The 63,837-nt window shown below is 42.9% G+C and overlaps 2 protein-coding genes and 2 long non-coding RNA genes across 6 annotated transcripts; 1 reads left to right on the top strand and 3 right to left on the bottom strand.

Annotated features, from left to right (window-relative positions):
- Nucleotides 1-14,187: 14,187 nt before the first annotated feature.
- LOC149985572 (uncharacterized) lies at nt 14,188-14,930 on the bottom strand. The gene is made up of 2 exons (XR_016496040.1): nt 14,841-14,930; nt 14,188-14,373 (listed from the first exon to the last, which is right to left on the bottom strand). It is a non-coding gene; the product is annotated as an uncharacterized LOC149985572 (long non-coding RNA).
- Nucleotides 14,931-20,282: 5,352 nt separating this feature from the next.
- Nucleotides 20,283-24,375, bottom strand: LOC118936380 (uncharacterized). The gene is made up of 5 exons (XM_090234687.1): nt 24,214-24,375; nt 21,432-21,483; nt 21,038-21,212; nt 20,897-20,933; nt 20,283-20,619 (listed from the first exon to the last, which is right to left on the bottom strand). The coding sequence occupies exons 1-5, from the start codon at nt 24,247-24,249 to the stop codon at nt 20,347-20,349; spliced, it is 573 nt and encodes a 190-aa protein (XP_090090813.1). The 5' UTR covers nt 24,250-24,375; the 3' UTR covers nt 20,283-20,346.
- A 1,651-nt stretch (nt 24,376-26,026) lies between these two features.
- Nucleotides 26,027-29,035, top strand: LOC149985571 (uncharacterized). Its single transcript, XR_016496039.1, has 2 exons — nt 26,027-27,955; nt 28,527-29,035. It is a non-coding gene; the product is annotated as an uncharacterized LOC149985571 (long non-coding RNA).
- A 19,443-nt stretch (nt 29,036-48,478) lies between these two features.
- On the bottom strand, nt 48,479-61,093 carry LOC118953955 (uncharacterized). Of its 3 annotated transcripts, XM_090234636.1 has the most exons (10): nt 60,705-61,093; nt 59,056-59,214; nt 58,654-58,821; nt 55,884-55,935; nt 55,490-55,664; nt 55,338-55,374; nt 54,803-55,047; nt 50,176-54,619; nt 49,971-50,049; nt 48,479-48,664 (listed from the first exon to the last, which is right to left on the bottom strand). In XM_090234636.1, the coding sequence occupies exons 2-10, from the start codon at nt 59,155-59,157 to the stop codon at nt 48,510-48,512; spliced, it is 5,457 nt and encodes a 1,818-aa protein (XP_090090762.1). In that variant the 5' UTR covers nt 59,158-59,214; nt 60,705-61,093; the 3' UTR covers nt 48,479-48,509. The 3 variants fall into 3 exon arrangements, with proteins under 3 accessions (XP_090090762.1, XP_090090764.1, XP_090090768.1); XM_090234638.1 differs by lacking the exon at nt 59,056-59,214 and having other exon boundaries at nt 60,705-60,881; XM_090234642.1 differs by lacking the exons at nt 55,338-55,374; nt 59,056-59,214; nt 60,705-61,093.
- Between the last annotated feature and the right edge of the window lie 2,744 nt (nt 61,094-63,837).

The following is a 63,837-nucleotide window of genomic DNA, read 5'->3' as shown; positions in this document are numbered from 1 at the left end:
ACCAAAAATTTGACTCAAAGGAAAAAGCGCAACTCTTGCTCACTATAAAAAAATGCGGCTGTCAAACGGCTATGCGGAAAAGGAGGTCAAAAGGGGGGTGAGTGTAACGGCTGGCTATTTAGCGGTGGTGCGCGCTGTCCCGTGGTGGTGTCCCCCTCCTAAGGAGGAGCCACTGAGACGTGATGAGGCCAAGGATAATTACTCTGCAAGGACGGGATAGGACACATCACGACACTGCTGCTCATTCATATTCAAACACACCTCAGAGTACGGACGCAAACATGGACGCCCCCCCCCCCCCCCACACACACACAAACTTACCTGTACATATCAGAATCATACATTCGACAGCCACCTATTCCTCCACATGTATTGATCCCCCACTGCAAACATGTTGAGTCAATTCCAGATGCTGGAATACAGGTGCAGTGGGCCTAATATGTAATGATGTGATACCATGTGTACCCCATATCCTGTGTTTGTGTTTTTCTTTTTTAAACTTTTATTTAAACAGAGTCACACTGAGATTAAACATCTATTTTACAAGAGTGCCCTGTAAAAGTTGAAGTCATATTGAACAACTACCAGAGAGAACCTTCTCTACATAGGAATTGCATACCATGTTTTTTCCATACATCAAAATAATACTTTGTCAATTACTTACCTAGATAAGGCTCAACAAGGCCCCAGTTAATGGTTGCAAATATCTTATTTCAGTGCCAATGAGTTACACTGAGTGTATAAAACATTCAAACCTGCTCTTTCCATGACATATGCCGACCAAGTGAATCCAGGTAACGCTATAATTCCTTATGGATGTCACTAGTTAAATCCACTTAAATCAGTAAAGATAAAGAGGAGACAGGTTAAAAAATATATTGTAAGGCAATTGAGACATGGATTGTGTATGTGTGTCATTCAGATGGTGAATGGGCAAGACCAAATATTTAAGTCCCTTTGAACAGAGTATGGTAGAAGTTTGTGTCAAGAACTGCCATGCTGTTGGGTTTTTCACGCTCAACACTTTTCCCTGAGTATCAACAATGATCCACCACCAAGGGGGGGAAACTCAATAGGTGTTCTTAATGTTTTGTTCACTCAGTGTATATCAATTCCTAGCATATACTTTCATTTGTATGTGTACTGATACTGTAAATACACAAATTATATTAATGTTATCTACAATATATTATAATACCGTAAGCCTCCCTGCTGCAGGGACATTTCCTCCTACAATTTTGAGCTGATTTTCTTTACTTAGGCAATATTTTTTATCTTTGTTCATTTTTACATTTATTGTGTTTGGAATGGCACTGTTACTACAGGAGATGATGCTATCATTAAGTATTTGATGTAAGTATGTAGGATAATTACCCATAATGCTCACTGACTGAACATTCAAAATTACCATAGCAATTATTGACGCATTCACATCCCATCGGAAACTTGGAACCTCAGAGTTAAAATGAATGTACGTTATTAGCGTAGAGCTTCCTACTGGTTGATTCTGATACTTCACAAGTGGGAAACTTAAAATCATCATTCCATAACGAGTTAGTGAGTCAGAAATGTCAGAATTTCCTAGTTCGACTTGAATGATGTAGGGCAGGTCAGTAACCAAATTATTTGACTGTGCCCAGTCGCACACAGACTTTTATGGTCACACAAGTTGCCACCGGTGGATTCAAAATGAGTAGCCTAACAATTATTTACATGGCCCCAGGTACATTTGCAACCAAATTATTTTTCTGTGAGAAATCAACAATAGTTGCACGCACACATAGGGTAACAGTGAGCAATTGACAGTGAGCAATGAGCAAGATAAGCATAGACGGGAAGTTGACAATAGCTTATTATTAGTGTAAAGAAATTGTATTTCTATGGTTGCAGTCCTCAAAGATTGAATTGCATTGAATTGAATAAATCAGATCCAATGTGGGTGGGGTACCGCTAGTCACCATTATTATAACCACCATCTCAATCATTATCACCATAACATCATAGACTTATTCTGTATCTGAGACTCATCTGACACTACCTTAGACATGGCAGTCTGCAACTCAATACACTGCCCCTGCATGGTGTTCAGCGTCCCCTGCATGTGGTTAATCGAATGCTTAACATCGTTCAGCAGGATCTGAATCTCAAGCCTGCAAGAAATCAGGTGGTTCAACATACTGAGATGACGAGAAGCTTCAGATCAGGCCCATTGGAATATCTTTAGGATTCGTTCTCACTTAAATGTAACTTTGTGCAGAAGATGTTACTGTAACAGTATAACTTTAGACCGTCCCCTCGCCCATACCCGGGCGCGAACCATACCTCTGCACACATCAACAACAGTCACCCACGAAGCATCGTTACCCATCGCTCCACAAAAGCCGTGGCCCTTGCAGAGCAAGGGGAACCACTACTTCAAGGTCTCAGAGCAAGTGACGTCACCAATTGAAACACTATTTAGCGCGCACCACCGCTAACTAAGCTAGGGTTTCACATCCCATTACACTCACCCCCCTTTTGACCTCCTCTTTTTCCGCGGCAACCAGTGATCCAGGTCAACAGCATCAATATAACTTTAGATCGTCCCCTTGCCCATACCCGGGCGCGAACCAGGGACCTCTGCACACAACAACAGTCACCCACGAAGCATCGTTACCCATCGCTCCACAAAAGCCACGGCCCTACTACTTCAAGATCTCAGAGCAAGTGACGTCACCGATTGAAACGCTATTTATAGCGCGCACCACCGCTAACTAAGCTAGCCGTTTCACATCCGTTACATTACTTTAGTGTTATTTAGAAGAAAATAAGTGTACTTTGTCAGGCGCCAAAAGGATGACGGGATGTCTCCCTGCTCCAGTGAGCTCTGCTGGCAGATCTTGCTCACTGTTGGAGGAACGGGAGCCAAATGAGAGGAAAAATATCCATGGTTGTTCAGCAATGAAACGTTCATGGCATAATGGAGATTGTCCTTCCCTGTGAAAAGAATAACAGCTGGGGTTTACTTTCACACTATTAGATAATGTAATACATTCTTTAAACCCATCAGAAGTGTAGTGCTTACCTCCATGAAAATATTGTTCCATGTTATTTATGGCTGCATTGTCCCAATGTTGACCACTTGTTCCAACTTGTGATGAGAAGGTCTTGATGAAACGATCAAGTCAACATTTTGTTAGAAATTTCAAAGATAGCATTAACAATTGTACATGAGACAGTGCTTCCAGATATTGAGGTATCTTCCTTCTGAGGTATGTACAAAAAATCTGGTGTGTGAATACTCACATGAAAGGTATCCATGATTCTAGATTAAGCCAATCATGTATGTGATTACCATCCTATGGGTCAGCAATGGAATGATTGCTACACAGCTTTCAGGAGACTTTATGTCTTGGGCCTGGATGAATCTGTTACGGTGCGTGAATGAGGACCCAAAAGCGAATCAACTTAAACAGAGCTTCTTTAATTACCAAACATAGGTAGGCTCAGATGGACCGGCAGATTCCGACAGGACAGGACAAGGTTACAGCAAACATGACGACAGTCTGGTTCAGGCATGAATGACACAAACAAACAAGAATCCGACAAGGACAGGAGCAGAAACAGAGAGAGATATTGGGACCTAATCAGAGGGAAAAAAGGGAACAGGTGGGGAACGGGGTGAATGGGTAGTTAGAGGAGACAAGGGACAGCTGGGGGAAAGCGGGGGAGAAAAGGTAACCTAACACGACCAGCAGAGGGAGACAGGGTGAAGGGAAGGACAGAGACAAGACAACATGACAGTACATGACAGTACCCCCCCACTCACCGAGCGCCTCCTGGCGCACTCGAGGAGGAAACCTGGCGGCAACGGAGGAAATCATCAATCAGCGCACGGTCCAGCACGTCCCGAGAGGGAACCCAACTCCTCTCCTCAGGACCGTACCCCTCCCAGTCAACTAGGTACTGATGACCACGGCCCCGAGGACGCATGTCCAAGATTTTACGGACCCTGTAGATAGGTGCGCCCTCGACAAGGATGGGGGGGGGGGGGGGAGACGAGCGGGGGCGCGAAGAACGGGCTTAACACAGGAGACATGGAAGACCGGGTGGACGCGACGAAGATATCGCGGAAGAAGAAGTCGCACTGCGACAGGATTAATGACCTGAGAGATACGGAATGGACCAATGAACCGCGGGGTCAACTTGCGAGAAGCCGTCTTAAGGGGAAGGTTCTGAGTGGAGAGCCAAACTCTCTGACCGCGACAATATCTAGGGCTCTTAGTTCTACGCTTATTAGCAGCTCTCACAGTCTGCGCCCTATAACGGCAAAGTGCAGACCTGACCCTCTTCCAGGTGCGCTCGCAACGTTGGACAAAAGCCTGAGCGGAGGGGACGCTGGACTCGGCGAACTGAGATGAGAACAACGGAGGCTGGTACCCGAGGCTACTCTGAAAAGGAGATAGCCCGGTCGCAGACGAAGGAAGCGAGTTGTGGGCGTATTCTGCCCAGGGGAGCTGTTCTGACCAAGACGCAGGGTTGCGAAAAGAAAGACTGCGTAAGATGCGACCAATAGTCTGATTGGCCCGTTCTGCTTGACCGTTAGACTGGGGGTGAAAGCCGGAAGAGAGACTGACGGAAGCCCCAATCAAACGGCAAAACTCCCTCCAAAATTGAGACGTGAATTGCGGACCTCTGTCCGAAACGACGTCTGACGGAAGGCCATGAATTCTGAAAACATTCTCGATGATGATTTGTGCCGTCTCTTTAGCAGAAGGAAGCTTAGCAAGGGGAATGAAATGAGCCGCCTTAGAGAACCTATCGACAACCGTAAGAATAACAGTCTTCCCCGCTGACGAAGGCAGTCCGGTGACAAAATCTAAGGCGATGTGAGACCACGGTCGAGAGGGAATAGGAAGCGGCCTGAGACGGCCGGCAGGAGGAGAGTTACCGGACTTAGTCTGCGCGCAGACCGAACAAGCAGCCACGAAACGACGCGTGTCATGCTCCCGGGTGGGCCACCAGAAACGCTGGCGAATGGAAGCAAGCGTACCCCGAACGCCAGGGTGGCCGGCTAACTTGGCAGAGTGAGCCCACTGAAGAACGGCCAGACGAGTAGGAACGGGAACGAAAAGAAGGTTCCTAGGACAAGCGCGCGGCGACGGAGTTTGAGTGAGTGCTTGCTTTACCTGCCTCTCAATTCCCCAGACAGTCAACCCGACAACACGCCCCTCAGGGAGAATCCCCTCGGGGTCAGTGGAGGCTACTGAAGAACTGAAGAGACGAGACAAAGCATCAGGCTTGGTGTTCTTAGAGCCCGGACGATAAGAAATCACGAACTCGAAACGAGCGAAAAACAGCGCCCAACGCGCCTGACGCGCATTAAGTCGTTTGGCAGAACGGATGTACTCAAGGTTCCTATGGTCAGTCCAAACGACAAAAGGAACGGTCGCCCCCTCCAACCACTGTCGCCATTCGCCTAGGGCTAACCGGATGGCGAGCAGTTCGCGGTTACCCACATCATAGTTACGTTCCGACGGCGACAGGCGATGAGAAAAATACGCGCATGGGTGGACCTTGTCGTCAGAGAGGGAGCGCTGAGAAAGGATGGCTCCCACTCCCACCTCTGACGCGTCAACCTCGACAACGAACTGTCTAGAGACGTCAGGTGTAACAAGGATAGGAGCGGATGTAAAACGATTCTTGAGGAGATCAAAAGCTCCCTGGGCGGAAACGGACCACTTAAAGCACGTCTTGACAGAAGTAAGGGCTGTGAGAGGAGCTGCCACCTGACCGAAATTACGGATGAAACGACGATAGAAGTTCGCGAAGCCGAGAAAGCGCTGCAGCTCGACGCGTGACTTAGGGACGGGCCAATCAATGACAGCTTGGACCTTAGCGGGATCCATCTTAATGCCTTCAGCGGAAATAACAGAACCGAGAAATGTGACGGAGGAGGCATGAAAAGTGCACTTCTCAGCCTTCACAAAAAGACAATTCTCTAAAAGGCGCTGGAGGACACGTCGAACGTGCTGAACATGAATCTGGAGTGACGGTGAAAAAATCAGGATATCGTCAAGGTAAACGAAAACAAAGATGTTCAGCATGTCTCTCAGGACATCATTGACTAATGCCTGAAAGACAGCTGGAGCGTTAGCGAGGCCGAAAGGAAGAACCCGGTATTCAAAGTGCCCTAACGGAGTGTTAAACGCCGTCTTCCACTCGTCCCCCTCCCTGATGCGCACGAGATGGTAAGCGTTACGAAGGTCCAACTTAGTGAAAAACCTGGCTCCCTGCAGGATCTCGAAGGCTGAAGACATAAGAGGAAGCGGATAACGATTCTTCACTGTTATGTCATTCAGCCCTCGATAATCTATGCAGGGGCGCAGAGACCCGTCCTTCTTCTTGACAAAAAAAAACCCCGCTCCGGCGGGAGAGGAGGAGGGGACTATGGTACCGGCGTCAAGAGCTACAGACAAATAATCTTCGAGAGCCTTACGTTCGGGAGCCGACAGAGAGTATAGTCTACCCCGGGGGGGGGTGGTTCCCGGAAGGAGATCAATACTACAATCATACGACCGGTGTGGAGGAAGAGAGGTGGCCCTGGACCGACTGAACACCGTGCGCAGATCGTTATATTCCTCCGGCACCCCTGTCAAATCACCAGGCTCCTCCTGTGAAGAAGAGACAGAGGAAACAGGAGGGATAGCAGACATTAAACATTTCACATGACAAGAGACGTTCCAGGAGAGGATAGAATTACTAGACCAATTAATGGAAGGATTATGACAAACTAGCCAGGGATGGCCCAAAACAACAGGTGTAAAAGGTGAACGAAAAATTAAAAAAGAAATGGTTTCACTATGATTACCAGAAACAGTGAGGGTTAAAGGTAGCGTCTCACGCTGAATCCTGGGGAGAGGACTACCATCCAGGGCGAACAAGGCCGTGGGCTCCTTTAACTGTCTGAGAGGAATGTCATGTTCCCGAGCCCAGGTCTCGTCCATAAAACAGCCCTCCGCCCCAGAGTCTATTAAGGCACTGCAGGAAGCTGACGAACCGGTCCAGCGTAGATGGACCGACAAGGTAGTGCAGGATCTTGAAGGAGAGACAGGAGTAGTAGCGCTCACCAGTAGCCCTCCGCTTACTGACGAGCTCTGGCCTTTTACTGGACATGAAGTGACAAAATGACCAGCGGAACCGCAATAGAGACAGAGGCGGTTGGTGATTCTCCGTTCCCTCTCCTCAGTCGAGATGCGGATACCTCCCAGCTGCATGGGCTCAGCACCCGAGCCGGCAGAGGAAGATGGTAGTGATGCGGAGAGGGAGGCGACGGAGAGCGCGAGCTCCTTTCCACGAGCTCGGTGACGAAGATCAACCCGTCGCTCAATGCGAATGGCGAGTTCAATCAAGGAATCCACGCTGGAAGGAACCTCCCGGGAGAGAATCTCATCCTTTACCTCTGCGCGGAAACCCTCCAGAAGACGAGCGAGCAAGGCCGGCTCGTTCCAGCCACTGGAGACAGCAAGAGTGCGAAACTCAATAGAGTAGTCTGTTATGGATCGATTGCCTTGACATAGGGAAGACAGGGCCCTGGAAGCCTCCTCCCCAAAAACAGATCGATCAAAAACCCGTATCATCTCCTCCTTAAAGTCTTGATACTGGTTAGTACACTCAGCCCTTGCCTCCCAGATTGCCGTGCCCCACTCACGAGCCCGTCCAATAAGGAGAGATATGACGTAGGCGACACGAGCAGTGCTCCTGGAGTAAGTGTTGGGCTGGAGAGAAAACACAATATCACACTGGGTGAGGAACGAGCGGCATTCAGTGGGCTCCCCAGAGTAACACGGCGGGTTATTGATTCTGGGCTCCGGAGATTCGAAAGCCCTGGAAGTGGCCGGTGGATCGAGGCGGAGATGGTGAACCTGTTCTGTGAGGTTGGAGACTTGGGTGGCCAGGGTCTCAACGGCATGTCGAGCAGCAGACAATTCCTGCTTGTGTCTGCCTAGCATCGCTCCCTGGATCTCGACGGCTGAGTGGAGAGGATCCGAAGTCGCTGGGTCCATTCTTGGTCGGATTCTTCTGTTACGGTGCGTGAATGAGGACCCAAAAGCGAATCAACTTAAACAGAGCTTCTTTAATTACCAAACATAGGTAGGCTCAGATGGACCGGCAGATTCCGACAGGACAGGACAAGGTTACAGCAAACATGACGACAGTCTGGTTCAGGCATGAATGACACAAACAAACAAGAATCCGACAAGGACAGGAGCAGAAACAGAGAGAGATATTGGGACCTAATCAGAGGGAAAAAAGGGAACAGGTGGGGAACGGGGTGAATGGGTAGTTAGAGGAGACAAGGGACAGCTGGGGGAAAGCGAGGGAGAAAAGGTAACCTAACACGACCAGCAGAGGGAGACAGGGTGAAGGGAAAGGACAGAGACAAGACAACATGACAGTACATGACAGAATCATTGAAATACAAGTAATATTGTGAATTTGTGATGAATAATTGCAATTGTAATTTGGAATATTCCATCAAAGTTATTTGTTTTGACAGTCAAAACAACTAACTCTTACGATTAATCACTTGACTTGAGTAACTTGAGTTGACGGAAGTAGCAACTTTATATTCTGACCTAGACACTGATTTGTGCAATGCCTAATGGATAATCTATGCATGTTATTGGCTCATCATAGTATATAGCCGAGGGTCTCATAGTCCAAAAACAGCATTGGCCATTGGACTGCTCAGTCAAAACCACCAACTCTTACGATTAATCACTTGACTGGAGTAACTTGAGTTCGGAAGTAAAACATTAAAAGTAGGCTATAGCTTGATGCATGTCCTTACCTTGGACAAACTTATCCAAAAGGCCTATCCAGTCGTGCTTGAAGATACCTTTAGGCAGATAAAAGCGCGGTACGGGTTGAGACATGCTCGGTATTGTGAATCTGTAACACTGATATAAAAACGTTTTAATTTATAATTTACACTGCAAGCCAATCCGAATCTAGTTTTAAACAACAGTTTTAAACAACGTTCCATGGAACGTCACAAACATATTAGGCTACTTGGGTCACAGATTACAGTTACTGAACATGGGTTTAATAGCTATAATGGCTATATGTACAGTATATGCACCATCGTATTGAATTGACATTACATTTACTGCACCACTGTAATTATGTAGCCTAATCCTATGAGGATAATATGTGAAATGTCAGAATCATGAAAACATAATTAAATTGACTGCAGATTTAAAAATTCACTGTGACACAATATCCATGTAATTTCAATTAAATTACGTTGAACCAATGTGGAATAAACATTGAATTGATGTATGTGCCCAGTGGGAAGTGACCAATTCGAAATGATTGAATACATACAGTATTACAAAGAAAGAGATACAAAAATTGCTTAGAAAAGCTTGAAAAAAAGTATAATTTCCCTGGGCCACCCAAAAGTAAAATGTATGTATGCATTACTGTACATCGCTTTGGATGAAAGCGTCTGCTTTCAAATCTCTGACTCTCACACATATTTACAATCTCACAATGTTTATTTCTGGCGCTTTCAAATTTGCGGGATTTTGTGAAGTAAATGATGCGCAGGAGAGCTCCATGAAATCAGTGACATGGTCAAGATGGCGACATGAGAAGGTGGAACATTTCTAGCTGAGGAACAATTTTGGGGTTTTCTGATAAAGTTTAGAGTTTTAGACTGCAGTTGCAATTTGTTTTTCGTTTTCACAAAAAAATTATATCTAACCATACAATTAATAATTTTGTAATTTATCAAACCATTGACAAATATTTTTGACGAGTTCCAACAAACAAGCTAGCTATCGAAAAGTTTCAGCGTGTGTAGTTAAGTTAGCCTGCTAACGTCTTCATAGCTCGAAGCATGTAATCAGGACATGACCAAACTGTTGCTGAGATAATGGATGTTGAAACTTCCAACGAGAAAAGAGGCATTGTTGAAACTCACTCATATGCTTGCAGTGTAAAAAAGGGGGGTGAATGCGATTCATACCTGAATACCCCAACCAAGGAGCAACTTCCAAAGAAGCTGAGAAGTGAACCATCAATGAGCCAGCTACAGGACATCGTCCGCATCCTCACGGCTAAAATCAAAGAGAGCGCAGATAACTTCATGAATTTGGTGTAAAAGAACACTGTCAGTATATTTAAGCTGATGAAATCGATTGATTTCAATGCTGAGGAAGTAAAAACTCTGAAGCAGCAGAACGCAACATTGAACATTCAGGTTGCAAAGCAGGAGCGGTATAGTCGGAGATGGAGTCTTCGAATTTATGGAATAGCAGAAAAATCTGACGAGAACATCGAAGCAAGAGTGGCATTTGGAGGAGGAGGGCAATAGGAGGAGCGAAATGTTGTTGCAGGTTCTCTGGATGTAGTGCAAAGGCCTGGGTAGGCTGAGAGATGGGGAAAACGACCAGTGGTCATGAGATTCATCTCCAGGACAGCGAGGGATATGACATGGAAAAGTGCAAAGAAAAATTCATTTTTAAAGAAGAACAACCTGAGGTTCAAGGAGGATCTGACAGCATTTGACAAAGAAGCTCGGAATGTGGCCGATGATTGAGAGAGGAAGGAAGTAAGGGAAAAGTGCATACTTTGCGGGAGCTAAGGCTTTTGTTAATGGAAGGGAAATTCACGCTGATGCCTAGTTTGTTGACTGCTGGATTTATCAAGTGAGTTGTGCAGGACTGAGTTTTATTTGCATCTGATAAAACTTAATATTTCTTGAGGAAAGAGCATTGTTTGTGTGAGCCAAACGTTTTATATACAGTGGGGCAAAAAAGTATTTAGTCAGCCACCAATTGTGCAAGTTCTCTCACTTAAAAAGATGAGGCCTGTAATTTTTATCATAGGTACACTTCAACTATGACAGACAAAATGAGGGGAAAGAAATCCAGAAAATCACATTGTAGGATTTTTTATGAATTTATTTGCAAATTATGGTGGAAAATAAGTATTTGGTCAATAACAAAAGTTTCTCAATACTTTTAAATACCCTTTGTTGGCCATGAAAGAGGTCAAACGTTTTCTGTAAGTCTTCACAAGGTTTTCACACACTGTTGCTGGTATTTTGGCCCATTCCTCCATGCAGATCTCCTTTAGAGCAGTGATGTTTTGGGGCTGTTGCTGGGCAACACAGACTTTAAACTCCCTCCAAAGATTTTTTTATGGGGTTAAGATCTGGAGACTGGCTAGGCCACTCCAGGACCTTTAAATGCTTCTTACGAAGCCACTCCTTTGTTGCCCGGGCAGTGTGTTTGGGATCATTGTCATGCTGAAAGACCCAGCCACGTTTCATCTTCAATGCCCTTGCTAATGGAAGGAGGTTTTCACTCACAATCTCACAATACATGGCCCCATTCATTCTTTCCTTTACACAGATCAGTCGTCCTGGCCCCTTTGCAGAAAAATAGCCCCAAAGCATGATGTTTCCACCCCCTTGCTTCAAAGTAGGTATGGTGTTCTTTGGATGCAACTCAGCATTCTTTGTCCTCCAAACACGACGAGTTGAGTTTTTACCAAAAAGTTATATTTTGGTTTCATCTGACCATATGACATTCTCCCAATCTTCTTCTGGATCATCCAAATGCTCTCTAGCAAACTTCAGACGGGCCTGGACATGTACTGGCTTAAGCAGGGGGACACGTCTGGCACTGCAGGATTTGAGTCCCTGGCGGCGTAGTGTGTTACTGATGGTAGGCTTTGTTACTTTGGTCCCAGCTCTCTGCAGGTCATTCACTAGGTCCCCCCGTGTGGTTCTGGGATTTTTGCTCACTGTTCTTATGATCATTTTGACCCCACGGGTGAGATCTTGCGTGGAGCCCCAGATCGAGGGAGATTATCAGTGGTCTTGTATGTCTTCCATTTCCTAATAATTGCTCCCACAGTTGATTTCTTCAAACCAAGCTGCTTACCTATTGCAGATTCAGTCTTCCCAGCCTGGTGCAGGTCTACAATTTTGTTTCTGGTGTCCTTTGACAGCTCTTTGGTCTTGGCCATAGTGGAGTTTGGAGTGTGACTGTTTGAGGTTGTGGACAGGTGTCTTTTATACCGATAACAAGTTCAAACAGGTGCCATTAATACAGGTAACGAGTGGAGGACAGAGGAGCCTCTTAAAGAAGAGAGGTCTGTGAGAGCCAGAAATCTTGCTTGTTTGTAGGTGACCAAATACTTATTTTCCACCATAATTTGCAAATGAATTCATTACAAATCCTACAATGTGATTTTCTGGATTTTTTTTTCTCATTTTGACTGTCATAGTTGAAGTGTACCTATGATGACAATTACAGGCCTCTCTCATCTTTTTAAGTGGGATAACTTGCACAATTGGTGGCTGACTAAATCCTTTTTTGCCCCACTGTATATATATTTATTTTATGGCAGGGAAATTCGCACTGACACTTAATGTTAGCTTGATGGCTATTTGTTTTTACCAATCTATGGTACAATGTTATTTGCAATTGTATAAAAAAATATATATATAATTTATGTCAACCACTTGCAAAGGACTGTTTTTATTTGCAATTAGTAAGAACTTTTTTTTTGTGAGACCCTGATTCACGTGAACGTTTACAAGTCCATTTCTGTTTTTTCTATTAATGCCAGGAGAATCCGTAATATTTTTAAGAGACAGGAATGAGGTTTCTAAAGCAATTTCCTGTATTGAAGACTTTTCCTTAGTTTCGGATTTGAAAATTAATATCAATAAGTCAGTCTTATTTCCACTCACGGATTGTGTTTTACAGGAAGTATATGGTATCCCAATTAAAGATACGGTTACTGTCACGCCCTGACCTTAGTTATCTTTGTTTTCTTTATTATTTTGGTTAGGTCAGGGTGTGACAAGGGGTGGTTTGCTGTGTTTTGCCCTGTCTAGGGTTTTTGTATGTTTATGGTGTTGTTTACAGGTCTAGGTGTTTCGTATGTCTATGATTGCCTAGATTGGTTCTCAATTAGAGGCAGCTGTTTATCGTTGTCACTGATTTGGAACCATATTTAGACTGCCATATTCCTTGGGTCATTTGTGGGTGATTGTCTATGTGATGTTGCATGTTTGCACGCAGTGTTGATAGCGGTCACGGTCGTGCTGTTATTTTGTTTGTTTAGTGTACTTTGTGTTCATTCGTCTTACATTAAAAGTATGTATTCACTACGACGATAGTGACAGTTACTTATCTTGAAATTGTTATATGCAAGGACGAAAACACGAGTGAATTGAACTTTAACCCCATTGAGAAAACAAAGAAGAAATTGAACCTCTGGTTGATGAGAGATATTTAGTTATACGGACGGGTTTTATTATCCAAAGATGAAGGGTTATCCAGGTCGGTTTATGTCTCGTTATCACTTGACTTACCCCCTAAAATTGTAAAGGACTTAGATAAGATTATTTATAGTTTTATTTGATATCCACAAAAATGATGTGGATATATTGAAGCAACATCTCAAGACATCAGTCAGAAAGTTAAAGCTTGGTCGCAAGTGGGTATTCCAAATGGACAAGCATACTTCCAACGTTGTGGCAAAATGACTTAAGGACAACAAAGTCAAGGTATTGGAGTGGCCATCACAAAGCCCTGACCTCAATCCTATAGAAAATTTGTGGGCAGAACTGAAAAAGCTTGTGCGAGCAAGGAGACCTACAAACCTGACTCACTTACACCAGCTCTGTCAGGAGGAATGGGCCAAAATTCAGTCAACTAATTGTGGGAAGCTTGTGGAAGGCCACCCGAAACGTTTGGCCCAAGTTAAACAATTTAAAGGCAATGCTACCAAATACTAATTGAGTGTATGTAAACTTCTGACCCACTGGGAACGTGATGAAAGAAATAAAAGCTGAAATAAATCATTCTCTCTACTATTATTCTGACATTTCACATTCTTAAAATAAAGTGATGATTCTAACTGACCTAAGACAGGGATTTTTTTACGAGGATTAAATGTCAGGAATTGTGAAAAACTGAGTTTAAATGTATTTGGCTAAGGTGTATGTAAATATCAGACTTCAACTGTACCTAGAAGTGCACACTATTCTTATTTTTTTTAAATGTATCTTAAAAGTAAAAGTAATATAGTCAACTATACAACTTCTACTACTACACTTTATATCATCCAATAATATATAATGAAAAACACTCAACATGAAGAATTAATGCAATTATGTTAATTTCAAATATTTATTTTGAAATATAGATTAGGTGCTCTTCTTTTTATAGCAGGAAGTAAAGGGACTGGAAAAGGCTTTGCCTATAGCTGAAAACATCCTGGAAATGAGCGAACGCTTCCTTGGTTTCTTCTTGGTGGAGCATACACTCTCTGTTTGGCAGGATTCTTGATCTTTGACAATTGCTGAGAAAAAAAATGTAAACATAACCCCCCCAGGGCTTAGACTGTTTAGTGCCAAAAAGAAGGGGATAAAAACATGCAATATATATATATATATATATATATACTCGTCAACTTATATCTCTCAAATTTAAGACAGACACTTCAGTTCCATGTAGTGAATCTGTTATTCAATGCGTTTGTATGGGCAAATAGCAGTAAGGCCGATACAAACCCCTCGGCCTAGACAGGGCTTAGACTCATGTGGGTTAATTACAAAGGTGCAACTCGTGCTGGAGACAATAAAAGGCCACGCTAAAATGTGCAGTTTTGTCACACCACATAATGCCACAGATGTCTCAGAGACTGAGAAAAATAGGAGCAAGGAAAAACGCTGGTTGACTTGTTTTGAGGGAGCGTGCAATTGGCATGCTGACTGCAGGAATGTCCAACAGAGCTGTGGCCAGAGAATTGAATGTTTATTTCTTTACCATAAGCCGCCTTCAATGCCGTTTTAGAGAATTTGGCAGTATGTCCAACCGGCCTCACAACCACAGACCAAGTATATGGCGTCGTGTTGGCTGTAGGGTTATGGGGTGGGCAGGCATAATCTACGGACAACGAACACAATTGCATTTTATCAATGGCAATTTGAATGCACAGAGATACCGTCACGAGATCCTTAGGCCCATTGTCGTGCCATTCATCCGCCACCATCACCTCATGTGCATGGTAATGTATCGAAAGGCCTGCATACTCACCAGACATGTCACCCATTTAGCATGTTTGTGATGCTCTGGATTGACGTGTACAACAGCGTGTTCCAGTTCCCACCAATATTCAACAACTTCGCACAGCTATTGAAGAGGAGTGGGACAACATTCCATAGGCCACAATCAACAGCCTGATCAACTCTATGCGAAGGAGAAGTGTCACGCTGCATGAGGCAAATGGTGATCACACCAGACACTGACTGGTTTTCTGATCCATGCCCCTACCTTTTTTTAAGGTATATGTGACAAACAGATGCATATCTGTATTCTCAGTCATGTGAAATCTATAGATAAGGGCCTAATGAACATATTTAAATTGACTGATTTCCTTATATGAACTGTAACTCAATAAAATCTTTGAAATTGTTGCATGTTGCGTTTATATTTTTGTTTAGTACACATTTGAGTGTATTGACTTACCTGTTTCACTGACGGCAGGGGTCTGGTTCTGGGAAGGTGTTGGAATGCAGTGGTTCTTCTTGTTGACCTTCTTTGTACACTGGGTAACAAACAGTAATTTGTACAGTAGGAGAAATTGCACACAAAAGGTATCAGTGTTTACCATCATACTGTACGTAATGAATAAAAATAATCTTTATAATTTGTATTTTGATGACATATGTACCTTTGGGTTGAGTCCACAGAGAGAGCTGAATCTTCCTCTCTTCTTTTCCTTTCTACCAGTTGTTGGAAGCCCAGAATTACCTACCTCGTCACTGCCAAGTGCATTGTGTGATGACAACTGGGTCATGGAGGGAGGTGAAGAGCTAGCCTCATTGCATTTAGTTAGTAGTTCCCTAGTTAATGATTTGACCAGGGCATCGTCAAATGCATAATCCGTTGACTTCATTGCAACCTGGAGCATCTTCTCTGACCCAAATTCTTGAAGAAGCCCCTTGTAGACAGCCTTCAAAATCTTTTTGATTTTCAGATTCTGGGGGTAGGCTTGAGTTGGTTCAAGGCCTGAGGTGCCACAGAATCCTCTTTGTGAGAACTCTTGATGTTTCACCAATGTCAGAGGATTCCAGTAATGTGATAGGGGTGATCATTGACAGCAATCTAACAATCAGTAAAAGTACCAAAGAGGTGTAGTCATTGCTAGTGGAGTCAAATGATGCATGTGTATCAGAGTCCATGGCTGATGGAGTTGATGGATGCACAGAGACACTACACATCTCCAGATCTTTGTTGTCCATCTTGGATTCCACCTCTCCTAAAACTTGAATATCCACAGTTCCACCGTTGTGTGTGCTGCTGCCAGACAGAGAGGTTCTAGGCAATGATTTGGCACTAGACTGACGGCTAGTGGTCATGAGAGCCGGTCTGTCAGAGTCAAGTGTTCCAGCATCAGTTGGGGACAACCCATTGATTATGTTCATCAACTCTGATAATTCTTCTGATGAACTGGAGGCCACAGAACAGGTATCCATGACCTGATTGACCATTATATTGGTGAAAAGGCTCTTTGTGTCACAGTAAACCTGTGAGGAACTAATGGAGATGGCAGAAGAGCTCAGGATAAGCTGACTTGTGTCCTGCAGAGAACCATCAGAGATGACAGTTTGGCAGAAATCGGATCCTTGTGATGGTGGAGGAAGCCAGAAGACAATCTGCTGTAGCAGACGTTTTATTGATTCCGTAGCAAAGGAGTACACAAGGTCAGATGGAAACTCCCTGGATTCTTCAGAAGCATTCAATCCTGTCTTCAGCTTCAAAAGAATAGAGTCAGACACGCTCTTGCCAGCTGGCACAAAAATAGCCTGGGGGGTGTTGTGACTTTTTATGAGCTCATAAACTTTGTCAGTGAGCTCATGTGAGAAGTTCTGAAGACCGTCCCTGGGGCTGAGTCTCGCAAGTCTTCTTGTAAAAGAAGTGACATCATCTGCAGTTGCTATGTGTTCCGTATCTTTTCTTGGAATGACCTCCATAACAGTGTCAACTATGGCAGAAATGGTTTGCCTTGTGTAATTTGTTGACCCTTGTGAATGAGTTGAGGAGTCACTCATATCAATGACCGAACTCCTAATGATAGGACAATAGATTTCAACAGGCCACTCATTGGGGACTGGAGTGCCTGGAAGAGAATTTGTAAAATCACTCTGGGACCCTCTGGTCATGGCAGAGGTGATGGACAGGGAGGACTTTGAGGAGGATGGCCGGTGTATCTCATTTCCATCAGTTCTCACCATGTCAACATCCTCCAACATGGAGCCCACGATGGAACGAGTCAAGAGGCCTTTCTCTGAGGTGCTCATCCTCTCTGACATAGACACTCTCCTCTGGATTGTCATCAGAGTCTGACTAATTAAGGTTTTGGAATAATTTACCATGCTGGTCTGGCTGCCTTCATGTTCACTGTAAGTCATTTGTGTAGAAGTAGCTGTTCTGCATATGGATTCGGCATGTTTGGGGGCCTCAACCACATTGTCTAGGAGGACCGGTTGTTGCTGGGCAAAAAAATCCTTGACCTTGGTGAACACATTGTTGAACAGGTTAACAGTGCCTGGCCAAATGATCTTTCCTTTCACATTGGCCCCGTTGTGAACACTGACAGGAAGGGTTGAAGCTGACAGGGATCTCTCTAACTGGCCAGACACTGAAGCATCAGACATTTTAGTCATCTGGGTGAAGCTATTAAGGTCTTTAGTGATGCTTATGACAATGTTGGATGCTGCAGAATTGGTGTGCAGAGAAGAGGTGAACAAAGATGGAGTTCCACTCTTCTGAAGGATTTTGACATCACTTTCATTACTGGACTCTGCACAAATGTCTGCACTTCTACCATCAAGGTTGGTATTTACAATGCCAATTAACCCTGATTGAAGGATCCCACCAGCCATATGTGAGGCTTTAGTTTGAAACTCCTCAGTACATAGTTTGTCAAAGGCTGTGGATTTAAGACTTCTAGAGGATGCCTCCTCCTCAATATTGTTGATCTCACCATGCAAATTGTCCTGTGTATTGACAGCATAGTCATAAACAAATAAATATGATTTGGAGGCGGCAAGGACGTCAATCTGAGAAACAACGGCATCCAAAAGCTTGGACAGGTCTTCTGTATCTCCTCTTAGGCTAGAGATGCATTCCTCCATGGATTCCTCGGAGTGATACACAGTGAGGATCCGACTAATGACCTCCTTGGTACAGGTTTGAAGGTCTGCTTGGATTTCAAGAGAATCACTACTACAAGTCACCTGAGAATCTAAACTTTCACTAGGAGCCTGTTTGAGAGTCTCATTATGTATTGGTGTAACACCATCGATGACCTTTACAGAGTCTTGGCAGGGAGTGAGAAACCACCTCAGCATTTCTCGAAATCTATGATATATAATACGAGCAGCAGAAAGGGTGCTCCCTTTTGACATTTTGAATTTTTCAGAGTCATGTGCCTGCTTGGACTGAACAATAGTCTCCACATCTGTTACAAAAGTGTCCAGCAATTTAGATGCTTCCGAGTCTCCCAGTAAGCTGTTTGTAAAGGGGTTGACAGATCTCAGAGCTTCACTCACTGCCTTTCTAGCCTTTGTCTGGAAAGACACACTGGAGAGTTTCTTCATATTTATAACTGGAAGACTCTGGGTAGATTCACTGTTGGTGGTGCTGTCCTGCAGATCAAGTGGAAAAGTGAGATGGGAGAGACATTGTTCACTGTCTAACAACTCAGATGGTGAGGCGGAACAATAACTGGTGAAATCATTCAAGTCAGACATGATGCCATCCACAAATAGAATGGCCTCCAGAGACTCTTCAGAATCACACTCTCCAACAGAAGATGAGAACTTCTCCATCACCTCAGTCTTATACAAGACTAGAACCTGGCTGGCAATCGCTTTTGCGGTGTCAAGGAGAACTTGGTCTTGCAAATACTTTTTGAGAGCCAAGAGAGGTTTTGGGGTCTCACTTTGTCCTTTTTGTTCATTCATAGATGAGGAGGTTATTAAAAGTGGTTTACAAGAAATGGAGTCCGATGTGTCAGCCTCACCATTACTGGAATGACCAATGTCCAGGCACAAAGTTGGAACCATTGTGAAAGTATCTTTTGTGCTCTCCACAAATGTACTTGCGAGATCCCCTTTTTCTGGACAGGTAAGGAGCCTCTTCAGCGTATTTTTCATGTCGTAGTAACAACCAACAGTGTAAGACCAGATCTTACTTTGATGGTTTTCAAGAAGGATCTGCTCACTCTGTGCAGGGGAGCAGGATGCCCTGATAGACTGGGTAAGATTGTCCATGTCTGAAACAAAGGTACTTACCAACTCAGAAGCCTCAGGGTCAATCATAAGGTCTCTGATCTCACCTATCCTAGGAGTTGGACTAGATGATGTAGTGCCAGAACAACATGATGCACAACCCCTGAATCTTTTAACGATCTCCCGGATCGATTCAGTGGCCTTGGTCTGAAACTCCTCAGTGAGTAGTCTGTCCATACTTTGTGTTGACAGACGAAGACTAGATTTGGTACCTTTGATATTGAGGTTGCTCTCTCCTTGTTTTAGCATCTCCTCAGGACTTTTACAAGCTTCAAGCCTCTTCATATGGTCAGCAACAACACAAAGCAGTTCCCTCTTGTCGGGTTCATTTTCCTCCTTATTGCTGAAGTTCAAAACAGTGCCACTGAGGGCTGTCATGACCTGTCCTGTTAAATGTGTCATATCCACCTCAACACCATCCTCTCTGAGAACAACACTCTGCTCAACACTCTTCCCATTAATGTACATCTGAAGTATGTTGGAAATGCCAGACACCATCTCCTCAACCACCTTGGTGCTGGAGACACCACCTCTGGCAAAAATGACAGGGGACATTCGCCCAGAGATGGGAGTTTGGATGGCCACAGAGATGATGGTATTGACTTTCTTTGACACTTCTCCAACAATAACCCGGGATAGACTTTGAGTGTCTACCTGGCCCTCTCTTTGGATACAGAGGACATTGTTCAGCGACTCTTTGAAGGAATCCTGGACACCAGTGAGGAGACTGTCCTCAGTGATCCCAAAAAAGTCACTGAGTGGCTCAGATGAAATAGGCTCACCATCTCCCTGAGTATTTGGCAACAATGTCTGAGACCTTTGAGAATACAAAGCAAACAATACAGCATTCCATATTCAATAGTGGATACTGTAGTCACATTAATGCATAATTCAGTAATCAATTAAATTGGTCATTAAGAGTAAACTGTAACATAGATAACAAAACATATTTTCACAAAATGGGTTATGAATAGTTAGGTGAAACCGAATGACTGAACATACCCATTACGAGAGGAGCTTGATTTGGCCGTGCAAGACCTTGAGGATTTGCTGCTGCCTCTCTTGCGAACCTTCAGGTTTGTGCTAGAGGATCTCTCTGATTCTGTCAGAGACTTGCCGGATACTGGAGACACATGGCTGTATATCCGTACAAAACGGAAAATTGCAGGGATGATGACCTCCAGGATGGCCTCAGATACAAACCGCACAATCTCCAGGCACATCTCTGCAAGCAATGCCCTCATCACCTGTAGGATTCGAAACAGTGTAGGTAGATTACGCATAGCCGGGCTCTGAAACCAAGCTCCTCAAAGAGATACAAACAATCTCACATAAGTTCATGAGAATCATGAAAGTGGCATACATTGGAAAGCATGAAAAGAAGTAGGCTACTAAAAAGCTCTTTGTATATAACTGTTTGTGATAATGTGGATGATACTGTAGATAGATAAAAGGCTTGTATCTAATTTTCTTGAAACATCTATTTATATATCTATGAATAATTTTCAAGGTTAAGGGACTTACAGGGTCCATCCTGCCAATGCTTAACTGCCTCCATTGCCTTTCGGAGATAATTAGATGTTTTTAGCACCAAAAAGCACACCAACACACATACAATTTATAAAATCATTGCATTCAAATACTACAACAGAAGTTTAGACATACTCCTCAGTAAGTTTTTCCAGAAACCGGATGATAACCGGGTTGAAAGCATCCGGATTGATTGGCGGGAGGTCAAGAGCCCTGGTCTGACAGGCCCTGGAGACACACTCATTAGATTGTCCCTGGTGAGATGTCCCCTGAACTGTCATCCCAGAGAATTCCACAGATGTAGAGGGACCTGTGTGCAAAGCAGCATTCACCAAGGTAAAGAAGTCAGAAAACATGTAACCTTCAAAGGCAAGTATGTATTAGCCAATTTTGTGTACTTTGTGAAGATAAGTACCCAACAAAGGATTATGCACTCTGCTATTAGTCCTCTGCTCAATAGATGTCCATACTAAATCACATTTACATGCAAAAGGATTACATTCAGTGAAATTAGAGTTTAATTTATGACCTGCATCTGTATCAGTGATCTGCTCCACTTTGTTTCTCTTGGTCCTCTTGGTCTAAAAAGACAATGCAGTCAATGATATATACGTAGATACTGTATGAAGCCATTCCAATACAGCCCTTTGAGTAGAGCAAGGGTAAGAATGATTATAGGGCTGTCCCCGACGAAAAAAATTATTTATAGACCGAGAGACATCCTGTTCTAATGTTAAAATGTATTTTTCCATATCAGACACACCCTATGTGTTTGAATACAATCACCTACATAGGCACTGAGCTTGTCTGATGCTTTAAGCACACTGTTTTATTAAATAATTAAGACACACAAATGACTCAAAAAAGAGCCCGATGGTGACACTGTATTATTACAGCATAGCAAAGATTAAAAACAGCCGAATCTGTGAAATTGCTTAATTCAACATTTAGCCGGTGCAATGAGGCTTGGTGCTCACAGAATCAGTAGGCTATTAAACAAATACTCAAACAGGCAACAGAAGCTATATCTGTCTTATTTCTGTATACATGTATGCAGTACCAGTCAAAGGTTTGGACACACCTACTCATTCAATGCTTTTCTATATTTGTACTATTTTCTACATTGTAGAATAGTAGTGAAGACATCAAAACTATGAAATAACATATATGGAATTATGTAGGTACCAAAAAGTGTTAAACAAATCAAAATATATTTTATATTTGAGATTCTTCAAAGTAGCCATCCTTTGCCTTGATGGCAGCTTTGCACACTCTTGGCATTCTCTCAACCAGCTTCACCTGGAATGCTTTTCCAACAGTCTTGAAGGAGTTCCCACATATTCTGAGAACTTATTGGCTGCTTTTCCTTCACTCTGCGGCCCAATTCATCCCAAAACATCTCAATTGGGTTGAGGTTGGGTGATTGTGGATGTTAGGTCATCTGATGCAGCCCTCCATCACTCTCCTTCTTGGTCAAATAGCTCTTACACAGCCTGGAGATGTGTTGGGTAATTGTCCTGTTGAAAAACAAATGATAGTCCCACTAAACACAAACCTGATGGGATGGCGTATCACTACAGAATACTATGGTAGCCATGTTGGTTAAGTGTGCCTTGAATTCTAAATAAATCACAGAGAGTGTCACCAGCAAAGCACCCCCACACCTCCTCCGTGCTTCATGGTGGGAACCACACATGTGGAGATCATCTGAACACCTCCTCTCACAAAGACATTGTTGGAATTTGGACTCATCAGACCAAAGGACAGATTTCCACCCATCTAATGTCCATTGCTCGTGTTTCTTGGCCCAAGCAAATCTCTTCTTCTTATTGGTGTCCTTTAGTAGTGCTTTCTTCGCAGCAATTTGACCATGAAGGCCTAATTCACACAGTCTCCTCTGAACAATTGATGTTGAGATGTGTCTGTGACTTGAACTCTGTGAAGCATTTATTTGGGCTGCAATGTGAGGTGCAGTTAACTCTAATGAACTTATCCTCTGCAGCCAAGTTAACTCTGGGTCTTCCTTTCCTTTGGCGGCCCTCATGAGAGCCAGTTTCATCATAGGCGTCCCTCATGAGAGCCAGTTTCATCATAGCGCTTGATGGTTTTTGCGACTTGATGGTTTTTGCATTTGCACAATTTTTCGGATTGACTGACCTTCATGTCTTAAAGTAATGACGGACTGTTGTTTCTCTTTGCTTATTTGAGCTGTTCTTGCCATAATATGGACTTGGTCTTTTACCAAATAGGGCTATCTTCTGTATACCAACCCTACCTTGTCACAACACAACTGATTGGCTCAAATGCATTAAGAAGGAAAGAAATTCCTTTACTTAATTTTTAACAAGGCACACCTGTTAATTTATTAAATGCATTCCAGGTGACTACCTCATGAAGCTGGATGCCAAGAGTGTGCAAAGCTGTGATTAAGGCAAAGGGTGACTACTTTGAAGAATCTCAAATATAAAATAGATTTTGATTTGGTTAACACTTTTTTGATACCTACATGATTCCATATGTGCTATTTCATAGTTTTGATGTCTTCACTATTATTCTACAATGTAGAAAATAGTCAAAATAAAGAAAAACCCCTTTGACTGGTAATATATATATATATATATATATATATATATATGGATGATTTACAAAGCCAGGCACATTTAACAATTAGGCTATTAATTATAGACCTAATTTAGTTGGTTTTCCTCTCTCCTCAATTTTCTTAGACAATTAGGCTAAGGCAAGGTCTGTTTCCCCATCTCTACTGCTGCTGCCTCTGCAGCATTGTTCTCAATCCCAATATGCTGGTTAACTTTGCTATTATGCACATAGCAACATAGGAAAGGGTGGCAATTCTACGGAGCACTGAAGAGTATGTTTCAGAACCACGGACAGCGACCGTATCCAATGCAGGAGAAAGCGCATTTGCTATAAAATAATATTTGATTTATTAGTGTTGCACCATTATTTTAACATAATATAACCATATACAATTTCAGTATCACTTCTTAGCGGGATGGACTGTGCCATCCCTGTGGCCTCGGCAATGGATTAGTCAACTGAGACAGGCGCGAATCAGACAGGTGTCCAAGTGCACCTTGAAGAAAAAAAACTTTTGCGACTGCTCAACTTAAGAAATCCCAGTCAACCAACAGCCTATTGACCAAACTGTCGAACAAATGGGGTCAGCCCTCGATTTACTATTAGGAGATAAAAGGGTATTGCATGGGCAATTTACCTTCCTCAGAACAACATGCTGTAGGGGCAGGTTATAGATATGAAAGATATCTTGGCTCAATCTATTCCCTTACCTTGACTTTTTTTCTCTTCACGGCATCCGGCTCCATCTGAGGCAGGGGATCCTTCTTCACCTCATCCTCATCTTCATCATTCTGATTATCAACAAAATCTATCTCAGCTGCATCAGTATCAGTGCTCTGTTCAACTGTGGGCCTGTTGGCACTGGTGTTCCTCTTGGTCTAAAAAGACAATAGTCAATGACATACTGTATGTTGCCGTTGCTATACAGGCCTTTGAGAAGAGCTACAGTAAACAATTGGTGATTGAATATTAAGAGATGGAAGTCTGTTGTAAGGACAATTTACCTTCCAACCTCACAACATGTTATATGGCATATTGGACAGGTTTAAAGTGTGGACAGGTAAGACCCCAGATTTCCCTTTCTCTCCTCAGTCTATTCTCTCACCTTAACTTTTCTCCTTGTCACAGCCTTCAGCTCGATCTGAGGCAGGGGATCCTTCACTTCACTATCTTCTGGATAGTTTAAACCCAGGATATCATTCTTCATTTTCTGGACTTGACCTTCCAAACTTTGATGATCATGTGGATCATCCTCATTTAAACTCTGATTGGAAAAAATGAGACCATTCTTTAAATGCTTGTGGATATGGACAATATACCACAGCTAAGAGCTGTTCTTACACATGACACAACGCACAGTTATTATAAACTGGTTACCAACTTAATTAGAAAAGTACAAATAAATGTTTTGTCATACCCGTGGTATATGCTCTGATATACCACAGCTTTCAGCCAATCAGCATTCAGGGCTCAAAACACCCAGTTTATAATGGCCAATATTTAGTTTTTTAAAGAACAGGTTTTCGCTATAAATCCACATAGATCATATTGCCTGATATCAAGATTCGTAATTAATGCGTTATGGAGTCACCTATTATTATAATAATTTAGGTAGAATTATGATAAATAGCCTACTGCTGTTATCTTTGCAAGGATCATATTTCAAATCAAATCAATTTGATTTATATAGCCCTTCTTGTATCAGCTGATATCTCAAAGTGCTGTACAGAAACCCAGCCTAAAACCCCAAACAGCAAGCAATGCAGGTGTAGAAGCACGGTTTGATGTATAACAAGTCCCATAGGTTATTATAATGCATTTTTTTTTTACAATATTAAAAATGATAATATTAGCGGTACAATAATTAACATTAGCCCACACCGCCACCCAGCTGCCACTACTTGCGGCATCCCTATCGGCATGTCCTGCATAAAAAAAGACGGTGCAGCGGTTCCTGCACCACTGCATGGGGCTTCTCTGTTAGCAATTCATAGGCTTACCTTATTATCCTCCATGGTTAAAGTGTATGGCTGGAGCCTATGTTCCCATCATGTAAAACTTTACCAAGTGATTACCAGAGATAAACTACCGCATTTTATACGGTAACTCAGCCAACGTCATAATGTGAATGCACTTTTACGTAATAAAACAACTTCAGGGATGATCTGTCAATCAATGCAATCAGCGACGCAATACTGGATCCCCAATACCACTAAAAAGACCACTCGAAACAATCACTACTGGTGTATTATCTACGTTTCCGTTTTTTTGTACAATAATGTGATAAGACAACAAATAAATAATGCTACCAATGATGAGCAATACATAACATTGTAAATAAGAATGTGTTCTTAACTGACTTGCCTAGTTAAATAAGGATAAATAATTTTTTTAAATAACAAATCAAATGCAGTAATTTGAAAAAAACTCTTGAGGGCGACTACGAACCAGTTTTGAGTAAACGAGGACAGAAGCATGCCATGTGTTGTTGGGTTAGAGGCGAAGATTCATAGTTGAAATGAGAAAAGAGGGTGGCGCACGCAGAAATACGAGTGGTTCACCGTGGTGGCAGCAAAATAAACTTCAGAGAGCCAGTTATTACAAATGACATGAGCTAAACCTGAATTAACTGTGTCACAAGTATGGCATGGATGCAAACTGTAGCCCTGGCTAGCTACTGTGGCTAGCACGTTAGCTAACGTGTTACTGTATAGCTAGCTACAACATAAGTATTCTAATCTTGAGAGAAACGTACCGTTGGCTATTGTTGTCTGTGGTCCTGTAGCTCAGTTGGTACAGCATGGCGCTTGCAACGCAAGAATTATGAATTCGATTCCCGGGAGCACCCATACGTAAAATGTGTATGTGCATGGCCATTGCTTCGTCCCACAACGAGCTACTGTTGATACAGACGACTCGTTGCAGAAGCTTCCGTACGGAGTCTTCGGTCCTTGATCAACCAACTCAAATGGAAATAACGTTTCCACTTAACAGCGGCATATTCCGTATCTCTAGGAACAATACTTTGCGGGAAAGCGCAAGCATGATCGTAGCTAAATCGCTTTGGGTAAAAGTTATTACTAAATGGTTTATACACAGAACCAGTGCAGTGGTGGAAACAGTACCCAAATGTCATACATGACTGAGTCATTTTCTATTAAGGTAAATTTACTTTTAACTCAAGTTAAAGTCACCCAGTAAAATAGAGTAATAGTCTAAAAGTATTTGGATTTAAATATACTTAACTATCAAAAATGTAATTGGATAAAATATACTTATAAACCTATAAATCATTTACATTTCCTTATATTAATAAGCTAACCAGACGGCACCATGTTTTTTTTTCTTTCATTTATGGATAGCCAGGGGCTCCAACACTGACATAATTTTCAAATTAAGCCGATATATATAAAAATGTTAGATTACAACATTGTGCAAGTTTTGTCCATTGTGCCAATGAAGCTGTTCTTATGCTACACCCTCGGGAGTGTGGTGTCAGGAAAATAACCTCAAGCTCAACAAAACAAAGGAGATGATCGTGGACTTCAGGAAACAGCAGAGGGAGCACCCCTCCTATCCACATCAACAGGACAGTAGTGGAGAAGTGGAAAGTTAAGTTCCTCAGCGTACACATCACGGACAAATTGAAATCCAATCAAATGTATTTATATAGCCCTTCGTACATCAGCTGATATCTCAAAGTGCTGTACAGAAACCCAGCCTAAAACCCGAAACAGCAAGCAATGCAGGTGTTGAAGCACATTGGCTAGGAAAAACTCCCTAGAAAGGCCAAAACCTAGGAAGAAACCTAGAGAGGAACCAGGCTATAAGGGGTGGCCAGTCCTCTTCTGGCTGTGCCGGGCAGAGATTATAACAGAACATGGCCAAGATGTTCAAATGTTCATCACCACCATGACCATGGTCAAATAATAGGTCTGGGACAGGTAGCACGTCCGGTGAACAGGTCAGGATTCCATAGCCGCAGGCAGAACAGATGAAACTGGAGCAGCAGCACGGCCAGGTGGACTGAGGACAGCAAGGAGTCATCATGCCAGGTAGTCCTGAGGCATGGTCCTAGGGCGCAGGTCCTCAGAGAGAGAGAAAAAGAGAGATTTAGAGAGAGCATACTTAAATTCACACAGGACTGAAAAACAGCTTCTATGTCAAGGCCATCAGACTGTTAACCAGCCATCACTAACATTGAGTGGCTGCCGCCAACATACTGACTCAATCTCTAGCCACTTTAATAATTAAAAATTGGATCTAATAAATGCATCACTAGTCACTTTAAACAATGCCACTTTATATAATGTTTACATACCCTACATTACTCATCTCATATGTATATACTGTACTCTATACCATCTACAGCATCTTGCCTATGCCGTTTGTGTAACGGCAGATCTCCTCTTCGTCTGAAGAGGAGTAAGGATCGGACCAAGATGCAGCATGGTAAGTGTTCATGATGATATTTGAATAAAGACAAATGAACACTCGAACAAAAACAATCAACGATAACGTGAAATCTACACACAAAAAAAAAACCAGTACCGTGTGGCGACAAACAACCACAAACCAACAGTGAAACCCAGGCTACCTAAATATGATTCTCAATCAGAGACAACTAACGACAGCTGCCTCTGATTGAGAACCATACTAGGCCGAAACAGAAACCAAACATAGAAAAACAAACATAGACTGCCCACCCCAACTCACTCCCTGACCATACTAAATAAAGACAAAACAAAGGAAATAAAGGTCAGAACGTGAAAGTTTGGCCATCGCTCATCCATATATTTATATGTATATATTCTTATTCATTCCTTTACACTTGTGTGTGTGTAAGGTAGTTGTTGTGAAATTGTTAGATTACTTGTTAGATATTGCTACACTCGCATTAACATCTGCTAACCATGTGTATGTGATTTGATTTGATTGAATGTTTTCCCCATAAAACCTACCACTGCTTTAATTTCTAATTTGATCAGTATTGGTTTATGCTTTGTTAAAATTTGTGTTTAAGCAATAAACAAATTAAAAAAGAAAAAATCTGGTTGAGACTCTGGCGGCTCAGGACAGACGGGAGACTCTGGCAGCACTGGAGAGGACGAAGGCTCTAGCAACGCTGGACAGGCGGGAACACCTGTAGGCCGAAGACGGAGAGACAGCCTGGTGCGGGGGGCTGCCACCGGAGGGCTGGTGCGTGAAGGTGGCACTGGGTAGACCAGACCATGCAGGCGCACAGGAGCTCTTGAGCACCGAGCCTGCCCAACCTGGTTGAATGCTCCCCGTAGCCAGGCCAGTGCGGTGAAGTGGAATAGCCCGCACTGGGCTGTGCTGGCGAACCGGGGACACCGTGCGTAAGACTGTTGCCATGTACGCCAGCCCGAGGAGACGCACTGGAGACCAGATTCGTACCTGGCTCAATGCCCACTCTAGCCCGGCCGATACGAGGAGCTGGAATGTACCGCACCGGGCTATGCACATAAGCAATAAACAAATACAAAAATAAAAACTCTGGTTGTAAACTGACTGCAGTAGCTATGTTTTTGGTATCGCTCAAGTCATACTGCATGTCATTCCTAAACTGTCTGGATTTTACATTCATTTTGGACCTCCACAAAACTGACACACTAAATCAATAAACTGTTGTTGTACATATTCAAGTAGCGATTCATAACATACAAATACAATCAGTACATGGCTTTCCATTAATTTCTTAAACTCATTGGAAATTAAATGGAATTCAACTATGCTATAATCCCACTGAAACATGAATAAGCCTCATTCAGATGATTTTATATGGTCCTTTACACACCAGCTACGTGGGGAAATTGGATCCTGGCCAAAGCCACAAGTTCATTCAAAAAGTGTGAGACATCTAGGATGAGTTTTTTACTATATTAATGTCAACTGCCATATGTTGATGTACATGTCCAACTGGTTTCCTCCTATTTTCAGACTACTGATGCCAGACTAGTGTTTTATCATGTGGCCACAGATACTCCCCTATTCTGTCAGTGGTTCCAGATCTACAACAGACAACTAACTGTGTGCGCTTAGCATACAGTATTGAGCAATAGAGAAGAAAATTGAACACAAGACCAAAAATATACACCATTTTATTTTTTAAGTGTCTTGTCCCAAACAAAGTACAATACAATTGAAATGAAAGCTAAAGGGAATATGCAGTAGGGTCAAGATAAGTTTGACAGGGACTAGGGAAGCATAGGCCATAATGTCTTTAGGAGCTAGTCTTTTTCATTTTTTCCAACCAGGATTTTATTTTTTTTACCTTTATTTAACTAGGCAAGTCAGTTATGAACAAATTCTTATATATTTTTTTATAGACTCTAGTGTGCCTGGTTTGGCCAAAGATTATTACACATTGTGGCCCTCCAGGAAAAATACCAAACTCTCTGAATGTATATGCAGTGGTACATGTCAGTGCCATGAGTTACACTGAGTGTATAAAACATTAAGAACACCTGCTCTTTCCATGACATATGCTGACCAGGTGAATCCATGTTAAAGATATAATCCCTTTTGGATGTCACTAGTTAAATCCACTTAAATCAGTATAGATAAAGGAGGAGGAGACAGGTTTAAAAATATATTGTAAAGCTTGAGACAATTGAGACATGGATTGTGTGTGTGCCATTCAGAGGGTGAATGGGCAAGACAAAATATTTACGTGCCTTTCAACGGGGCATGGTAGTAGGTGCCAGGGGTACCAGTTTGTGTCAAGAACTGCAACACTGCTGGGTTGTTTACGCTCAACAGTTTCCCGTGTGTATCAAGAAAGGTCCACCACTCAAAAGACATACAACCAACTTGACACAACTGTGGGAGCCATTGGAGTCAACATGGGCCGGCATCCCTGTGAATGTTTTGTACACTCAGTACATTAATAGTATTGGTACCGTGTTCTTGCCGTAACCTGTAAAGCTGGAGCAGCCTGCGAGGCAGGGGGAGGTGTAGGTGATGCCGTTGTCTGAACACACAGGGTCCCACTCCCCAGCCAAGCAGGAGCGCTCTCTGTTACACTCTGACAACAGGCTGCCATCGTACACCAGGGGACCTGGGGGACAGAGAAAATGGCTGGTAATAATGATGTTTAAATAATTGTTGCTGGACTATCATTGACACAGGCACAGTAACAAAACAGCCAGGAATCCTGGCTCAGTAACAACCATACTGTATATTCCCACAAGAGGGAGCCCCGGCACAAGCCCATGTGTACTTTAGTCTAACTCACTCATATTCCACTGATCAAAACTTTTGTTTTTATCAACCCACCCACCAACCAACCAATCAGATGTCATATTTACCCATTGCAGGACATGGTCAGACCAGCCACCTGAACATTGTCACACTTAGTGCCAGACTGCAGAGGGAGGAGGAGGTAGGCCATGAAGGAGGTGATGAAAGACAGCTGGGCTCCAGACACAACGCCAAGCTTATACCTCTTCATCAGTAGACCTCCCAGGAATATCCCCACTGCACCCACAGGCGGGTTCAACTCACCTGGAAAAGTTATACTCACACATCTTTAGTGCTACCAGTGTGCTGGAGTTTCATTTCCAATCATGTTCAACACACCTACAGGGGTTGGGAGAGAACAAAAAAATTGTAGTTAATGCCATTCAACATCAGTACTGACAGGATGGAACATTTCCAGTTGGAACATGTCCAGGTTTCTGTGGATTCGTTGGAACAATGGAACAATTCGACCATGAATGCCTGATTCACGCAGGCTCCTATGAACAGTGCATGTTGAGATGTGTGTGTTTCTTGAACTCTGTGAAGCATTTATTTGGGCTCCAATCTGAGGTGCAGTGAACTCTACTGAACTTATCCTCTGCAGCAAAGGTAACTCTGGGTCTTCCTCATGAGAGACAGTTTCATCATAGCAATTCATGGTTTTTGCGACTTCACTAGAAGAAACTTTCAAAGTTCTTGAATTTTTCCGTTTTGACTGACATATGTCTTAAGTAAATATGGACTTGTTTCTCTTTGCTTATTTGAGCTGTTCTTGGCATAATATGGACTTGGTCTTTTACCAAATAGGGCTATCTTCTGTACACCATCCCTACCTTGTCACAAAACAACCTACTGGCTCAAACGCTTTAAGATGGAAAGAAATTCCACAAATGAACTTTTAAGAAGGTACACACCAGGTGATTCTCATGAAAAGGTTTGAGAGAATGCCAAGAGTGTGCAAAGTGGTCAAGGAAAAGGATGGCTACTTTTTTGCTTACTACATGATTACAATTGTGCTATTTCATAGTTTTGATGTCTTCACTATTATTCTAAAATGTAAAAAATTGAAAAAAAATTAAGAAAAACCCTTAAATGAGTAGGTGTGTCCAGACTTTTGACAGATACTGTTTATATTGTGATATTGCAAATATGGTACAATCCAGAGGTGCAAAAGCTCTTGGAGACTTATCCAGAAAGACTCACAGCTTTGATAACTGCTGTAACGGTTTTCTTGGTGAGAAGGAGAGTCGGACCAAAATGCGGCGTGTCTATTGCAATCCATGTTTAATGAAGTAACACACTAAACAAACACTACCAAAACAATAAACTTGAAGAAAACCGAAACAGCCTATACTTGTGTACCCTAACAAAGACCAATGACATCAGGACACTAAGGACAATCACCCACAACAAACTCAAAGAATATGGCTGCCTAAATATGGTTCCCAATCAGAGACAACGATAAACACCTGCCTCTGATTGAGAACCACTTCAGACAGCCATAGACTTAGCTAGAACACCCCACTAGCTACAATCCCCATAAATACACACCACATACAAAAACCCATGCCACACCCTGGCCTGACCAAATAAATAAAGAAACACAAAATACTTTGACCAGGGTGTGACAGAACCCCCCCCCTAAGGTGCGGACTCCCGAACGCACCTCAAAACAATAGGGAGGGTCCGGGTGGGCGTCTGTCCATGGTGGCGGCTCCGGCGCGGGACGTGGACCCCACTCAATCAATGTCTTAGTCCCTTCTCCTCGCGTCCCTGGATAGTCCACCCTCGCCGCCGACCATGGCCTAGTAGTCCTCACCCAGAACCCCACTGGACTGAGGAGCAGATCGGGACTGAGGGGCAGCTCGGGACTGAGGCAGCTCGGGACTGAGGGGAAGCTCAGGAGTGAGAGGAAGCTCAGGAGTGAGAGGAAGCTCAGGAGTGAGAGGAAGCTCAGGCAGGTTGAAGAATCTACCAGATCCAGGCTGGCTGGTGGTTTCGGCAGATCCTGGCTGACTGGCAGATCCTGGCTGACTGGCAGATCTGGAAGAGTCTGGTCGACTGGCAGATCTGGAAGAGTCTGGTCGACTGGCAGATCTGGAAGAGTCTGGTCGACTGGCAGATCTGGAAGAGTCTGGTCGACTGGCAGATCTGGAAGAGTCTGGTCGACTGGCAGATCTGGAAGAGTCTGGTCGACTGGCAGATCTGGAAGAGTCTGGTCGACTGGCAGATCTGGAAGAGTCTGGTCGACTGGCAGATCTGGAAGAGTCTGGTCGACTGGCAGATCTGGAAGAGTCTGGTCGACTGGCAGATCTGGAAGAGTCTGGTCGACTGGCAGATCTGGAAGAGTCTGGTCGACTGGCAGATCTGGAAGAGTCTGGTCGACTGGCAGATCTGGAAGAGTCTGGTCGACTGGCAGATCTGGAAGAGTCTGGTCGACTGGCAGATCTGGAAGAGTCTGGTCGACTGGCAGATCTGGAAGAGTCTGGTCGACTGGCAGATCTGGAAGAGTCTGGTCGACTGGCAGATCTGGAAGAGTCTGGTCGACTGGCAGATCTGGGAGAGTCTGGTCGACTGGCAGATCTGGGAGAGTCTGGTCGACTGGCAGATCTGGGAGAGTCTGGTCGACTGGCAGATCTGGGAGAGTCTGGTCGACTGGCAGATCTGGGAGAGTCTGGTCGACTGGCAGCTCTGGCTGCTCCATGCTGACTGGCTGCTCCATGATGACTGGCAGCTCCATGATGACTGGCAGCTCTGGCTTCTCCATGCTGACTGGCTGCTCCATGCTGACTGGCAGCTCTGGCTGCTCCATGCTGACTGGCTGCTCCATGCTGACTGGCAGCTCTGGCTGCTCCATGCTGACTGGCTGCTCTGGCTGTTCCATGCTGACTGGCTGCTCCATGCTGACTGGCTGCTCCATGCTGACTGGCGGCCCTGGCTGCTCCATGCTGACTGGCGGCCCTGGCTGCTCCATGCTGACTGGCGGCCCTGGCTGCTCCATGCTGACTGGCGGCCCTGGCTGCTCCATACTGACTGGCGGCCCTGGCTGCTCCATACTGACTGGCAGCTCTGGCGGCTCCTTGCAGACTGGCAGCTCTGGCGGCTCCTTGCAGACTGGCAGCTTTGGCGGCATCCTGCAGACAGGCAGCTCTGGCAGCTCCTTGCAGACTGGCAGCTCCATGCAGACTGGCAGCTCTATGCAGACTGGCAGCTCTATGCAGACTGGCAGCTCCATGCAGACTGGCAGCTCTAAGCTAACTGGCAGCTCTATGCTAACTGGCAGCTCTATGCTAACTGGCAGCTCTATGCTAACTGGCAGCTCTATGCTAACTGGCAGCTCTATGCTAACTGGCAGTTCTGAACAGGCGGGAGACTCCGGCAGCGCTGTAGAGAAGGAAGGCTCTAACAGCGCTAAACAGGCGGGAGACTCCGACAGCGCTGGAGAGGAGGAGGGCTCCGACAGCGCTGGACAGGCGAGGCGCACTGTAGGCCTGATGCGTGGTGCTGGCACTGGTGGTACTGGGTCGAGGACACGCACAGGAAGCCTGGTGCGGGGAGCTGCTACCGGAGGGCTGGGGTGTGGAGGTGGTACTGGAAAAACCGGACCGTGCAGGCGCACTGGAGCTCTTGAGCACCGAGCCTGCCCAACCTTACCTGGTTGAATGCTCACGGTCGCCCTGCCAGTGCGGCGAGGTGGAATAGCCCGCACTGGACTATGCAGGCGAACCGGAGACACCGAGCGCAAGGCTGGTGCCATGTAAACCGGCCCAAGGAGACGCACTGGGGACCAGCTGCGTAGAGCCGGCTTCATGGCATTAGGCTCGACGCTCAATCTAGCCCGGCAGACACGCGGAGCTGGAATATACCGCACCGGGCTATGCACCCGCACTGGAGACACCGTGCGCACCACTGCATAACACGGTGCCTGTCCGGTCTCTCTAGCCCCCCGGTAAGCACAGGGAGTCTGCCCAGGTCTCCTACCTGGCATAGCCATACTCCCTGTTAGCCCCCCCCCAATAAATTTTTGGGGCTGCCTCTCAGGCTTCCATCCGCGTCGCCGTGCTGCCTTCTCATACCAGCGCCTCTCTGCTTTCACCGCCTCCATTCTACGGTAACCTTCCTCGCACTGCTCCAGCGAATCCCAGGCGGGCTCCGGCACTCTCCCTGGGTCGGCCGCCCACCTGTCGATCTCCTCCCAAGTAGTATACTCCATACTGTACTCCTCCTTGGGCTGTTCCTGTTGTTTCTTCTCCCGCTGCACCTTAGTGCGGCTACACTCCCCTGGTTTAGCCCAGGGTCCTCTCCCGTCGAGGATTTCCTCCCATGTCCAGAAATCCTTATTGCGCTTCTCCTCGCGCTGCTCCTGCCTGTTGACACGCTGCTTGGTCCGTTGGTGGTGGGTGATTCTGTAACGGTTTTCTTGGTGAGAAGGAGAGTCGGACCAAAATGCGGCGTGTCTATTGCAATCCATGTTTAATGAAGTAACACACTAAACACAAACACTACCAAAACAATAAACTTGAAGAAAACCGAAACAGCCTATACTTGTGTACCCTAACAAAGACCAATGACATCAGGACACTAAGGACAATCACCCACAACAAACTCAAAGAATATGGCTGCCTAAATATGGTTCCCAATCAGAGACAACGATAAACACCTGCCTCTGATTGAGAACCACTTCAGACAGCCATAGACTTAGCTAGAACACCCCACTAGCTACAATCCCCATAAATACACACCACATACAAAAACCCATGCCACACCCTGGCCTGACCAAATAAATAAAGAAACACAAAATACTTTGACCAGGGTGTGACAACTGCCAACGGTGATTCTAACTGCCAATGGTGATTCTATGTATTGTGAATACTTATGTAAATTTGATATTTCTGTATTTCATTTTCAATACATTTGAGAAAAAATAATAAACATATTTTCACTTTGTTATTATGGGGTATTGTCTGTAGCTGGGTGAGATGATAAAAAAAAAATATATATATTTTTTTAATCCATTTGGAATTCAGGCTGTAAGAAAACAAAATGAGGAATAAGTTAAGGGGCATGAACACTCTCTGAAGGCACTGTGTATCTGCAAGAAAGTGATAAATGAGCGACTCTTTAAAAGGGGGTCATATATACCATTACAATGTGGACTGTCTAGCATTTTTACTATTACCAACAAGACAACGAAGTGATACGTGCCATGGAGACTTATACGGATACCTTCCAAACACCAAAACATGCACCTGGATAATCGCGTCATGAATCGGGACGGGCTCCTACGTCCTCATATACGAAAAAAAGACATAGAAGCATACCCAATTATTGTCACGTTCTGACCTTTATTTCCTTTGTTTTGTCATTATTTAGTATGGTCAGGGCGTGAGTTGGGGTGGGCAGTCTATGTGTGTTTTTCTATGATTTTGGGATTTCTATGTTTCGGCCTAGTATGGTTCTCAATCAGAGGCAGGTGTCATTAGTTGTCTCTGATTGAGAATCATACTTAGGTAGCCTGGGTTACACTGTTTGTTGGTGGGTGTTTGTTTCCGTGTCTGTGTTTTTCACCACACGGTACTGGTTTGGGTTTTCGTTCGTTCCGCGTTTATTGTTTTTGTATTCAGTTGTGTTCATGTTGAATATTACCTATTAAAAGAACCATGGACACTTACCACCCCGCATATTGGTCCTCCGATCCTTCTCGCCTCTCCTCTTCTAACGAAGAGGAGAAAAACCGTTACAATTATACAGGTTCTACACATTACATTTCTCCATGGAACACTATTGCAGTCATTGATCATTCGCGACTTTAAGTCATTCTTGTCATCTCTAGAGCATCCCGTAAATCGATAGCGCTGCATTTCTTCCCCATCTTACCATGGATTTATTTTATTTTATTTTATTTCACCTTTATTTAACCAGGTAGGCTAGTTGAGAACAAGTTCTCATTTGCAACTGCGACCTGGCCAAGATAAAGCATAGCAGTGTGAACAGACAACACAGAGTTACACATGGAGTAAACAATTATACATACAGTAGAATACAGTAGAAAAAAGGAGTCTATATACATTGTGTGGAAAAGGCATGAGGAGGTAGGCGAATAATTACAATTTTGCAGATTAACACTGGAGTGATAAATGATCAGATGGTCATGTACAGGTAGAGCTATTGGTGTGCAAAAGAGCAGAAAATAAAATAAATAAAAACAGTATGGGGATGAGGCGATCGGTTAGCTGCTCAGATAGCAGATGTTTGAAGTTGGTGAGGGAGATAAAAGTCTCCAACTTCAGCGATATTTGCAATTAGTTCCAGACACAGGCAGCAGAGAACTGGAACGAAAGGCGGCCAAATGAGGTGTTGGCTTTAGGGATGATCAGTGAGATACACCTGTTGGAGCGCGTGTTACGGGTGGGTGTTGCCATCGTGACCAGTGAACTGAGATAAGGCGGAGCTTTACCTAGCATGGACTTGTAGAGGACCTGGAGCCAGTGGGTCTGGCGACGAATATGTAGCGAGGGCCAGCCGACTAGAGCATACAGGTCGCAGTGGTGGGTGGTATAAGGTGCTTTAGTGACAAAACGGATGGCACTGTGATAAACTGCATCCAGTTTGCTGAGTAGAGTGTTGGAAGCAATTTTGTAGATGACGTCGCCGAAGTCGAGGATCGGTAGGATAGTCAGTTTTACTAGGGTAAGTTTGGCGGCGTGAGTGAAGGAGGCTTTGTTGCGGAATAGAAAGCCGACTCTAGATTTGATTTTCGATTGGAGATGTTTGATATGAGTCTGGAAGGAGAGTTTACAGTCTAGCCAGACACCTAGGTACTTATAGATGTCCACATATTCAAGGTCGGAACCATCCAGGGTGGTGATGCTAGTCAGGCGTGCGGGTGCAGGCATCGAACGGTTGAAAAGCATGCATTTGGTTTTACTAGCGTTTAAGAGCAGTTGGAGGCCACGGAAGGAGTGTTGTATGGCATTGAAGCTCGTTTGGAGGTTAGATAGCACAGTGTCCAAGGACGGGCCGGAAGTATATAGAATGGTGTCGTCTGAGTAGAGGTGGATCAGGGAATCGCCCGCAGCAAGAATAACATCATTGATATATACAGAGAAAAGAGTCGGCCCGAGAATTGAACCCTGTGGCACCCCCATAGACTGCCAGAGGACCGGACAGATAGGGTTTGGTGCATTCCGGAGTTCACTTATGGTCCCACAAAGATAGTCTTAAGAGAAATTAATTTCAGCATACTGTAAATGCCTGTGTATAACAAGCATTATTTTCATCATCTTCAAATTAATTCTGTAGAAGCAGCCTTTATTTTCAGACTCTGCAGGCCTGCTGGGAGGAAATATATTACAATAAACAGGTAAGATTCATCCCACAAAAACATAAACAACAAAGTTGTATTTCAAGACAGTTTAGAGAAGGTGGTCATAAGCGTTCTTAATGTCACTTGCAAATTGTGAGGCATGAGCAGATGTGAAATGTTGAGAGAGGCCCTTCTGAAAGCACATGATATGGTATTTTGTGGCACGGTCTAACAACCTTACCTCATCTTGCAGAAGAAGCTCATGGTCCACTATCTGCTGCTCCAGAGTCAAGGCCAGGTCCCGCCCCATGTCACCACAGAGCACATGAGGAACTGGTTGGTGTCTCAGGGCAAAAAATCCCTTAGGGAGAGGTGAGTACCACGTCAGCACTCACCTTCACTGCCATTCCCTGCCACCAGCAGCACTCCAGGAGGTGTGGGTAAAATAAACAACAGAAAAATCAGAAGACAGGAAAGTTGAATTGCTCTGTTTTATTTGAAGGGTGTGGAAGGAAACCCTGGAGGAGAGAAACGACCTCGCTCGGCTGGTAAGAGAATGAGAGTTAGAGACATACTACAAGTTAGTGAGCATTTCAACAACGAGTTAGCACAGCAGAATAGATCTGTTGTGAAATTACACTAATGGGACCTCCTGTTTCATACTGCAGGCCTGGGAAGTAAACACTTGCCTAAAAATGATGGACATAGAGCACGAGGCTTTCTGCAAGCTCCGCCGCTCCGCCGCTCCATGCACCCCACCTCGCCAGCTGACATGTGAGTTCCATGTACTGCCCTGCATATGACTTGATCCATTTATCTACATATCTGGAACTACGCAGAAACAGACTAAGACAGTGTTCTATGTGAGCACATTGCACATCGTTTAGCTTTGTCTTCTCCTTTTGTTGATTTCAGCGATCCTAAGGTCCACAGCATCGTGGAAAGAGCTGTGAGAAGCATTCTGGGCAAGCAGTCCAAAGAGCCCCGTAGCAACCTGCTCAGCCCATCTCAGGTGGTGGTGGAGGTGGTGCCCTGGCTCCTCCTGGCCCTGTGGCTGCAGCCAGAGTAAGGACATTCAGAGCACCCAATCCTTATAATGGCCGTGGGCATGGTGGCGGCCGTAGTGGAGAAGCTCTCCTCCTGCATGTTAAAGGACCCTTCCCCTCACATCCCTTTCTCCCGGGCTGCTGCTTTTGACTCTGTGGTCAATCCTCGGGAGAATCAGTCAGTCCTTCTCCGTGGATGACCTCCAGAGCCCTTTTCATATGAGCTCTGTCTGTGCCTTTGTGGCGGACGAGGTGCAGAGCTGCTTCCAGCCCCCTGCAGCCACCCTACCAGTCCCCCCTGTCCTCGCGGTGGCCGTTTCCACCACACTAGCAGCTGGCATCCAAGCAGGTGAGTAGCAATGACTGAGCACTCTGACAGATGCCTGTTCCGATGACATCTAGGTGCCTTGTAGTAGTAGAGCTCACCAGGATTGTTGTCACCCATAACACAGACCCGGCTTCTTCCCACCTGAATGTGGTGGACATCACCCCTAATACAGAGGCAGATCCGGCTTCTTTCCACCTGAATGTGGTGGACATCACCCCTAATACAGAGGCAGACCCGGCTTTTTCCAACCTGAATGTGGTGGACATCACCCCTAATACAGAGGCAGAGCCCATCTCTTCCCTCTTGGAGGTTGTGGACGTCACACCTGAAGAAAGGACTCTCACGATGGCCGTCTTCGCCACTCTGCCAGCTGACATCCAAGCAGGTGAGTAACACTTAGAGCACTCTGACAGGTGCCGTTTGTCATGACATCTTAGTAGAACCTTTCAACTGGCCAGTGTTTAGAAGCTACGGTTTGCATTTGTTTACATTCTGTTCCTCTTTTTTCCCTTTCCAGAGGATGTTGCTGTGGTCATCTCGGATGTCACCCCACACGTCACCAAGGACGTGACACTGGATGTTCCATGCAGAGCTAGGAAAGGGGCAGTCCGGCAATTATTTTGCAGGCTTTGGAGGGCAGTGTGCTGCTGCGCCTGCCACAAGGAAGAGGAGGAACAATATTAATTATTCATCAGACCATCAGAAATGGGATTGAACCATAGACCATTAAATGATTTGCATTATAATTGGACTCAATTCTGCTTTTCTTCGGTTTACTACTTAAGTTCAGAAAGTTTCTATAAACGTTCACTTTGCAAGTGTGGAGTAGGTTGTGTAAATAAGTGGGAAACATCCCAATTTTAATGCTTTGAATATAAACTTACCTGTACATATCAGAATCATACATTCGACAGCCACCTATTCCTCCACATGTATTGATCCCCCACTGTAAACATGTTGAGTCAATTCCAGATGCTGGAATACAGGTGCAGTGGGCCTAATATGTAATGATGTGATACCATGTGTACCCCATATCCTGTGTTTGTGTTTTTCTTTTTTAAACTTTTATTTAAACGGAGTCACACTGAGATTAAACATCTATTTTACAAGAGTGCCCTGTAAAAGTTGAAGTCATATTGAACAACTACCAGAGAGAACCTTCTCTACATAGGAATTGCATACCATGTTTTTTCCATACATCAAAATAATACTTTGTCAATTACTTACCTAGATAAGGCTCAACAAGGCCCCAGTTAATGGTTGCAAATATCTTATTTCAGTGCCAATGAGTTACACTGAGTGTATAAAACATTCAAACCTGCTCTTTCCATGACATATGCCGACCAAGTGAATCCAGGTAACGCTATAATTCCTTATGGATGTCACTAGTTAAATCCACTTAAATCAGTAAAGATAAAGAGGAGACAGGTTAAAAAATATATTGTAAGGCAATTGAGACATGGATTGTGTATGTGTGTCATTCAGATGGTGAATGGGCAAGACCAAATATTTAAGTCTCTTTGAACAGAGTATGGTAGAAGTTTGTGTCAAGAACTGCCATGCTGTTGGGTTTTTCACGCTCAACACTTTTCCCTGAGTATCAACAATGATCCACCACCAAGGGGGGAAACTCAATAGGTGTTCTTAATGTTTTGTTCACTCAGTGTATATCAATTCCTAGCATATACTTTCATTTGTATGTGTACTGATACTGTAAATACACAAATTCTATTAATGTTATCTACAATATATTATAATACCGTAAGCCTCCCTGCTGCAGGGACATTTCCTCCTACAATTGTGAGCTGATTTTCTTCACTTCAGCAATATTTTTTATCTTTGTTCATTTTTACATTTATTGTGTTTGGAATGGCACTGTTACTACAGGAGATGATGCTATCATAAAGTATTTGATGTAAGTATGTAGGATAATTACCCATAATGCTCACTGACTGAACATTCAAAATTACCATAGCAATTATTGACGCATTCACATCCCATCGGAAACTTGGAACCTCAGAGTTAAAATGAATGTACGTTATTAGCGTAGAGCTTCCTACTGGTTGATTCTGATACTTCACAAATGGGAAACTTAAAATCATCATTCCATAACGAGTTAGTGAGTCAGAAATGTCAGAATTTCCTAGTTCGACTTGAATGATGTAGGGCAGGTCAGTAACCAAATTATTTGACTGTGCCCAGTCGCACACAGACTTTTATGGTCACACAAGTTGCCACCGGTGGATTCAAAATGAGTAGCCTAACAATTATTTATATGGCCCCAGGTACATTTGCAACCAAATTATTTTTCTGTGAGAAATCAATAATAGTTGCACGCACACATAGGGTAACAGTGAGCAATTGACAGTGAGCAATGAGCAAGATAAGCATAGACGGGAAGTTGACAATAGCTTATTATTAGTGTAAAGAAATTGTATTTCTATGGTTGCAGTCCTCAAAGATTGAATTGCATTGAATTGAATAAATCAGATCCAATGTGGGTGGGGTACCGCTAGTCACCATTATTATAATCACCATCTCAATCATTATCACCATAACATCATAGACTTATTCTGTATCTGAGACTCATCTGACACTACCTTAGACATGGCAGTCTGCAACTCAATACACTGCCCCTGCATGGTGTTCAGCGTCCCCTGCATGTGGTTAATCGAATGCTTAACATCGTTCAGCAGGATCTGAATCTCAAGCCTGCAAGAAATCAGGTGGTTCAACATACTGAGATGACGAGAAGCTTCAGATCAGGCCCATTGGACCATCTTTAGGATTCGTTCTCACTTAAATGTAACTTTGTGCAGAAGATGTTACTGTAACAGTATAACTTTAGACCGTCCCCTCGCCCATACCCGGGCGCGAACCATACCTCTGCACACATCAACAACAGTCACCCACGAAGCATCGTTACCCATCGCTCCACAAAAGCCGCGGCCCTTGCAGAGCAAGGGGAACCACTACTTCAAGGTCTCAGAGCAAGTGACGTCACCAATTGAAACACTATTTACCGCGCACCACCGCTAACTAAGCTAGGGTTTCACATCCCATTACACTCACCCCCCTTTTGACCTCCTCCTTTTCCGTGGCAACCAGTGATCCGGGTCAACAGCATCAATGTAACTTTAGACCGTCCCCTTGCCCATACCCGGGCGCGAACCAGGGACCCTCTGCACACAACAACAGTCACCCAGGAAGCATCGTTACCCATCGCTCCACAAAAGCCACGGCCCTTGCAGAGCAAGGGGAACTACTACTTCAAGATCTCAGAGCAAGTGACGTCACCGATTGAAACGCTATTTAGCGCGCACCACCGCTAACTAAGCTAGCCGTTTTACATCCGTTACATTACTATAGTGTTATTTAGAAGAAAAAAATTGTACTTTGTCAGGCGCCAAAAGGATGACGGGATGTCTCCCTGCTCCAGTGAGCTCTGCTGGCAGATCTTGCACACTGTTGGAGGAACGGGAGCCAAATGAGAGGAAAAAATATCCATGGTTGTTCAGCAATGAAACGTTCATGGCATAATGGAGATTGTCCTTCCCTGTGAAAAGAATAACAGCTGGGGTTTACTTTCACACTATTAGATAATGTAATACAATCTTTAAACCCATCAGAAGTGTAGTGCTTACCTCCATGAAAATATTGTTCCATGTTATTTATGGCTGCATTGTCCCAATGTTGACCACTTGTTCCAACTTGTGATGAGAAGGTCTTGATGAAACGATCAAGTCAACATTTTGTTAGAAATTTCAAAGATAGCATTAACAATTGTACATGAGACAGTGCTTCCAGATATTGAGGTATCTTCCTTCTGAGGTATGTAAAAAAAATCTGGTGTGTGAATACTCACATGAAAGGTATCCATGATTCTAGATTAAGCCAATCATGTATGTGATTACCATCCTATGGGTCAGCAATGGAATAATTGCTACACAGCTTTCAGGAGACTTTATGTCTTGGGCCTGGATGAATCATTGAAATACAAGTAATATTGTGAATTTGTGATGAATAATTGCAATTGTAATTTGGAATATTCCATCAAAGTTATTTGTTTTGACAGTCAAAACAACTAACTCTTACGATTAATCACTTGACTTGAGTAACTTGAGTTGACGGAAGTAGCAACGTTATATTCTGACCTAGACACTGATTTGTGCAATGCCTAATGGATAATCTATGCATGTTATTGGCTCATCATAGTATATAGCCGAGGGTCTCATAGTCCAAAAACAGCATTGGCCATTGGACTGCTCAGTCAAAACCACCAACTCTTACGATTAATCACTTGACTGGAGTAACTTTAGTCCGGAAGTAAAACATTAAAAGTAGGCTATAGCTTGATGCATGTCCTTACCTTGGACAAACTTATCCAAAAGGCCTATCCAGTCGTGCTTGAAGATACCTTTAGGCAGATAAAAGCGCGGTACGGGTTGAGACACGCTCGGTATTGTGAATCTGTAACACTGATATAAAAACACGTTTTCATTTATAATTTACACTGTAGAATGACCTGCAAGCCAATCTGAATCTAGTTTTAAACAATACCGTGGGTTCCATGGAACGTCACAAACATATTAGGCCACTTGGGTCACAGATTACAGTCACTGAACATGGGTTTAATAGCTATAATGGCTATATGTACAGTATATGCACCATCGTATTGAATTGACATTACATTTACTGCACCACTGTAATTATGTAGCCTAATCCTATGAGGATCATATGTGAAATGTCAGAATCATGAAAACATAATTAAATTGACTGCAGATTTAAAAATTCACTGTGACACAATATCCATGTAATTTCAATTAAATTACGTTGAACCAATATGGAATAAACATTGAATTGATGTATGTGCCCAGTGGGAAGTGACCAATTCGAAATGATTGAATACATACAGTATTACAAAGAAAGAGATACAAAAATTGCTTAGAAAAGCTTGAAAAAAAGTCTAATTTCCCTGGGCCACCCAAAAGTAAAATGTATGTACGCATTACTGTACATTGCTTTGGATGAAAGCGTCTGCTTTCAAATCTCTGACTCTCACACATATTTACAATCTCACAATGTTTATTTCTTCCGCTTTCAAATTTGCGGGATTTTGTGAAGTAAATGATGCGCAGGAGAGCTCCATGAAATCAGTGACATTGTCAAGATGGCGACATGAGAAGGTGGAACATTTCTAGCTGAGGAACAATTTTGGGGTTTTCTGATAAAGTTTAGAGTTTTAGACTGCAATTGCAATTTGTTTTTCGTTTTCACAAAAAATGATATCTAACCATACAATGAATCATTTTGTAATTAATCAAACCATTGACAAATATTTTTGACGAGTTCCAACGAACAAGCTAGCTATCGAAAAGTTTCAGCGTGTGTAGTTAAGTTAGCCTGCTAACGTCTTCATAGCTCGAAGCATGTAATCAGGACATGACCAAACTGTTGCTGAGATAATGGATGTTGAAACTTCCAAGGAGAAAAGAGGCATTGTTGAAACTCACTCATATGCTTGCAGTGTAAAAAAGGGGGGTGAATGCGATTCATACCTGAATACCCCAACCAAGGAGCAACTTCCAAAGAAGCTGAGGAGAAGTGAACCATCAATGAGCCAGCTACAGGACAACATCGTCCGCATCCTCACGGCTAAAATCAAAGAGAGCGCAGATAACTTCATGAATTTGGTGTAAAAGAACACTGTCAGTATATTTAAGCTGATGAAATCGATTGATTTCAATGCTGAGGAAGTAAAAACTCTGAAGCAGCGGAACGCAACATTGAACATTCAGGTTGCAAAGCGGGAGCGGTAGTCGGAGATGGAGTCTTCGAATTTATGGAATAGTAGAAAAATCTGCTGAGAACATCGAAGCAAGAGTGAAGGGCATTTGCAGGGTAATAGGAGGAGCGAAATGTTGTTGCAGGTTCTCTGGATGTAGTGCAAAGGCCTGGGTAGGCTGAGAGATGGCGAAAACAACCAGTGGTCATGAGATACATCTCCAGGACAGCGAGGGATATGACATGGAAAAGTGCAAAGAAACATTTATTTTTAAAGAAGAACAACCTGAGGTTCAAGGAGGATCTGACAGCATTTGACAAAGAAGCTCGGAATAGTCTGTGGCCGATGATTGAGAGAGGAAGGAAGTAAGGGAAAAGTGCATACTTTGCGTGAGCTAAGGCTTTTGTTAATGGAAGGGAAATTCACGCTGATGCCTAGTTTGTTGACTGCTGGATTTATCAAGTGAGTTGTGCAGGACTAAGTTTTATTTGCATCTGATAAAACTTAGAGAGCATTGTTTGTGTGAGCCAAACTTTTTATATACAGTGGGGCAAAAAGGTATTTAGTCAGCCACCAATTGTGCAAGTTCTCCCACTTAAAAAGATGAGAGGCCTGTAATTTTCATCATAGGTACACTTCAACTATGACAGACAAAATGAGGGGAAAGAAATCCAGAAAATCACATTGTAGGATTTTTTATGAATTTATTTGCAAATGATGGTGGAAAATAAGTATTTGGTCAATAACAAAAGTTTCTCAATACTTTTAAATACCCTTTGTTGGCAATGACAGAGGTCAAACGTTTTCTGTAAGTCTTCACAAGGTTTTCACACACTGTTGCTAGTATTTTGGCCCAGTCCTCCATGCAGATCTCCTTTAGAGCAGTGATGTTTTGGGGCTGTTGCTGGGCAACACGGACTTTAAACTCCCTCCAAAGATTTTTTATGGGGTTGAGATCTGGAGACTGGCTAGGCCACTCCAGGACCTTGAAATGCTTCTTACGAAGCCACTCCTTCGTTGCCCGGGCAGTGTGTTTGGGATCATTGTCATGCTGAAAGACCCAGCCACGTTTCATCTTCAATGCCCTTGCTGATGGTAGGCTTTGTTACTTTGGTCCCAGATCTCTGCAGGTCATTCACTAGGTCCCCCCGTGTGGTTCTGGGATTTTTGCTCACTGTTCTTATGATCATTTTGACCCCACGGGTGAGATCTTGCTTCCCAGATCGAGGGAGATTATCAGTGGTCTTGTATGTCTTCCATTTCCTAATAATTGCTCCCACAGTTGATTTCTTCAAACCAAGCTGCTTACCTATTGCAGATTCAGTCTTCCCAGCCTGGTGCAGGTCTACAATTTTGTTTCTGGTGTCCTTTGACAGCTCTTTGGTCTTGGCCATAGTGGAGTTTGGAGTGTGACTGTTTGAGGTTGTGGACAGGTGTCTTTTATACCGATAATAAGTTCAAACAGGTGCCATTAATACAGGTAACGAGTGGAGGACAGAGGAGCCTCTTAAAGAAGAGAGGTCTGTGAGAGCCAGAAATCTTGCTTGTTTGTAGGTGACCAAATACTTATTTTCCACCATAATTTGCAAATGAATTCATTACAAATCCTACAATGTGATTTTCTGGATTTTTTTTTCTCATTTTGTCTGTCATAGTTGAAGTGTACCTATGATGACAATTACAGGCCTCTCATCTTTTTAAGTGGGAGAACTTGCACAATTGGTGGCTGACTAAATCCTTTTTTGCCCCACTGTATATATATTTATTTTATGGCAGGGAAATTCGCACTGACACTTAATGTTAGCTTGATGGCTATTTGTTTTTACCAATCTATGGTACAATGTTATTTGCAATTGTATCAAAAAAAAATATATATAATTTGTCAACCACTTTGTTTTCTTTATTATTTTGGTTAGGTCAGGGTGTGACAAGGGGTGGTTTGCTGTGTTTTGTCCTGTCTAGGGTTTTTGTATGTTTATGGTGTTGTTTACAGGTCTAGGTGTTTTGTATGTCTATGATTGCCTAGATTGGTTCTCAATTAGAGGCAGCTGTTTATCGTTGTCACTGATTTGGAACCATATTTAGGCTGCCATATTCCTTGGGTCATTTGTGGGTGATTGTCTATGTGATGTTGCATGTTTGCACGCAGTGTTGATAGCGGTCACGGTCGTGTTGTTGTTTTGTTTGTTTAGTGTACTTTGTGTTCATTCGTCTTACATTAAAAGTATGTATTCACTACGACGATAGTGACAGTTACTTATCTTGAAATTGTTATATGCAAGGACGAAAACACGAGTGAATTGAACTTTAACCCCATTGAGAAAACAAAGAAGAAATTGAACCTCTGGTTGATGAGAGATATTTAGTTATATGGTCGGGTTTTATTATCCAAAGCTGAAGGGTTATCCAGGTTGGTTTATGTCTCGTTATCACTTGACTTACCCCCTAAAATTGTAAAGGACTTAGATAAGATTATTTATAGTTTTATTTGATAGCCACAAAAATGATGTGGATATATTGAAGCAACATCTCAAGACATCAGTCAGAAAGTTAAAGCTTGGTCGCAAGTGGGTATTCCAAATGGACAAGCATACTTCCAACGTTGTGGCAAAATGACTTAAGGACAACAAAGTCAAGGTATTGGAGTGGCCATCACAAAGCCCTGACCTCAATCCTATAGAAAATTTGTGGGCAGAACTGAAAAATCTTGTGCGAGCAAGGAGACCTACAAACCTGACTCAGTTACACCAGCTCTGTCAGGAGGAATGGGCCAAAATTCAGTCAACTTATTGTGGGAAGCTTGTGGAAGGCCACCCGAAACGTTTGGCCCAAGTTAAACAATTTAAAGGCAATGCTACCAAATACTAATTGAGTGTATGTAAACTTCTGACCCACTGGGAACGTGATGAAAGAAATAAAAGCTGAAATAAATCATTCTCTCTACTATTATTCTGACATTTCACATTCTTAAAATAAAGTGATGATTCTAACTGACCTAAGACAGGGATTTTTTTACGAGGATTAAATGTCAGGAATTGTGAAAAACTGAGTTTAAATGTATTTGGCTAAGGTGTATGTAAACATCAGACTTCAACTGTACCTAGAAGTGCACACTATTCTTATTTTTTTAAATGTATCTTAAAAGTAAAAGTAATATAGTCAACTATACAACTTCTACTACTACACTTTATATCATCCAATAATATATAATGAAAAACACTCAACATGAAGAATTAATGCAATTATGTTAATTTCAAATATTTATTTTGAAATATAGATTAGGTGCTCTTCCTTTTATAGCAGGAAGTAAAGGGACTGGAAAAGGCTTTGCCTATAGCTGAAAACATCCTGGAAATGAGCGAACGCTTCCTTGGTTTCTTCTTGGTGGAGCATACACTCTCTGTTTGGCAGGATTCTTGATCTTTGACAATTGCTGAAAAAAAAATGTAAACATAACATTTTCTTTAACTGACCCTAGTTAGTGTGAATAATTAGTATTGCATTATTATTATTTAAATTGTAATATTCTACATAATTTACAAATGTAGGCCGGCAGGTAGCCTAGCAGTCTCAATCCGCCTATTTAACGCAGAAGTGTTACATATGCCCCCCCCCCAGGGCTTAGTGCCAAAAAGAAGGGGATAAAAACATGCAATATATATATATATATATATTCGTCAACTTATATCTCTCAAATTTAAGACAGACACTTCAGTTCCATGTAGTGAATCTGTTATTCAATGCGTTTGTATGGGCAAATAGCAGTAAGGCCGATACAAACCCCTCGGCCTAGACAGGGCTTAGACTCGTGTGGGTTAATTACAAAGGTGCAACTCGTGCTGGAGACAATAAAAGGCCACGCTAAAATGTGCAGTTTTGTCACACCACATAATGCCACAGATGTCTCAGAGACTGAGAAAAATAGGAGCAAGGAAAAACGCTGGTTGACTTGTTTTGAGGGAGCGTGCAATTGGCATGCTGACTGCAGGAATGTCCAACAGAGCTGTGGCCAGAGAATTAAATGTTTATTTCTTTACCATAAGCCGCCTTCAATGCCGTTTTAGAGAATTTGGCAGTATGTCCAACCGGCCTCACAACCATAGACCAAGTATATGGCGTCGTGTTGGCTGTAGGGTTATGGGGTGGGCAGGCATAATCTACGGACAACGAACACAATTGCATTTTATCAATGGCAATTTGAATGCACAGAGATACCGTCACGAGATCCTTAGGCCCATTGTCGTGCCATTCATCCACCACCATCACCTCATGTGCATGGTAATGTATCGAAAGGCCTGCATACTCACCAGACATGTCACCCATTTAGCATGTTTGTGATGCTCTGGATTGACGTGTACAACAGCGTGTTCCAGTTCCCACCAATATTCAACAACTTCGCACAGCTATTGAAGAGGAGTGGGACAACATTCCATAGGCCACAATCAACAGCCTGATCAACTCTATGCGAAGGAGAAGTGTCACACTGCATGAGGCAAATGGTGATCACACCAGACACTGACTGGTTTTCTGATCCATGCCCCTACCTTTTTTTAAGGTATATGTGACAAACAGATGCATATCTGTATTCCCAGTCATGTGAAATCTATAGATAAGGGCCTAATGAACGTATTTAAATTGACTGATTTCCTTATATGAACTGTAACTCAATAAAATCTTTGAAATTGTTGCATGTTGCGTTTATATTTTTGTTTAGTACACATTTGAGTGTATTGACTTACCTGTTTCACTGACGGCAGGGGTCTGGTTCTGGGAAGGTGTTGGAATGCAGTGGTTCTTCTTGTTGACCTTCTTTGTACACTGGGTAACAAACAGTCATTTGTACAGTAGGAGAAATTGCACACAAAAGGTATCAGTGTTTACCATCATACTGTACGTAATGAATAAAAATAATCTTTATAATTTGTATTTTGATGACATATGTACCTTTGGGTTGAGTCCACAGAGAGAGCTGAATCTTCCTCTCTTCTTTTCCTTTCTACCAGTTGTTGGAAGCCCAGAATTACCTACCTCGTCACTGCCAAGTGCATTGTGTGATGACAACTGGGTCATGGAGGGAGGTGAAGAGCTAGCCTCATTGCATTTAGTTAGTAGTTCCCTAGTTAATGATTTGACCAGGGCATCGTCAAATGCATAATCCGTTGACTTCATTGCAACCTGGAGCATCTTCTCTGACCCAAATTCTTGAAGAAGCCCCTTGTAGACAGCCTTGAAAATCTTTTTGATTTTCAGATTCTGGGGGTAGGCTTGAGTTGGTTCAAGGCCTGAGGTGCCACAGAACTCAGACAGAATCCTCTTTGTGAGAACTCTTGATGTTTCACCAATGTCAGAGGATTCCAGTAATGTGATAGGGGTGATCATTGACAGCAATCTAACAATCAGTAAAAGTACCAAAGAGGTGTAGTCATTGCTAGTGGAGTCAAATGATGCATGTGTATCAGAGTCCATGGCTGATGGAGTTGATGGATACACAGAGACACTACACATCTCCAGATCTTTGTTGTCCATCTTGGATTCCACCTCTCCTAAAACTTGAATATCCACAGTTCCACCGTTGTGTGTGCTGCTGCCAGACAGAGAGGTTCTAGGCAATGATTTGGCACTAGACTGACGGCTAGTGGTCATGAGAGCCGGTCTGTCAGAGTCAAGTGTTCCAGCATCAGTTGGGGACAACCCATTGATTATGTTCATCAACTCTGATAATTCTTCTGATGAACTGGAGGCCACAGAACAGGTATCCATGACCTGATTGACCATTATATTGGTGAAAAGGCTCTTTGTGTCACAGTAAACCTGTGAGGAACTAATGGAGATGGCAGAAGAGCTCGGGATAAGCTGACTTGTGTCCTGCAGAGAACCATCAGAGATGACAGTTTGGCAGAAATCGGATCCTTGTGATGGTGGAGGAAGCCAGAAGACAATCTGCTGTAGCAGACGTTTTATTGACTCCGTAGCAAAGGAGTACACAAGGTCAGATGGAAACTCCCTGGATTCTTCAGAAGCATTCAATCCTGTCTTCAGCTTCAAAAGAATAGAGTCAGACACGCTCTTGCCAGCTGGCACAAAAAGAGCCTGGGGGGTGTTGTGACTTTTTATGAGCTCATAAACTTTGTCAGTGAGCTCATGTGAGAAGTTCTGAAGACCGTCCCTGGGGCTGAGTCTCGCAAGTCTTCTTGTAAAAGAAGTGACATCATCTGCAGTTGCTATGTGTTCCGTATCTTCTCTTGGAATGACCTCCATAACAGTGTCAACTATGGCAGAAATGGTTTGCCTTGTGTAATTTGTTAACCCTTGTGAATGAGTTGAGGAGTCACTCATATCAATGACCGAACTCCTAATGATAGGACAATAGATTTCAACAGGCCACTCATTGGGGACTGGAGTGCCTGGAAGAGAATTTGTAAAATCACTCTGGGACCCTCTGGTCATGGCAGAGGTGATGGACAGGGAGGACTTTGAGGAGGATGGCCGGTGTATCTCATTTCCATCAGTTCTCACCATGTCAACATCCTCCAACATGGAGCCCACGATGGAACGAGTCAAGAGGCCTTTCTCTGAGGTGCTCATCCTCTCTGACATAGACACTCTCCTCTGGATTGTCATCAGAGTCTGACTAATTAAGGTTTTGGAATAATTTACCATGCTGGTGTGGCTGCCTTCATGTTCACTGTAAGTCATTTGTGTAGAAGTAGCTGTTCTGCATATGGATTCGGCATGTTTGGGGGCCTCAACCACATTGTCTAGGAGGACCGGTTGTTGCTGGGCAAAAAAATCCTTGACCTTGGTGAACACATTGTTGAACAGGTTAACGGTGCCTGGCCAAATGATCTTTTCTTTCACATTGGCCCCGTTGTGAACACTGACAGGAAGGGTTGAAGCTGACAGGGATCTCTCTAACTGGCCAGACACTGAAGCATCAGACATTTTAGTCATCTGGGTGAAGCTATTAAGGTCTTTAGTGATGCTTATGACGATGTTGGATGCTGCAGAATTGGTGTGCAGAGAAGAGGTGAACAAAGATGGAGTTCCACTCTTCTGAAGGATTTTGACATCACTTTCATTACTGGACTCTGCACAAATGTCTGCACTTCTACCATCAAGGTTGGTATTTACAATGCCAATTAACCCTGATTGAAGGATCCCACCAGCCATATGTGAGGCTTTAGTTTGAAACTCCTCAGTACATAGTTTGTCAAAGGCTGTGGATTTAAGACTTCTAGAGGATGCCTCCTCCTCAATATTGTTGATCTCACCATGCAAATTGTCCTGTGTATTGACAGCATAGTCATAAACAAATAAATATGATTTGGAGGCGGCAAGGACGTCAATCTGAGAAACAACGGCATCCAAAAGCTTGGACAGGTCTTCTGTATCTCCTTTTAGGCTAGAGATGCATTCCTCCATGGATTCCTCGGAGTGATACACAGTGAGGATCTGACTAATGACCTCCTTGGTACAGGTTTGAAGGTCTGCTTGGATTTCAAGAGAATCACTACTACAAGTCACCTGATAATCTAAACTTTCACTAGGAGCCTGTTTGAGAGTCTCATTATGTATTGGTGTAACACCATCGATGACCTTTACAGAGTCTTGGCAGGGAGTGAGAAACCACCTCAGCATTTCTCGAAATCTATGATATATAATACGAGCAGCAGAAAGGGTGCTCACTTTTGACATTTTGAAATTTTCAGAGTCATGTGCCTGCACAATAGTCTCCACATCTGTTACAAAAGTGTCCAGCAATTTAGATGCTTCCGAGTCTCCCAGTAAGCTGTTTGTAAAGGGGTTGACAGATCTCAGAGCTTCACTCACTGCCTTTCTAGCCTTTGTCTGGAAAGACACACTGGAGAGTTTCTTCATATTTATAACTGGAAGACTCTGGGTAGATTCACTGTTGGTGGTGCTGTCCTGCAGACCAAGTGGAAAAGTGAGATGGGAGAGACATTGTTCACTGTCTAACAACTCAGATGGTGAGGCGGAACAAGAACTGGTGAAATCATTCAAGTCAGACATGATGCCATCCACAAATAGAATGGCCTCCAGAGACTCTTCAGAATCACACTCTCCAACAGAAGATGAGAACTTCTCCATCACCTCAGTCTTATACAAGACTAGAACCTGGCTGGCAATCGCTTTTGCGGTGTCAAGGAGAACTTGGTCTTGCAAATACTTTTTGAGAGCCAAGAGAGGTTTTGGGGTCTCACTTTGTCCTTTTTGTTCATTCATAGATGAGGAGGTTATTAAAAGTGGTTTACAAGAAATGGAGTCCGATGTGTCAGCCTCACCATTACTGGAATGACCGATGTCCAGGCACAAAGTTGGAACCATTGTGAAAGAATCTTTTGTGCTCTCCACAAATGTACTTGCGAGATCCCCTTTTTCTGGACAGGTAAGGAGCCTCTTCAGCGTATTTTTCATGTCGTAGTAACAACCAACAGTGTAAGACCAGATCTTACTTTGATGGTTTTCAAGAAGGATCTGCTCACTCTGTGCAGGGGAGCAGGATGCCCTGATAGACTGGGTAAGATTGTCCATGTCTGAAACAAAGGTACTTACCAACTCAGAAGCCTCAGGGTCAATCATAAGGTCTCTGATCTCACCTATCCTAGGAGTTGGACTAGATGATGTAGTGCCAGAACAACATGATGCACAACCCCTGAATCTTTTAACGATCTCCCGGATCGATTCAGTGGCCTTGGTCTGAAACTCCTCAGTGAGTAGTCTGTCCATACTTTGTGTTGACAGACAAAGACTAGATTTGGTACCTTTGATATGGAGGTTGCTCTCTCCTTGTTTTAGCATCTCCTCAGGACTTTTACAAGCTTCAAGCCTCTTCATATGGTCAGCAACAACACAAAGCAGTTCCCTCTTGTCGGGTTCATTTTCCTCCTTATTGCTGAAGTTCAAAACAGTGCCACTGAGGGCTGTCATGACCTGTCCTGTTAAATGTGTCATATCCACCTCAACACCATCCTCTCTGAGAACAACACTCTGCTCAACACTCTTCCCATTAATGTACATCTGAAGTATGTTGGAAATGCCAGACACCATCTCCTCAACCACCTTGGTGCTGGAGACACCACCACTGGCAAAAATGACAGGGGACATTCGCCCAGAGATGGGAGTTTGGATGGCCACAGAGATGATGGAATTTACTTTCTTTGACACTTCTCCAACAATAACCCGGGATAGACTTTGAGTGTCTACCTGGCCCTCTCTTTGGATACAGAGGACATTGTTCAGCGACTCTTTGAAGGAATCCTGGACACCAGTGAGGAGACTGTCCTCAGTGATCCCAAAAAAGTCACTGAGTGGCTCAGATGAAATAGACTCACCATCTCCCTGAGTATTTGGCAACAATGTCTGAGACCTTTGAGAATACAAAGCAAACAATACAGCATTCCATATTCAATAGTGGATACTGTAGTCACATTAATGCATAATTCAGTAATCAATTAAATTGGTCATTAAGAGTAAACTGTAACACAGATAACAAAACATATTTTCACAAAATGGGTTATGAATAGTTATGAAACCGAATGACTGAACATACCCATTACGAGAGGAGCTTGATTTGGCCGTGCAAGACCTTGAGGATTTGCTGCTGCCTCTCTTGCGAACCTTCAGGTTTGTGCTAGAGGATCTCTCTGATTCTGTCAGAGACTTGCCGGATACTGGAGACACATGGCTGTATATCCGTACAAAACGGAAAATTGCAGGGATGATGACCTCCAGGATGGCCTCAGATACAAACCGCACAATCTCCAGGCACATCTCTGCAAGCAATGCCCTCATCACCTGTAGGACCGAAACAGTGTAGGTAGATTACGCATAGCCGGGCTCTGAAACCAAGCTCCTCAAAGAGATACCAACAATCTCACATAAGTTCATGAGAATCATGAAAGTGGCATACATTGGAAAGCATGAAAAGCAGTAGGCTACTAAAAAGCTCTTTGTATATAACTGTTTGTGATAATGTGGATGATACTGTAGATAAATAAAAGGCTTGTATCTAAATTTCTTAGAAATTAGAAATAGAAATATCTATTAATATATCTATGAATAATTTTCAAGGTTAAGGGACTTACAGGGTCCATCCTGCCAATGCTTAACTGCCTCCATTGCCTTTCGGAGATAATTAGATGTTTTTAGCACCAAAAAGCACACCAACACACATACAATTTATAAAATCCTCCAGATGACATTGCATTCAAATACTACAACAGAAGGTTAGACATACTCCTCAGTAAGTTTTTCCAGAAACCGGATGATAATCGGGTTGAAAGCATCCGGATTGATTGGCGGGAGGTCAAGAGCCCTGGTCTGACAGGCCCTGGAGACACACTCATTAGATTGTCCCTGGTGAGATGTCCCCTGAACTGTCATCCCAGAGAATTCCACAGATGTAGAGGGACCTGTGTGCAAAGCAGCATTCACCAAGGTAAAGAAGTCAGAAAACATGTAACCTTCTAAGGCAAGTATGTATTAGCCAATTTTGTGTACTTTGTGAAGATAAGTACCCAACAAAGGATTATGCACTCTGCTATTAGTCCTCTGCTCAATAGATGTCCATACTAAATCACATTTACATGCAAAAGGATTACATTCAGTGAAATTAGAGTTTAATTTATGACCTGCATCTGTATCAGTGATCTGCTCCACTTTGTTTCTCTTGGTCCTCTTGGTCTAAAAAGACAATGCAGTCAATGATATATACGTAGATACTGTATGAAACCATTCCAATACAGCCCTTTGAGTAGAGCAAGGGTAAGAATGATTATAGGGCTGTCCCCGACGAAAAAAATGATTTATAGACCGAGAGACATCCTGTTCTAATATTAAAATGTATTTTTCCATATCAGACACACCCTATGTGTTTGAATACAATCACCTACATAGGCACTGAGCTTGTCTGATGCTTTAAGCACACTGTTTGATTAAATAATTAAGACACACAAATGACTCAAAAAAGAGCCCGATGGTGACACTGTATTATTACAGCATAGCAAAGATTAAAAACAGCCGAATCTGTGAAATTGCTTAATTCAACATTTAGCCGGTGCATGAGGCTTGGTGCTCACAGAATCAGTAGGCTATTAAACAAATACTCAAACAGGCAACAGAAGCTATATCTGTCTTATTTCTGTATACATGTATGCAGTACCGGTCAAAGGTTTGGACACACCTACTCATTCAAGGCTTTTCTTTATTTGTACTATTTTCTACATTGTAGAATAGTAGTGAAGACATCAAAACTATGAAATAACACATATGGAATCATGTAGGTACCAAAAAGTGTTAAACAAATCAAAATATATTTTATATTTGAGATTCTTCAAAGTAGCCATCCTTTGCCTTGATGGCAGCTTTGCACACTCTTGGCATTCTCTCAACCAGCTTCACCTGGAATACTTTTCCAACAGTCTTGAATGAGTTCCCACATATGCTGAGAACTTATTGGCTGCTTTTCCTTCACTCTGCGGCCCAATTCATCCCAAAACATCTCAATTGGGTTGAGGTTGGGTGATTGTGGATGTTAGGTCATCTGATGCAGCCCTCCATCACTCTCCTTCTTGGTCAAATAGCTCTTACACAGCCTGGAGATGTGTTGGGTAATTGTCCTGTTGAAAAACAAATGATAGTCCCACTAAACACAAACCTGATGGGATGGCGTATCACTACAGAATACTATGGTAGCCATGTTGGTTAAGTGTGCCTTGAATTCTAAATAAATCACAGAGAGTGTCACCAGCAAAGCACCCCCACACCTCCTCCGTGCTTCATGGTGGGAACCACACATGTGGAGATCATCTGAACACCTCCTCTCACAAAGACATTGTTGGAATTTGGACTCATCAGACCAAAGGACAGATTTCCACCCATCTAATGTCCATTGCTCGTGTTTCTTGGCCCAAGCAAATCTCTTCTTCTTATTGGTGTCCTTTAGTAGTGCTTTCTTCGCAGCAATTTGACCATGAAGGCCTAATTCACGCAGCCTCCTCTGAACAATTGATGTTGAGATGTGTCTGTGACTTGAACTCTGTGAAGCATTTATTTGGGCTGCAATGTGAGGTGCAGTTAACTCTAATGAACTTATCCTCTGCAGCCGAGTTAACTCTGGGTCTTCCTTTCCTTTGGCGGCCCTCATGAGAGCCAGTTTCATCATAGCGCTTGATGGTTTTTGCGACTTGATGGTTTTTGCACTTGCACAATTTTTCAGATTGACTGACCTTCATGTCTTAAAGTAATGACGGACTGTTGTTTCTCTTTGCTTATTTGAGCTGTTCTTGCCATAATATGGACTTGGTCTTTTACCAAATAGGGCTATCTTCTGTATACCAACCCTACCTTGTCAAAACACAACTGATTGGCTCAAATGCATTAAGAAGGAAAGAAATTCCTTTACTTAATTTTTAACAAGGCACACCTGTTAATTTATTAAATGCATTCCAGGTGACTACCTCATGAAGCTGGTTGAGAGAATGCCAAGAGTGTGCAAAGCTGTGATTAAGGCAAAGGGTGACAACTTTGAAGAATCTCAAATATAAAATAGATTTTGATTTGGTTAACACTTTTTTGATACCTACATGATTCCATATGTGCTATTTCATAGTTTTGATGTCTTCACTATTATTCTACAATGTAGAAAATAGTAAAAATAAAGAAAAACCCCTTTGACTGGTAATATATATATATATATATATATATATATATATATATATATATATGGATGATTTACAAAGCCAGGCACATTTAACAATTAGGCTATTAATTATATACCTAATTTAGTTGGTTTTCCTCTCTCCTCAATTTTCTTAGACAATTAGGCTAAGGCAAGGGCTGTTTCCCCGTCTCTACTGCTGCTGCCTCTGCAACATTGTTCTCAATCCCAATATGCTGGTTAACTTTGCTATTATGCACATAGCAACATAGGAAAGGGTGGCAATTCTACGGAGCACTGAAGATTATGTTTCAGAACCACAGACAGCGACCGTATCCAATGCAGGAGAAAGCGCATTTGCTATAAAATAATATTTGATTTATTAGTGTTGCACCATTATTTTAACATAATATAACCATATACAATTTCAGTATCACTTTTTAGCGGGATGGACTGTGCCATCCCTGTGGCCTCGGCAATGGATTAGTCAACTGAGACAGGCGCGAATCAGACAGGTGTCCAAGTGCACCATGAAGAAAAAAAACTTTTGCGACTGCTCAACTTAAGAAATCCCAGTCAACCAACAGCCTATTGACCAAACTGTCGAACAAATGGGGTCAGCCCTAGATTTACTATTAGGAGATAAAAGGGTATTGCATGGGCAATTTACCTTCCTCAGAACAACATGCTGTAGGGGCAGGTTATAGATATGAAAGATATCTCTGCTCAATCTATTCCCTTACCTTGACTTTATTTCTCTTCACGGCATCCGGCTCCATCTGAGGCAGGGGATCCTTCTTCACCTCATCCTCATCTTCATCATTCTGATTATCAACAAAATCTATCTCAGCTGCATCAGTATCAGTGCTCTGTTCAACTGTGGGCCTGTTGGCACTGGTCTTCCTCTTGGTCTAAAAAGACAATAGTCAATTACATACTTACTGTATGTTGCCGTTGCTATACAGGCCTTTGAGAAGAGCTACAGTAAACAATTGGTGATTGAATATTAAGAGATGGAAGTCTGTTGTAAGGACAATTTACCTTCCAACCTCACAACAACATGTTATATGGCATATTGGACAGGTTTAAAGTGTGGACAGGTAAGACCCCAGATTTCCCTTTCTCTCCTCAGTCTATTCTCTCACCTTAACTTTTCTCCTTGTCACAGCCTTCAGCTCGATCTGAGGCAGGGGATCCTTCACTTCACTATCTTCTGGATAGTTTAAACCCAGGATATCATTCTTCATTTTCTGGACTTGACCTTCCAAACTTTGATGATCATGTGGATCATCCTCATTTAAACTCTGATTGGAAAAAATTAGACCATTCTTTAAATGCTCGTGGATATGGACAATATACCACAGCTAAGAGCTGTTCTTACACATGACACAACGCACAGTTATTATAAACTGGTTACCAACTTAATTAGAAAAGTAAAAATAAATGTTTTGTCATACCCGTGGTATATGCTCTGATATACCACAGCTTTCAGCCAATCAGCATTCAGGGCTCAAAACACCCAGTTTATAATGGCCAATATTTAGTTTTTTAAAGAACAGGTTTTCGCTATAAATCCACATAGATCATATTGCCTGATATCAAGATTCGTAATTAATGCGTTATGGAGTCACCTATTATTATAATAATTTAGGTAGAATTATGATAAATAGCCTACTGCTGTTATCTTTGCAAGGATCATATTTCAAATCAAATCAATTTTATTTATATAGCCCTTCTTGCATCAGCTGATATCTCAAAGTGCTGTACAGAAACCCAGCCTAAAACCCCAAACAGCAAGCAATGCAGGTGTAGAAGCACGGTTTGATGTATAACAAGTCCCATAGGTTATTATAATGCATATTTTTTTTTACAATATTAAAAATGATAATATTAGCGGTACAATAATTAACATTAGCCCACACCGCCACCCAGCTGCCACTACTTGCGGCATCCCTATCGGCATGTCCTGCATAAAAAAAGACGGTGCAGCGGTTCCTGCACCACTGCATGGGGCTTCTCTGTTAGCAATTCATAGGCTTACCTTATTATCCTCCATGGTTAAAGTGTATGGCTGGAGCCTATGTTCCCATCATGTAAAACTTTACCAAGTGATTACCAGAGATAAACTACCGCATTTTATACGGTAACTCAGCCAACGTCATAATGTGAATGCACTTTTACGTAATAAAACAACTTCAGGGATGATCTGTCAATCAATGCAATCAGCGACGCAATACTGGATCCCCAATACCACTAAAAAGACCACTCGAAACAATCACTACTGGTGTATTATCTACGTTTCCGTTTTTTTGTACAATAATGTGATAAGACAACAAATAAATAATGCTACCAATGATGAGCAATACATAACATTGTAAATAAGAATGTGTTCTTAACTGACTTGCCTAGTTAAATAAGGATAAATCATTTTTTTAAATAACAAATCAAATGCAGTAATTTGAAAAAAACTCGAGGGCGACTACGAACCAGTTTTGAGTAAACGAGGACAGAAGCATGCCATGTGTTGTTGGGTTAGAGGCGAAGATTCATAGTTGAAATGAGAAAAGAGGGTGGCGCACGCAGAAATACGAGTGGTTCACCGTGGTGGCAGCAAAATAAACTTCAGAGAGCCAGTTATTACAAATGACATGAGCTAAACCTGAATTAACTGTGTCACAAGTATGGCATGGATGCAAACTGTAGCCCTGGCTAGCTACTGTGGCTAGCACGTTAGCTAACGTGTTACTGTATAGCTAGCTACAACATAAGTATTCTAATCTTGAGAGAAACGTACCGTTGGCTATTGTTGTCTGTGGTCCTGTAGCTCAGTTGGTACAGCATGGCGCTTGCAACGCAAGAATTATGAATTCGATTCCCGGGAGCACCCATACGTAAAATGTGTATGTGCATGGCCATTGCTTCGTCCCACAACGAGCTACTGTTGATACAGACGACTCGTTGCAGAAGCTTCCGTACGGAGTCTTCGGTCCTTGATCAACCAACTCAAATGGAAATAACGTTTCCACTTAACAGCGGCATATTCCGTATCTCTAGGAACAATACTTTGCGGGAAAGCGCAAGCATGATCGTAGCTAAATCGCTTTGGGTAAAAGTTATTACTAAATGGTTTATACACAGAACCAGTGCAGTGGTGGAAACAGTACCCAAATGTCATACATGACTGAGTCATTTTCTATTAAGGTAAATTTACTTTTAACTCAAGTTAAAGTCACCCAGTAAAATAGAGTAATAGTCTAAAAGTATTTGGATTTAAATATACTTAACTATCAAAAATGTAATTGGATAAAATATACTTATAAACCTATAAATCATTTACATTTCCTTATATTAATAAGCTAACCAGACGGCACCATGTTTTTTTTTCTTTCATTTATGGATAGCCAGGGGCTCCAACACTGACATAATTTTCAAATTAAGCCGATATATATTAAAATGTTAGATTACAACATTGTGCAAGTTTTGTCCATTGTGCCAATGAAGCTGTTCTTATGCTACACCCTCGGGAGTGTGGTGTCAGGAAAATAACCTCACGCTCAACAAAACAAAGGAGATGATCGTGGACTTCAGGAAACAGCAGAGGGAGCACCCCTCCTATCCACATCAACAGGACAGTAGTGGAGAAGTGGAAAGTTTTAAGTTCCTCAGCGTACACATCACGGACAAATTGAAATCCAATCAAATGTATTTATATAGCCCTTCGTACATCAGCTGATATCTCAAAGTGCTGTACAGAAACCCAGCCTAAAACCCGAAACAGCAAGCAATGCAGGTGTTGAAGCACGTTGGCTAGGAAAAACTCCCTAGAAAGGCCAAAACCTAGGAAGAAACTTAGAGAGGAACCAGGCTATAAGGGGTGGCCAGTCCTCTTCTGGCTGTGCCGGGCAGAGATTATAACAGAACATGGCCAAGATGTTCAAATGTTCATAAATGACCACCATGGTCAAATAATAGGTCTGGGACAGGTAGCACGTCCGGTGAACAGGTCAGGATTCCATAGCCGCAGGCAGAACAGATGAAACTGGAGCAGCAGCACAGCCAGGTGGACTGGGGACAGCAAGGAGTCATCATGCCAGGTAGTCCTGAGGCATGGTCCTAGGGCGCAGGTCCTCAGAGAGAGAGAAAGAGAGAATTCGAGAGAGCATACTTAAATTCACACAGGACACCGAGACTGAAAAACAGCTTCTATGTCAAGGCCATCAGACTGTTAACCAGCCATCACTAACATTGAGTGGCTGCCGCCAACATACTGACTCAATCTCTAGCCACTTTAATAATTAAAAATTGGATCTAATAAATGCATCACTAGTCACTTTAAACAATGCCACTTTATATAATGTTTACGTACCCTACATTACTCATCTCATATGTATATACTGTACTCTATACCATCTACTGCATCTTGCCTATGCCGTTTGTGTAACGGCAGATCTCCTCTTCGTCTGAAGAGGAGTAAGGATCGGACCAAGATGCAGCATGGTAAGTGTTCATGACGATAAACGATAATGTGAAATCTACAAAAAAAAAAAAAAAAAAACAGTACCGTGTGGCGACAAACACACACACGGAAACAAACAACCACAAACCAACAGTGAAACCCAGGCTACTGTCATATATATATATATATATATATATATATATATATATATATATGTAAACAGTCATACACATAGCTCATATATTATACAGCGCCAAGCCAAACCGCCTGACTCAAGTCATCTTACTTAGCCCTGCTAAAACAGGAACCAGCTCACTCACCCAGCAATAAAACTACCCCCCCCCCCCCCCTCAGCTCTGTTGTCTTACCACCCCAGGAAACAAAGACATTCCATCGCAAGAACACATACACCCAGCCATAAAACTGACCCCCTCTGTTCTCTTCTTTCACGACCCCCTCTGCTCTCCTGTATCAGATTTCCAGTCACACAAATATCTCCTTGTATAAACACACATCTCAACCCCCTCTACTGGTCGGGTGCTCAGAACAAGACTCTGCTGTGCAACAATGAGGCTCCTGCTCTGGCTGGAGCAGGCCCGCCTCCAACTCTTCAGGACCAGTCAGAAGACCACCACGACCAGACTCCACCTACATCATTCTATGTATAAAATCTGCTGTGACCAATGTCTAGGCCCCTTTTTCACCTGACTCACTTAATGAGTTATATGAACTAGGTCCGTGCACGTAAAACGGCAGGACAAGATATCTTTTGACTAATTAAAACTGCCTTTTGTTACAACTGAAATCCACTCTGTCCAGCGTCCGTGATTTGGTCTCAACTCTCCAGTAATTGAACATCAACAGAACTTGGTAGCATGAGGATGGTTATTCCTGAATTCGATCTATGATAAGTTGGTGTGAGAGGCGAGACAAATCAGCGGCTCAAAATCTGACGGAAGAGTGACCGGTAGTACACCTACCACAACCATTCGTCTTGCCTCAGGAAATCTGATCAGAGCGCTCTACTAATAAGGTAAGCAGAGCCTGTTAAATCGAAATCTGCATATTGTATTATAGTCTAAACCAAATTTTGATCAGAAAGTACTGAGCGTGAGTATGAATCGTTGCCAAATTATTTTTACATAAGAACCTAAGGCATTGATCAAAGAGATCTTGTTTTGCTTGTTTTATTTTTTCTAATTGGCTTATACTGAGTTATTTTAATAGGAATGTGTGAATTGTGATTGACCAATGTGTTAAATTCCTTCGGGACCCTATTTGTTCTGAAATCTGAATAGAAAACTGTCCTAATTATAAATATATTAGGTTGTGTATAGATAGAGGTGACGTTAAATAGAGGCTGTGTTTTAACATGTAAAGGACACAATTATGAATGTTGGAAATTCAATGTGAACTTTGTACGAATGAATGTAGTATTGAGAACGTATGAACTAGAGTTGACGTTCCACGA

Source organism: Oncorhynchus mykiss, chromosome 1 (assembly GCF_057628025.1).
Source record: "Oncorhynchus mykiss isolate SJ-2025 chromosome 1, ASM5762802v1, whole genome shotgun sequence".
Classification (NCBI taxonomy): domain Eukaryota; kingdom Metazoa; phylum Chordata; class Actinopteri; order Salmoniformes; family Salmonidae; genus Oncorhynchus; species Oncorhynchus mykiss.
Note: the sequence above shows the minus strand (reverse complement) of the source record. Positions and strands in the feature narration are given on the sequence as shown.

Bases quoted from the DNA above. Each gene is read 5' to 3' on its own strand.
- LOC118936380 (XM_090234687.1), bottom strand. From the start codon at position 24,249: ATGGAGCCGGATGCCGTGAAGAGAAAAAAAGTCAAG. The intron at 21,484-24,213 runs GTAAGGGAATAG...TTGTCTTTTTAG, and splicing joins TGAAGAGAAAAAAAGTCAAG to ACCAAGAGGACCAAGAGAAA. The intron at 21,213-21,431 runs GTCATAAATTAA...CTTTGCACACAG, and splicing joins GATCACTGATACAGATGCAG to GTCCCTCTACATCTGTGGAA.
- LOC118953955 (XM_090234636.1), bottom strand. From the start codon at position 59,157: ATGAAGAATGATATCCTGGGTTTAAACTATCCAGAAGATAGTGAAGTG. The intron at 55,375-55,489 runs GTATGTCTAACC...TATCTCCGAAAG, and splicing joins CTGGAAAAACTTACTGAGGA to GCAATGGAGGCAGTTAAGCA. The intron at 48,665-49,970 runs GTAAGTCAATAC...TTTTTTTTTCAG, and splicing joins CCCTGCCGTCAGTGAAACAG to CAATTGTCAAAGATCAAGAA.